Source organism: Triplophysa dalaica, chromosome 12, assembly GCF_015846415.1.
Source record: "Triplophysa dalaica isolate WHDGS20190420 chromosome 12, ASM1584641v1, whole genome shotgun sequence".
NCBI lineage: Eukaryota > Metazoa > Chordata > Actinopteri > Cypriniformes > Nemacheilidae > Triplophysa > Triplophysa dalaica.
In genome coordinates this window covers 14,460,960-14,533,048 of record NC_079553.1, presented here as the reverse complement: position 1 = coordinate 14,533,048, position 72,089 = coordinate 14,460,960, and the positions used below count along the sequence as shown (strand labels likewise).

General features: G+C 41.9%; 1 protein-coding gene across 1 annotated transcript; it reads left to right on the top strand.

The window, feature by feature from the left end:
* The first annotated feature begins 27,630 nt into the window (after window positions 1-27,630).
* si:ch211-201o1.1 (NACHT, LRR and PYD domains-containing protein 12) lies at window positions 27,631-49,433 on the top strand. The gene is made up of 13 exons (XM_056762578.1): window positions 27,631-27,676; window positions 27,972-28,052; window positions 33,837-33,947; window positions 34,962-35,072; window positions 35,185-35,263; window positions 43,639-43,858; window positions 43,959-45,720; window positions 46,172-46,345; window positions 46,711-46,884; window positions 46,954-47,121; window positions 47,260-47,424; window positions 47,718-47,764; window positions 47,873-49,433. Exons 2-13 carry the CDS (start codon window positions 27,991-27,993, stop codon window positions 48,391-48,393), a joined length of 3,594 nt encoding a protein of 1,197 aa, XP_056618556.1. The 5' UTR covers window positions 27,631-27,676; window positions 27,972-27,990; the 3' UTR covers window positions 48,394-49,433.
* Window positions 49,434-72,089: the final 22,656 nt, after the last annotated feature.

Genomic DNA, 72,089 nt, shown 5'->3' with positions numbered 1-72,089 from the left:
TACAGGAGAGCAATGATACAAATTACAATCTTAGCTCAAAGTGTCTTATAAGTTTCTTTCTTTCTTTCTAAAAGGAATCTTCTAGCTGGGTTCAAAATCAGCTCATAATGATGTTTATATTTATGATAAATAATACTAAAATAATATAAACAGTTAAAGCAGCCCTGCAATGGTGTTTCATGAATTGCAAGTTCTTTACAATGTTAACGTGCTGTCTTCACATGCGTCAAAAAACGAGTTGGGCATATTGCGTAGTATTTCTGTGCTTGATGCACTCCCCCAGCGATCATACAGGTTTCGGAAAGTTTTTTTCGAACATATAAAACTTATTGGACAATTCTCCATGCCCACGCGCCAGCATGGAGAGCAGCAGAAGGAGCATGCGCAGACGTCACTTTCGCTTGTGTGCAGAAGAGAGAGAGAGAGCATACGTTCGCGAAGTTCAGGTGTTTGTTTGTTCACTGCATTTGGGTGAGGATTGTTATATAAACGGTGGATATAACGCTGGATTTGGAGATCATTTAAAAATGATATATGGAGCCGTCCAAGCGCTTAAAGATGCCGGACATGAACCGCATGCGGTGAGTTAAACAGATGTCTGTTTTGTTGGCAATGTTTTCGCATGTGCTTTAGTTCAGCCTCCCCCCGCATGCGCCGTATGTTTTCAGAAACAATCATAAAGCTGTATCTATATTTTATAAATGTGATCAAACCAAATACTCTTCGTAGATACAAAGTATGCAATACTACTCTATAGGCACTCAAGATTAATATGAGACTGGCAAAAACCGTGTGTGTTACGCCAGTTTTAAAAAGATAGAAATTTGCAGATTGTAACCTTGTCAAAAATGTATTCATCCATCTTTTAAGACTACTGGTCTAGGGTAATTTTATGCATTACCACTGTAACATCTCAAGGTAGAGCTTTCTCTGTGGATAGTCTATTTCTGATATCTTTGCCAATTTCCCATCTTTGTATAGTCATGACAAAAGCCCCATGACCATTGAAAGTGTGTTACTGTGTCTTGTTTGTTATTGAGGAGATATTGAACAACTTAACATTAAGTTAACCTCCAACATTTCTTTAAGTGAAGATTCAAGTTTATAAAAAACCTCAAAAAAACTGCATTTTCAATACTGACAAAGGTGACTTTTTTCAGAATAGCCCTCTTAGAAATAATAAGGTGTGTTATGTGCAAAGTTGATTCAGACAATATTATTCTATAATTCATTACATAGTTTAATTCATTCAGGGTGTCCTAAAACAGCTGTGAGGCGACTACAACAGAATCCCAAGCTGTGACTGACAGTGCTAGTTTATCTTCTGGATGCATTCATGTCACACAGCCCCATTCATTCAGTGGAGGTCTGAATGAATGTAAATCTGGGTAACAAGCACTGAATGGACACGGCAGCACACAGCCCCTCACTTACGCCACCGACGTCTGAATCTGAAATTACTGACAGTTTATTTATTAGATCTTGAATGGAACAAATTAATTTAACAGGAATGAGATCATTCTTGTTAAGATTGATCGGTTCCTGTTGTTGAAGGCCAAAACAAATTGTGATATTTATATTCCACCTCAACCTGAAAGTCCCAGGGAGGACAACAAAGCTGGAGGGAATTGTTCCTGGCCAGATGAGGCAGCCGTGAGCATAACATCACTTCTGTATCAGAACCCATGAAATGGGCAGTATATAAATAACTGAAATTGATTTAATGTGAACAATATTCATATCCATGTTCCACCCCAAACGCATTTTCACACATGCATGTTCTGTCGAGCTTGATGGCTTCTTTTAAGACACCGGACATCATCTTAAATTAAATGTCTGTGGATAAATGAAGAATGAATGTTTCATTGGAACCCACACAATCAATAAAACATGACTTTCATGAGTTGGATTTCAGCAGGTCAGTCCAACACACCCCATATTTAACAAGAATCCCAACAGACAGAAGAAACCAGCAAACAGACACTCTAACATACATTCATCTCCATCCATTTCAGTAAACGCTTCAATAATACGTTAGGTTCCGCCCAGAGAAGCCCGATTTTCGATTTTCGATAATACCATTTTCCTTATGGATGTGCTTCTGTTATAGCTATTTTTAAAAATTTGGAACAGTAAAATATGATCGCGTATACATGAACTTTGTTCATTATATAGCAACTGCAGAGCTGAAAGCTCTTACTGGAGAGTATAAAGGTGTATTAATGTGTTTTTGACCGTCTATTCTGTTTGACAAAAGGCCATGTTATTTCTTAAAACTGCACCAAAACAATAGAAAATGGCTTCCCGGACACATGGTGTATCAAACAAATACACCAACTAACCAATAGAACCAGAAAAACTTTGTTTAAGGAATTCAGGAAGTCACCATTTCTTTGTTTTCGTCATTGATAAACTAAGACTGTAGAAAATAGTGTAACATTAAAAAGAACAGATTAAGCCTTTAATTGCTACAAACCTCAATAAAAGTCCAGATTTTATGATGGCCTCTGTGTAAAACCCTGGAAGGCTTGATTGTAAATGTTTGATTGGCAGTGATTACATATTTACTTAGCCAAGTGAGAATACGTTAAGCAAATTGAGACACGATTTGCCTTGAGCCTAGAAATATAGAGCAGCCAGGAGAGGACGCTTTATTAATTCTGTCCTTGCTGTGGTCAGGATGGAGAGGCTTGGGGAAATGGACTGCGATAGGGCTGCTAGATAATTGCAGCCACACAATAATAAAATCCATATGTGTGAAATGTAATTATTCCATTACCTTTCAGACATTGGTATGCAGTGTTTAGAACTTTGCTGCAGGGATTTGTTATTATTGTTAGAAAAACATTGTTTGATGTAATTGTAGAATATTGTAATTGTAGAATAGGAATTCTGATTAACAGCAAATGCATACCAGTTAAACAAGGAAACACTTTAATACTCTTTCCCAAACTAGTATTCTAAAGATGACAATAATTCAATGGTTTATCATATTTTTAAGGAAAATGTGGAAGTCATTTGGCCGTGTAAAAATGTGAGCGTGTTTTCTATTTTCTATCCCATGATGCCACAGCCAACACAGTCTCACGGAAATTCCTGACATTGTCACGAACCGTAATCTATTAATTAATTCATTCTTTTCGTTTCACCCAGCACAATTTTTAATCTAATGTATTTTAATATGCTGTATGTTTCATATGTAAAAATATATATCAACGCAATCTAATTCCTATGATCTCATTGGTATATTTTGTTAGGATTTGTCTTTTCCACTGTTACGTTATGTTTAGGGGCAGGGTTAGGGCAGCCATTTATCATTTTTTTGCCACCTCGTGTAACTTGTGTTTTTTAGCTAAATAAGCCTTTGCAGCTGTGATTTTAGGGCTTGGAGTGTTGGTTAGCCACACCCTAAAATATGTACGACTTCTTGCAACATTATTTTATAAATATATAAATGTAAATACACACAGAGTCTGTGTGTAGAAAGTCGTGCTGAGTGACACGAAAAGAAAGTGATGCTGAGTGACATTAAAAAAAGGTTGTGCTCACAGACACGGAATAAAGCACATATTCGTGCCCCTGAACACGAATTAATAGATTCCAAATTTCGTGGCTAAGCCACGAACTGACGTGAGACTGGGTTGCCACAGCAGCCGAGGAGCCGCCAAATTCAAAAAGTAAGTCAATTTAAATGAACAAAAACAACAGGCTACTGGCTTTTTTAGTTTATATCACGAGAAATGTATTCCTGGTGCTTCAACTGTGCTTGTTTACAACACCTCTAAGTGCATTATTTTGATGGCCATTGTTAACACGTCATAGGTCAAAGTGAATATGGGTTGGATAGAATGTATAAAGGGATACAATTTACATAAACATTTGTTAAAAACATTTACTTGCCCCCGAGTTGTTCCAAATCTGTAGTTGGACTAATTGCTTTATAAATGTATTTGTTCCGTTGAACAAAAAAAAAATATATTTTGAAGAATGTAGGACAGCAAACAGTTCTTGGGCACTTTTGACTTCTATTGTAATTATTTCTAAATGGTAGTCAATGGGGTTCACGAACTGTTTGATTACAAGCATTAGTCCAAATATTCTTCTCTGTGCTCAACGAAACGAAGAAATGTATACAGATTTGGAAAAACTAGGGAGTACGGATTTTCATTTTTGGGCGACATCCCCTTTAATACTGCACCCACACATACTACAGTACATAGAAAACTAACAAACAAGTAACTATTTTATATAATTAAGTGCAAACTGTCACCGGAGGTGATTTTATATGCAGGGCAACTGATTAAAAATATATTGATTGCTGAACCAAAGGGTGCCAAATTTATTTAGGTAACAAAACGATCAACGTTAAAGTATTGAAAACACATTACCATTATCAAAAATCTGTTAGGAGTGTGTGAAGAGGTAACATTAAATATATAAATAAATAATTACTTAGTGCAATGTTTTATTATGTACAGGCATTCAGAATGAAAATTGGAACAATAAAATAATATTTATAAAATATTTACAATGTCAAGTATTATGCACACACAAACAAGGTACAGAACATCCGCAATTGGTACATGAAGGAAATTTGGTATTTAAAGCATAACGCGACCCCACAGAAAAGTTGTGACAGAGACTGACCACACCATGCCATGAACCCTCTTCAGGGTTGCAGAATTGATGGTGTTTAAAGGCAGAGATTTATGACAAGGGGACAGGTTCTGTCTTGCCTCTGCTGTGAGTGATGTCCTCTGGGTAACATCCCATTAGTGAGCTCCTGCAAAGACCCTGCCATGTTTGTTCTTCACCGACTCTTTCCAAACACTTCTTTCTTGCTTCCTTCTCATCACCTAACCTGATAACAAAAGCCTCCAATGTTCAAACCATACGTTCTCTGTTTGTTTTGCTCAAATCCCATGAAACCTGACGATGAGCAGTTAATCTGCACGACAGGATCACTGTTCGCTTAAAACGCTTTTAACCAGCAGCGCTGGCTGCTTTTACAACAAAACGCATACTCTGGGGTCTCGTGTTTCTTGGAGTGTGTTATAAGCTGAAGCCACTGTCAGAGTCTGTCATGACAGCGAACAGTACCCAGGGATTCTGATTTCATAGCTTCTTGGAACCCTCTCTTTCTTGACCTGGCTAGGCCTCTGCCCATCACAGGAGATTTGGACCCTGAGCAGGAGCAATAAAATTGAGAAGAGCTCACGCTTTAACAAGATAAAGAAGAAGACCTTTTCCTGGCTTGGTTGCTAGCTGTCGAATTTGGCAAGATGCAGCTTAGTCTAAAGGTTAACCTATACTTACTGTCTGAACAGGCTTCTCTTAGTTCAACAAAAGAAAATGACTAAATTCACGTGCATTTGGGATGTATGAGATTTTTTTTCTGTTTGTGCGTATGTCTAATATTATTGATTGCAAGAAGAATGCAACTATTTCAAAGACATTGATGGTTATAATGTATAAATTATTGGTGTGGCCTTGGTTTTGTTTAGTTACAACCACATGAACATAACTTTAAAATATTTAGCAGAAACCTTTATCCAAAGGAAATTACAACCATTCCCTGTGATCTCATCAACTTTATCATAATAACAAACAAAAAATGTGCCTTTTATATGTGACCTGCGGGATCGCTAACCGGATCTAGGTTAAATGGTTCTTGACTACGCCACCTGGTGCCTATCACACCAGGATATACTCTGAGTCTCAACTGCTTGAGACATCATCTAAGGCAAGTAGGTTCATAGAAATGCACCAAGGATGAACTAAACAGAGACGTGCTTTCAATAGAAAAACAATAATACTTTATTGTACATTAAAAATGATTTAAAAGAGTGGTGGCATCACACTAGAGGCACAGTAGGTACAAACAACAATGATTGGACTAGAAAGAAAACTGACCTGGCATTGGCTGTTCAAGAAACAATACAATTAACAAATTAACAAAAGAAATACTGGCTCACTATCAAGGCAAGTTACCTGTCCGGAATACGCGCGACATTCACCACCCGTGCTTTGGACTCTAGGGCCCACAATCGCATGCATGCGCGCACACCCACACACACACACACACAGGCAAAACTACTACAAGCTAATAATTCAATCAATATGGTGAAGTGCAGTTTACCACTACAACGCGTGGAGCAATGTGTAAGAACCGAACCAGGAACCTCCCTTGTGGGCAGCTACAAGAAAGGACAAAAAAAGTTATTATCGATAAGAATATAATATTATACACTACTTGAACAGCCAATACCCGGTGAATTAACCATAATAAAGAAAATTTATATCTAGGAAGAAAACTTAATTTAGGCAAGGCAAAGCAGCAGGAGCAATCTGCCTCAATGTTGACATACACAGTGACACCGTGGAAAAGCAGCCCTTCGCGCCAATCTTCACACTCCTTCTTGACGTTACGTCTGAATTGCAGTACAGCTACCCGGCAGGTGCTTTGCCCAAGACCCTCGGCAATACACAGCACGACTACCCGGAGGCGTCTGGCAATCAGTTAAACACCTTCGTTGCACAGGAGATCCGCAATCCAAAGCCGTAACAAGACTGGAATAATCTGGACACCAGTGAATCGCTCCGAGTCCAAAAGTAAAGACGGTTTTATAGAAACCAGCCTAACCTCAAATGAGCTGTTTAGCCACTCACGGCGAGCTGGGTGACGTCAGAGGGCTACCATAACTGCCGAGGGACAAACTTCAATCAGACAGTGATTACTCTGCCGGTTACACTCTACCCCCCCGAATTGTTATTGGCGTCCCGCCGATAAACTCACTAGATCATAACCCTACCTTCCAAGAATGACAGAAACTTAACGTAAAAGCCCCCAAAAAAAAAATTAAAACCGCAACACAAAAAATAACCTAGTTCCAAGGACGGAAGACAGTTGTCACATTACTGCTAGACCCCAACACTTGAGTGTTAGTAGCCCCATCTGCCCTACTCACTACTGGTACTGGGAGGTGGTGTAGGTTGGTGTGTAGTCCTGCATTAGTCCGAGCTGACCTCCGAGGTGCCACCGAGTCAGCTGGGGTCTCGCCCACGATGGGGGCGACATGAGGGAAACCAGGCCAAGCCAGCATGGGGGCCTCCGATGGAAGGGTTGCGGCAAGCTGTATGGGTGGGACATCTTCCCAAGAGCGGACAAGGACCCATTGGCCAGGGGTATCACCATCTACTGACTGGCTTGTTTCCCCCTGCAGTTCCACAGGCCTGTCGGGTGTTTGTGGATCATGGTCCAAGTGAGCAGGCTTTAGCATGGTTTGATGTACTTGTCGTACTTTGCTTAGGTCTTGTGCTGGGGCCACAGAGTATACCACCCCACCAAGTGGGGGTGCACGAATAACGTGATGGATCGTGGCACCCCAGGCATCTTGGATCTTGGAACGGCCCCTCGTTGTATGGTCTCTTATGTAAACGTGCTGTCCTTCGACCAGTGGCTCACTCTGGATCTTCTGGTCATGCCGTTCCTTTCTCTTAGAGGCAGCAGCCTGCATTCGCTCCTTGGCATTCTGGAAGGCCACATTAAGGCGTCGCTGATGCTCTTGGACCCACTCACACACATGCCCGCGTCCAGGCTCCTGTACCCATCCAAGCAGGAAATCCACTGGTAACTGGGGGTCTTGCCCAAACATCAGGTAGTACGGTGAGTCGCCAGTTGTCTGATGCACAGCAGTGTTGTAACTAAACACTAATTGAGGTAGGTGCTCTGGCCAGCAGCGTTTCACATCCCCGGGCAGAGTACGGAGCAGATCGTGCATAGTGAGATTGAAACGCTCACACTGGCCGTTGCCCTGAGGGTGGTACGGGGTGGTCCGGGTCTTCTGGATCCCGTACAGGGAACATAGCTGGTAGATGATGGCATTCTCGAAGCTGCGTCCCTGATCGGAGTGCAGGCGAGCCGGGACCCCAAAACGAAAAAACCACTCCCGGATGAGCACATTGGCCACCGTCGTTGTCTTCTGATCCCTAGTGGGCACCGCCTGTGTGAATTTAGTAAAAACATCAGTCATTATCAACACTTGCTCCCGACCATCCAGGGCAGGCTCCAGGAAGGTGAAATCCACCGCCAATATCTGATTTGGACGAGATGCCAAGAGGTGCCCCATAGGCGCATGGGGTCTGCGTTGCGAAGACTTTGCAAGGGTACATCGCTCACAGTTCTGACACCACTGCTTTATATCTTCCCCCATTTCTGGCCAATAACACCGCAGTCTTATCAGCTCTGTGGTACGTTCAATCCCCTGGTGGCCATGGTCGTTGTGGAGCTGTTGTAAGACTTCCTCCTTTAAGCTTGCAGGCAACAAAAGCTGACGCACCTCTTCACCCCCATCGGGACGGAAAGCTCGGCGATAGAGCAGTCCAGCAGCTCCGAAAACACGATCCCACTGTTGCAACAGCACACGGGTAGGGCCAGACAATTTCCTCCGCACTATCGGGTTAGGTGGTCTCTGTGTCTGCCAGAACGGCAGGAAGGCCCCAATAGTGGGATCCACTGCTTGTAGCCTTCTTAACTCTTCGATGGTGCGAGAAGGGAAGACTGAGACAGCCATCTGAGTTGCCAATGGTGGGTCTTGACCTCTGGTTGTTTGTTGTACAAGAACTGGAATGGCTGTTCCTGGTGTGGTCTGTCCCTGTGGTCCTGCAGGTTGTCGGGAGAGGGCATCTGCATTCCTGTTAGTACGACCAGGCCTATAACGGATGGTATAATTGAAAGCAGCAAGCTCGGCCTCCCACCGCTGTTCAGTCGCTCCCAGTTTAGCAGTCCCTAGATGGCTCAGGGGATTATTGTCCGTCCAAACAGTGCATTGTTGGCCCCACAGATATTCCCGAAACTTGTCAGTCATGGCCCACTTCATTCCAAGGAACTCCAGTTTCATCGAACTGTAGTTTTTTTCTGCTGGGCTTAAACTCCGACTAGCATAGGCGATTGGCCTAATCTTTCCTTGCTGCTCCTGCGAGAGTACTGCTCCAAGACCAGTGTGGCTGGCATCCACCTCCAAAATGAATGGTAGGTCAAAATCAGCGAACGCCAAGATAGGGGCACTCACTAACCTCTGCTTCAAGGCCTGGAAGCTGTTCTCACAGACATCTGTCCATACTCCATCAAGGCGTGCCCCTTGGCCCTTACGGGTCTTGGTATTGGCAAGCTCTGCTCCCAGGCGGTTTAAAGGAGCAGCCAGCTTGGAAAAGCCCTCTACAAATCGCCTGTAATAACCAGCGAACCCAAGGAAAGACCTCAATTCAGACACGGAGGTGGGACGGGGCCACTTAGCCACTGCAGACACCTTGGCTGGGTCAGTGGCCACACCCTCGCGGGAGACAAGGTGTCCCAGGTACTGGACTTCCTTCTGGAAAAAACAGCATTTCTCCAGCTTTGCTTTCAGACCCTCCTTCCGTAGACGGCTCAACACTAGATCCAGGCGATGTATATGATCTTCGACACTAGAAGAAAAAACAATTATATCGTCCAAATAAAGTAAAAGGGACTGGCAATGCTGTGCTCCAAACATTCTCTCCATCAGTCGTTGAAAAGTGCTTGGGGCGTTACACAGTCCAAAGGCCATGCGGTTAAATTCAAATAACCCAAAAGGCGTGCAAAAGGCAGTCTTTGGACGGTCTTGTTCAGTCACAGGTACCTGGTTATACCCACTAGCCAGGTCCAGCGTGGAAAACCACTGAGCCCCGCATAGTGCATCCAAGGACTCCTCAATGCGGGGAAGAGGGAAGGCATCCTTTCTGGTCCTGCTGTTGAGCTGTCTGTAGTCAACACACATACGTAGGCCACCACATTTCTTCCGCACGATCACAATGGGAGAAGCATAGGGGCTACTACTTTCTCGTATGACCTGACTGTCTAGTAACTGTCGCAGATGGGCCTTAACAGCATCGTAATCAGAAGGGGGGAGACGCCTGTAATGTTGCCTAACTGGTTGGTCATCCAGCAGAGGTATATCATGAGAGATAAGATTAGTACAGCCAAGGTCACCCTCAAAAGCCGAGAACACTGACTCATGCTTTAACAAAAATGCCCTTATCTGTTCTTGCTCAGCCTCCTTTAGCACTGACAAATCAAGGGCCTGTATCTGCTCCCTCACTGACCTAGGCCTGACTTCCCCATGAGGAACCTGCATGCTAGCCACAGCAGCTTCTACTCCTGGTTGATCTTCAGAAATCCCCACAGGCAGGCCCTCAACAGTAGCGTGAACAAGCAACCCTAGCGACTGGCGGGGGTATAACGTAGCACGTGTAAACCCCACGTTGACTACGGGGATAAAAGCTGTACCTTGATCTACGCGCACTAGCGCAGGCGAAACTAGGAGACCACTCGGTAAAGAATCGCTAGTCGGTTCCAACAGGACAGCAGGGGCGTCACAAAAGTGAGGAGAGCAGGTGGCTGCCACCAATTTTACAGTGCCTCCTGGTATATGAATGGGCCTTCTACCTCTAACTTTAGCTATACCAGTTTTGGGTTGAAGAGAACTAAACTGGACCCGATGACAATGCTGCAAGGCGTGCCGCCATGGGAGTGAGGCATGAATTACCGGTGGGAGATCAAACAAAGAAGAACCATGCTGGCCAAACAGCTCAGCATACCATTCTCTAATTACATTCATCCCAAGCACACCTGGCACAAGTGGAGGGACAAGCTGACCTGGGGGGTCTTTAACCACTAGCCAACCTCTTTGTGGGATTACCTTCCCCAACACTTCAACCGTTAGTTCAGCATACCCGACATAGAGTATATCTAGACCATTTGCAGTCCGAAGCTGTAACCAATTACACTGTTGAAGTTTATCCTTGAAGTGTTGCACAAAGAAACTCTCCACCAAGGTAGATACCATAGACCCTGTGTCCAAAAGACAACTGACAACTACTCCCCCCACTCTCACAGCTACCTTCGGGCACTGAGCAACAAGGGAGGTTACAGGGTGGTTAAAAGTGTCCTGATTCTGAGAGCCGCTACCATCCCCTCTCAGCGTGTGACTCTGCACGCTGAAGGGCGCTAGTTTTCCGACAGAGAAACTGAGACAACATCAGCCTGAGCTTGGGCCTGGGGAATGTGATTAGGAGTTACCACTCTCTCATTATTACACTCTCGAGCGTAGTGGCCAGATTTTAAGCATCGCCTACAAATGACCGTTGACGGCCGACTGACTAGAGAAGGGCGACTGGAGTAGGCGGGGCGAGCTACCCCTTGTAGAGTAGTAAAGGCACTTGTTAAGTGGTTGATCTGTTCTTGTTGCTTAAGCAACATGCTCCGTAACTCTGCCATTTCTGAACTTGCCATGCTAACGGGCGATAAAGCCCTGCCTGGCTGAATTTTGGAATACTGCATAGCGCACAGAGAGGGAACTGAATGACTCCTACCCCGATTGAAGTCACTGGGCCTGCCCTCACACTCCCACCGGATAGCAGCAGCACGCAGTTCCAGCATGGACATCCCTGGGGTCTGACGGATAAGTCTCTTCAATTCCCTGCGAAGGTCAGAGTCAATAACGTGCTCCGCAAATTGGTCACGGAGCAGCATGTCAAACTGAGGTACTGAGTCAGGGGAGACCTGTTTAACTTTATCCATCAAAGAAAAAAGAGCATGTGAATATTCTTGTAAAGATTCACCATCTAATTGTTTTCTAGAAAAGAAACTTTCTTGTAGAGCAACATAAGTCTGTGAACACCCATAGAGTTCTTTAAGAATATTTGCAATCCTTTCCGGGTTTTCCCGATCAGCCCTTGGCCTATAGCGAATCTCATCCTTAGCCTCCCCATCCAGATGATCAAACATAAGGTAAGCTTTGTCCAGTGCACCCAAATGTCTAGTACGCGCACGAACCTCCACCTCTTCCACCCACTCAACAATGCCAATACCCATCCTACCCCGAAATACCGAACACTTCCGTTCCCTAGAGAGATAAATCAACCGTTCATGGGGGACAGGGTTGGCAGAATTGTCCGGCTGAGGTGGCGGTGGTTGCTGCCGCTGCAGGCAGCCATTATCTGCCTGCAGCTGACGAATCTGCTCTCTCAGCTGGTCAACTTCGTCCATTACTACCGAAAAGTGATGCCCACGTTACAGGAGAGGTGGTGAGGTAGGCAATGACCTTCCGCTGCTCCTTTAGGTCCCACACCGTGCCCGCTGCTGCTTTGCCCTTAACCTATTACTTTACCTTGCGAATCAAAAAAAAGAAAGACACGTCTCTGTGTGCAAATACCCTGCCGACTACGCCACTTTGTGACCTGCGGGATCGCTAACCGGATCTAGGTTAAATGGTTCTTGACTACGCCACCTGGTGCCTATCACACCAGGATATACTCTGAGTCTCAACTGCTTGAGACATCATCTAAGGCAAGTAGGTTCATAGAAATGCACCAAGGATGAACTAAACAGAGACGTGCTTTCAATAGAAAAACAATAATACTTTATTGTACATTAAAAATGATTTAAAAGAGTGGTGGCATCACACTAGAGGCACAGTAGGTACAAACAACAATGATTGGACTAGAAAGAAAACTGACCTGGCATTGCCTGTTCAAGAAACAATACAATTAACAAATTAACAAAAGAAATACTGGCTCACTATCAAGGCAAGTTACCTGTCCGGAATACGCGCGACGTTCACCACCCGTGCTTTGGACTCTAGGGCCCACAATCGCATGCATGCGCGCACACCCACACACACACACAGGCACAACCACTACAAGCTAATAATTCAATCAATATGGTGAAGTGCAGTTTACCACTACAACGCGTGGAGCAATGTGTAAGAACCGAACCAGGAAACTCCCTACTGGGCAGCTACAAGAAAGGACAAAAAAAGTTATTATCGATAAGAATATAAAATTATACACTACTTGAACAGCCAATACCCGGTGAATTAACCATAATAAAGAAAATTTATATCTAGGAAGAAAACTTAATCTAGGCAAGGCAAAGCAGCAGGAGCAATCTGCCTCAATGTTGACATACACAGTGACACCGTGGAAAAGCAGCCCTTCGCGCCAATCTTCACACTCCTTCTTGACGTTACGTCTGAATTGCAGTACAGCTACCCGGCAGGTGCTTTGCCCAAGACCCTCGGCAATACACAGCACGACTACCCGGAGGCGTCTGGCAATCAGTTAAACACCTTCGTTGCACAGGAGATCCGCAATCCAAAGCCGTAACAAGACTGGAATAATCTGGACACCAGTGAATCGCTCCGAGTCCAAAAGTAAAGACGGTTTTATAGAAACCAGCCTAGCCTCAAATGAGCTGTTTAGCCACTCACGGCGAGCTGGGTGACGTCAGAGGGCTACCATAACTGCCGAGGGACAAACTTCAATCAGACAGTGATTACTCTGCCGGTTACATATAGACAGTTTCAAAGCAACAAGATTCAAAGCTCGTTTGTGGACTACTTTTAACTAGCCGTACACATTATCAAATAATAGTGTGTCTGTAGATTATTTATGACGACAGGCCAAAGAAATGGAGAAAAACAGTTACTTGGCTAAACTTGCCTCTTTAATATTTTGATATATACCAAGCTCAACCAAACTACAGGATCCTTAGACAAAATATCAAAAATTAAAATAAAACAAAATTCAACAAATGTATTTAATACAATGTTTTTAAAATAGATTCAAATATCAATTAATATGAACATAAATTAAATCAAATATAAATCGTTTAATTATTAGACACTAGCCAGACCGATAAACAAACACAGACAGGAAGTTAACTGCAGTCCAGGTGCCCGTTTGTCAAACGTTGTTTACTTCATACAAGATCAAATAAAATATCCAAAATGACCTAATCTCGCAAATCATGATCTAGATAAAAAGGTTCCTCGAACGCACCTGTTGCGTACGATAAGAATATCTGGATTAAATTGTCTGGGATCATCAGCTGTGTCTCGTTTCGTAAGGCTGCATCCTTGTGTTCTCCAGAGGTACCATCCTCTAAAGGATGCGATATACAGAGGATTATGACAAGACGTTGCACTCGCACACCTGTCTAATTAATTCCAATGATTTCTACATGATTTTGTAGAAAATGAAAAACAGGAAACACGTCATAAAAGAAGTCAAATGGTCAAGTGCAAAGAACGCAAGTGGGGGAATTTGGACGCATCCACAGCCCTTGTACGCTCACGGACTGTTTGGAAAGGCAGCATATATCGATAGAAGAACTAGTGATCAGCAGCGCTGCTTTCTGCTGGTTGTTAATAATAATACATTTTATTTATAAAGCACTTTACATTTTAAGGAAAATCTCAAAGTGCTACAAAAGTGTCGTAATAAAATAAAACAGTTAATTAGACAATTTAAGAAGTCAATTAAAAACAAATACCAACTAAGATTACCACAACTTAATCACTAAAAGAAACATAAAATCAGTCATTTGTGAAGCCCTCAAATGTTCAAGAAGGGACATTGAAGGACTTTTTAAAAAGGTATGTTTTTAAACTCTTTTTAAGACCATCAGTCGTTTGTGGAGCCCTCTGGTGTTCAGGGAGGGCATTCCACAGGCGAGGGGCGGCAGCACAAAAGGCTCTGTCCCCAATTGTGCGAGTCTTGGTCCTTGGAGGAAGGAGCCTGTGAGTGTTTGTGGAACGGAGAGAACGTGCTGCGATCTGTGGAGTAAGAAGTTCTTTAAGGTAGGAGGGAGCATTTCCATGGATACACTAATGTGTGAGGAGAAGGACTTTATATTTGATCCGAGCAGAAATTGGAAGCCAATGTAGAGATTGAAGAATTGGAGTAATGTGCTCATATTTACACACCCTCATCAGAATCCTGGCATAACTGTTCTGTATATACTGGAGCTTCTGGATGCTCTTGTCGGGAATCCCAATGAGCAGAGCATTACAGTAGTCCAGTCTGGAGGAGACAAAGGCGTGGACAAGTTTTTCTGCATCATGTATGGCGAGTGAGGGGCGTAGTCTGGCTATATTCCTGAGGTGATGAAAAGATGTTTTGCAAAGATGTTTGATATGGGCCTCAAAGTTTAGAAGAGGGTCAAAGAAAGGGTTGTTCTGCAAAAGACGTAGTTACGTTCATACTTTTCAAGGCTGCTTGAAGATTATGAATTTTTAAAACCTTATTATAATGTCAGGAACGCTTCAAACGATGCACAGACAGCTTTCAGAAATATTTATAACATTTTAAATCAGTTGTAAACTGAAGTTGTATATTTTGATGAATTAACTTTAAGGGTTAATTGCATTCTTAGTGGTTAATTGCAATGACATGCTTTCCCCCCCCCACAAAATAAAGTGTTTTATATCCATAAGTGTTCATACTGAGAAAACTGTCTGTAGACTATGGTTGACCAAAGTGCTTCACAATGTCCAAAGGCAATCATACACAAGCAACACGAATACAATGAGTAATAGTAATAATATAAAAAACATATATATATATATATATATATATATATATATATACATACACACATACACATGCACATTTATGTAACGGAGGCAAGCTATTGAAGTGCTGTGTATTAAGTAAACCTCACTGCCCGGCCTCAAGGACGCTCTAGCGACAGACGCTAGAGCCTCCTCGCTAGCCTCCTCGCTAGAGCGCCAGACTCCCATGCCGGACCGTCCCGGATCGATGCCCGCTTAGAGCGGTGCGGAGCGTTCCGGTTACATAAACATTTATAAATACATACACATATACACATATATATACATGCACTTATAAAAATAATAACCTAGCAATGTCTCCACTCAGCCTGTCGTACAAGAATAAAGTAGTGCCTTAAAAATTCCAACAGTTCTTAATGTACAGCTAGACTATTCCACAAGTTAGGTGCCACTACTGAAAAAGCACGGTCACCTTTATTTCTTAACATGGTTCTCGGAACATCAAGAAGCATCTGATAACATGACCTAAGTGCTCTTACAGGTATGTGTATATTCAAAAGCTCAGATAAATAGACAGGCGCTTGCCCATCTTAAAATCAATCCTGAAATGAACAGGAAGCCGATGTAGCGAAGCTAATACTGGGGTAATGTGCTCATACTTTTTAGCCCCCGTCAAAAGTCGAGCTGCTGCATTTTGGACTAGCTGTAAACGTTAAAGAGATGACTGGTCCACACCAACATATAAAGAGTTACATTAGTCTAGCCTTGATGTAATAAAAGCATGAATTACACATTCAAACTTCTTACGCGGAAGGTAAGACTTGTCATTACCCAAGAGTCTCAATTGAATGAAACTGGCTTTTACGACAGAGCTAATTTGTTTTTCAAACTTGAGAGCACTATCAAAAACCACACCGAGATTCTTGGTAAAAGGACGAGCATTCAAGCCCAAATCACCCAGTGCATTTACACATGCACTCAAGTCCCCAGGACAACCAAACACAACAATCTCAGTCTTATTTTTATTTAGACACAAAAAGTTCTGATCCAGCCATATTGTTAAATCTCTCAGTCAGTTAAATAATGACTGAAAAGAAGCTTTGTTCTTAGTTTTGACAGGCAAATAAATTTGAACATCATCCGCGTAACAATTGAAGGAAATATTGTGCTTTCTAAAAATATACCCCAAGGGCAGCATATACAACGAAAACAGCATAGGGCCCAAAATTGACCATTGGGGAACACCACAAAAAAGAGGGGCAGTAGATGACCAGAAATCACCAAGGTGAACAGAGAAACTTCTGTCTGTCAAATATGTCTGGAACCATATTAGTGCTATGCCCTTAATGCCGACACACTGCTCAAGTCTAGAAAAGAGAATAGAGTGGTTGACCGTATCAAAGTACCCTGAGCTAAGAGATGTATTTATCAAAAATGTCAAAGACATCTTAAACCAAGGGTGCAGGAATACTGTTAAGGGGGCAGCTTGTAGGACATAGCTGTTTAACTATGTCGGAAAGATAAGAGAATGTAACGGGCTAAAACTGCTGAAAGACAGCTGAGCAACAGGAGAAACCAGAAGAATCACTAATAACCGCGATCGGTGGAAATCGAAGACCAGCAATTTTGTCCACAATATAATTCAGAAAGTTTTCACATAATAATGAAGATGGCACAACACAATATGAAGCACGAGGGTTAACGAGAGACTTACAAATATTAAAAAGAACCTGAGGCCGCAGGCTATTACTTTCTACAAAGTCAGCGAAAAACTTTGTGTTAGCTGATTTAACTGCTCTCTGGTATTTACACAATGCATACTGCATCATTTCGAATGAAATAGTTAATTTATCCTTTTTCCACTTTCTCTCAGCTATTCTACAGGCACGTCTGAGAGAGCGGTGGGTATCATTCAACCAGGTGTCTGACAAAACTCTAGAACATTTTTCGTAAGTGGAGCAACAGAGTCCAAAATCTCATTACAAATACAGTCAAACTGAAATACCACAAATTTGGAAATGGCAGGACAAACTGTATTTTTCATAAATTCTCTCCATGCACTGTCTGTGCTTTTATATACTGTATATTTAATAAAAAGGTCCAACATATTAATATGGCAAATATCTCCTTCACAAGGAAACACATGATATTTTTATTAACTTATTCATTCAGTTATTTTGGTCCTCATCGAATATTTTTCATAGTAAATAAGAACCACAAATTTTTCTAAATATATTATATTAAATTACAAAAAATATTGTTCTAAAAGCAAAACATAGTGTTAATTTCATGTTAAATTCACAAAGCTATATTAATCCTGTAACTTGCACAAGAAGTTGCTCATGTATGAATGAAGCCGACTTGACTGCATCATGGCCGCGATCTTATCCTGTTTACATGAAATAATTCTGCTCACGAGCAGGTTTAAGATAACGGACCTGTTTCTAAGACAACAAGTCCAGGATGAGCGTCCATGAACCAAACAATCCAAGATCATGCAAAATCGTTAACAATCAAATCCAGTTAGCGAGGTACGAAGTGGTGCCCTAGGCATGCACTTCCGATGAATCGATCTATTAATAGACTAGTCACATTAAGTGGCCAAAAAGTTTGGTTTTCCTGTTGTTGTAGTCACTCTGAAAGGTGCTGTGAGTAATATTAAGGGGAATCTGTTATCAGAAATGCAATATTTTAAATATATGTAATATGTCTTCAGAGATGTATAAAGGCCTTACGTAACGAAACATCATGATTTTTTACCTTAGAAAGAGCAATTTTTATCTACACACACCGAGGGTCCCTTTATGGAATTCACCATGTTGTTTCTGCAGTAGCCCTAAACGGACTGCTGTACAGTGTGTGTTGAGGAAATACGTCATCTTCATTTGACAAAGAAGAAGAAACGTGACAACATCTTTGTCCTGTCAGCTGCTATAGTGCTTCGAATGGGAGTTCACAACCAATTGACAACTTCAAAATGGCACTAAAAACTCCACATTGTTCCCTTAGCAAGAAAAAATACTAAATTATTTAATGCAATTAAGACTAAATAAAAAAAGCCTTTTAAAATAGTAAAACTCCCTTATAGGAAAAAAGAAAGAAAAAGCCATTTGTTAAATCCTTTGTTTTTGTTTGACATTAGAAAGCTACATTAGCATTAGCCCACATTGAAACATTGTCAGAAGGCATAACCAGTAGCATTCGCCACGAGCATTGTAATGATCATACCCAACGCTGCTGGATGTTTGATGGCTTGGGCCCATCCTTATAAATCATGAATGTAGCGGTGGCCATGCAATTCAGCAATTGGATGATCAGAAACCTGCCTTGCTTCATAAACCTCATCATAGACATAACTGAAAATGTATTACTGTATATGACCCCAAAATATATTTTTTCCAGCAGCGACCATGAGGACTAAAGCAATCTGGGGTCAAATTCTCTATGTCGTGCATCCATTTTTGTATCTTTTTTCTCAAACAGACACAGTTGCTATGATCTGCTATCATGGCTATCAATACATTTATTCTCTGCCTGTGACTTACAGATCAGCAGTAAGAACGAAGAGCATAACTCACGTTTGAAACAAGTCATCCTTAAAAGCAGCTAGTATGTATTGCATTGGAAAATGAGCAAAGATTATTTCATTTAAACCCTATAGACCATAAGCTCCCTTTAAGGGACCACTGAGTCTTCGAACTCGGCTTTTAACTGTCTGGAAGACTGAGGAATTGTAGGATGTGGTGAAGGCACATCAAGGCGACGATAATGACCTTAACAGAGTTTCCATTCAGTGTCTAGAACAGCTGGAAGTAGGTGGTGAATACTCGCTGTGAAGCACTGCTACACACTACGGGTCGCCCTAAAGGATGAGGTCAGCACTTGAGAGGCTGCAAGTTGCCACAGGTCACCCTGGTTACCTAGTTTAAAAGGAAAGCTGCATAGTTGGAGTGAATCGGATAATGAGATCTATGAGTCCTGGTTAATAGCAGACTGATTTCAAGAGGAATCAGATCTCTGTTTGATAATAAGATATTGCATTGGTAATCCTGTAAAGAAGGTCAATATGACCAAGGGAAATGCTATCCGTTAGCATTTCCATTCATCACAATGGTCACCCACTAGCACAGAAAACAAATCAAAATAATTGTATCTCTGCAATCATAAAAAATTGCTGTTCACAATGGAGCCAAAAGGGGAGGAGCTTATTTATCTTACTTGAGTTAATACATTAGCCTGCTATGTGCTGAAGATTCAGCCCTAATCCAATAATGCTTTGTCACCAGGAAAGGTTACAATTCTGGCTTTAAGTAAATCTTGAAATGGGGCATTCTGGTGATAAAATGAGTACTATTTGGATAGCTGGTGTCCTAGAATTTAATCAGCTCCTGCAGACATTACTTGGCCCAGGGGCTTTAGTATGGAGAAAATGTTAGATATCATTATCTCTCTCAGCAATACATGCAAATGGTTGGCTGCCCCACCCTTCAACAATGTTATTTGGAATCCAAGACACAGACAGACTCTGAGTCTCCATTTTAATGACACAGTTAAATTGTGTAATTTGAAAGTGGACAAAGCAAGTAAATGTTTTCTGTTCTTTTTATATTTATGAATTGCAGTCACATTAACTGCACTGTATAAACATCACACTAAATATCACAGCTCCATTTGCTTTGTATGTTAATAAAGAACATGTTAAAGTTTCCATGCAAATATCAATGCATTATATTTAAAATCTGACACATTTGTTCGGCCAAGGCACTGGTTTACTATAAAGTACCCTCACAATTAATAGAAAAAACATGATGTTTCTTCTCAACTGATATTACATCATAGTAAAAAATGGACAGATGAATCAAGAGAAAAATACATTGTTCTTCTGTTTTGCCCTGTTTTGACCTGATGGTAAATGTTCTCCCCCAGCATGGGAAACAAACTAAAAAAAGAAGCCCACAAAGCTTGAACCTAACGCTGTGTTCGGCCGTTGTGTCTCAGGGGCCGTGAAGACAATGTGGTTCTGTGGAAAAGTAATTCAACGCCACAGGGTCGTGTTGTGTTCTGCTAGACCTACTTCACAATAATGAGCTTGAGATTTAACCAGCCCAAGTTGACATGTGAAACAGGCATTACTGGCAAGCCACAGACATTTCTCGCAGAATGGCCTCATTATTAAAGCATATTGCCCAAAACTGGAATAATCGAGAATAGAACATAAGAATCATGTTCCTCTTATTTTCTTTCTTGGACGGGTTGAAACGTGAGATTGAAGGCTGTGTAAAATCGAGATATTGTTTTTATGGTGATGAATGACACTTCACTTGAACGTAACAATTTTTTTCTCGATTTACTTTTGTCACAGTGTTTACTGGCATCCGTGCCGAGGTGGACCTCGGACAGGGAGAACCAAGCGGGAAATAGGTGGTGTCACGGGAGGCGATCAGGTGTCCAGCATCCAACTGAGCTGGACTGCGCGGGGCTGGAGTCGCCACTCTCCACGAGGCGTGTACTGACGAGAAAGCGCGTAGACTGTCTGGTTCAGGTTGCTTGGGATGTGTGTGGCCCGCAGGGAGTTGACCACCTGTTGACTCCACCGGAGGAGGCGTCGGGCAAGTCGTGTTAGCTGCCAAGAGCGTAAGCTTTTAGGGTGAAAAGAAAGAGGATGCTCTGCACTGGGGAGAGCTTTCTCCTTTCTCGGTTGACCTGTAGTCCCAATCGATCTAGGTGCTGGAGCACCGGGTCCCTATGCGTACACAACAGATCTCGCGAGTGTGCCAGTTGTCAAGATAGTTTAGATCCCGTACTTCCACGATCGTTTTCAGGTCTTTCAGAAAAAAAATCTGAATGATGACTGCGAAATTGTGAGTGAAAACATGATTGAAAAAGGTTTCTGTCTTATCGTGGCACACTCGCGAAATTTGTTGTGGACACAATGGAACCTGGTGCTCCGGCACCTAGATTGTTTGGGACTACAGTTCAACCGGGAAAAGAGCAAGCTCTCCCCCGTGCAGAGCATATTTTTTCTCAGTATGGAACTCGACAGCACGACTGACTACCAAGCGCCCACAATCAGTGCTGAACTGCTTGAACCTTTTCAAGTGGCAGTCAGCTGTCCCCCTGAAACTATTTCAGAGAATCCTGGGGTGCATGGCGTCCTCGGCGGGAGTCATCACCCTCTGGTTGATGCACATGAAAATGCTCCAGCACTGGCTACAGAGTCGGGTTCCATTTAGAGCATGACACACCAGCAGCAGACATATGGTTATCACATACCCTAACCCCTTGGTGTTCAATGACCTTTCTGCGGGCGAGGGTCCCCTTTGGGCAGGTTTCCAGGAGCGTTCTAGTGACAATAGACGCCTACCTGCAGGGTTGGGGTGCTGTGTGCAACGGGCATGCAGTGTCGGGGCGATAGAAGGGTTCCCGCCTGCGATGGCATATCAACTCCCTAGAGTTGTTTACTGTGCTACTTGCACTGAAGAGGCTACAACCTTTCGTGCAAGACAAGCACACATCCCGTGTGACCTGAACCAGACAGCTGACGCGCTCTCTCATCAGTTGACACCTCGTGGAGAGTGGAGACTCCATCCCCGCGCAGTCCAGCTAATTTGGGTGCAGTCCGGGCAGGCAGAGGCAGGCCTGATCTCCTCCCTGGACACCACCCATTGCCGGCTATGGTACTCCCTGATCGAGGCCCCCCTCGGCACGGATGTCCTAGTGCACAGCTGGCCACAGGACAAGCATAAGTAAGCCTTCCCCCCAGTGAGCCTCATTGAACATGTTCTGTGCAAGGTCAGGGAAGAGGAGCATCAAGTGTTACTAGATGTGCAATACTGGCCCAATTGGACTTGTTTCTCGGAGCTAATAATCCTGACGACAAATCCCCCCTGGCAAATTCCCCTGACGAAGGACCTGCTTTCTCAGGGGAAGGACACTTTGTAGCATCCAAGACCAGACCTCTGGAAGCTCCATGTCTGACTCCTGGACAGGACGGGGAGATCCTGAGTGGCCTACCCCCAGTGGTGGTTGAGACCATCATTGAGGCTAGGGCCCCTGCCACTAGGAGACTGTACGCCTTTAAGTGGCGTCTCTTTTCATCTTGGTGCTCTTCTCGAGGAGAAGATCTCCAGAGTTTCTCGATTGGGAATGTTCTTTCCTTCCTACAAGAGAGAGTTTCCGCCTCCCTTCTTCCCCCACTGGGTGAAGAATAAGCATTCCTTTCATCATTAAGCACCTCCTGCGAACGGGCTGGGCAGAGCAACCCTGCCTCATTTGGCCGGGGTAACAGCTGATTTATCTAGCGCATAGCTCTAACCGGACCTAGTGCTCCAGACGTAGTTACCCCCCAGCAGGCTGGTTCCGTCTGATGTATCTTCATGATTGGTTCTCACCTGGTAACCCATGACCTACTCTAGGTGGCACCTCACCTTGCGGGCACTTCCTTCAGTCTGCACATTCCTCGCATGAGTTATCCCCTGACGGCCAGTACATGTTGGTGTCTAAACTAAACTCTCAGTGGAAAAATAGCGCTTCCCCAGGGGCCCTTACGGTGCCGGGTGGTTTCTCTCTGTTGGAGAAACAAGGCCTCGGCCTGTGAAGGCCGGTGCCAGGGGCTTCCCAGCATTCCAAAGCTCTGGGACCCCCTACCCATCCACTGGATGGTTACAATTTCACGTCTGGTAAGCCCAGGCCAGTCACTGTCACTTTGCTAGAGATTATGACACGGCAAGGCGCCGTGGAGTTTTCCATAGGAACCCCATCTGTCGGTTCGATACAACGTCTCATTCCCTCCATCATGGAACAGAGGTTACACCCGTAACCAAGACGTTTTCAGTTAACACAACTCGAGCGTGCATTTAAGTCTGGGAGTAGTCTTATGCCTTCTCTCTGAAACCAGGCCTTTGTTTTACATTATAATATATTTATATGCATTGACTAGATGTCACAAATATTCTCCATTCAATTTAAATTATCTTTAAATGATATTCAGTTGTCCTTTAAATTGCAATATGCTAAATAATAACATAAACATCACATTTTTCATTTTTGTTCATATTATTCATTATTTTAAGACTTTTATTTTGTACTTGTACTGCATGTGTGTGTACAGCTACTGTGCTCACTGTGACAGTCTGCTACGGCCAGGAAGCCTTCAAGCCTGCTCCTTCTACTGAGCCTGCAGAGATCACTTCATGACCTGAGCCTCCAAAGCCTGCTTTATGCACAGAGACTCTTTGGGCCCTAGCTGGATCAGCTCCAGTCAGGACTGAAACTACTTCAGCTCTGGCCTAATGTCAGGAGTCCACACTGCCTGCTTTACTTTAATTTACACTCAACTTCACCATGGTCCACAGCCACACCAGTGCTCCCTTGGTCACCTGTTTGTCCGGGACTATTGGAACCTGCCTCATCATGTCCCTTTGACCTGCAATATCATTTCTTTAGAAAGGTGGAACATAATATTCTTGATGCCCAGCTGATGCAAAACAAAACATGTTATGGAAACTCCAAAGCAGTTCTGATGTGGAGTTTATTTATGCATACATGTACTGTATGCATAAATAAACAATGAATTACCCTTGACTATTTATTAAGCGTTTTCTTGATTTTAAACTTTATACTGTATAGGCTTTAAATCAGACATACCATCAAATAATGCAAAACAAAGACTCTAAACTCTCTCCTGTCTTTCTTCAGTTTTATAGCATCGTCACTAAGATAAAATCCACATGAATGTCCTCTTCTGACAATCTGTAGTCTGTAAGGAAATAGAGCCTCTCAGTTTACGTTGTTGATATTGGCAATTCACACACACCAGGCTGTTGCCAAAGCTGAACCCTTACAAGATTGTTGCATGCTCACCTCCATATTGTTGGTCTGCAACTCACCCTGAGTTGACAGCGTGAAGGTATGTGTCGTAATACGAAACATACTTAATTCACAGGGAAACACTCTGTTTTTCCAGAGGCTGAATGAAGGATTGGGTTAATACATTTGTTATGTAGGCCTACCACTACCACCCCTGTATCTAAGGTGTAGAGAGAAGACATTTATTGACCTCTCAAAGATAAAAGGTAAAATCAGTTTATTTCAAACATAATACTATTGATGTGGATATCATGCTCTGGCTGTGTCTTGCTTCAGGTAAGCTATTGCTTGCTGCTTGCTGTCATTTTGCTGACAGATTTTGTAAATAACTAGATCAATACAAAAGACATCCAAACTGGGTTTATATAAATGCCTAAATAAATGCACGTGACCAAATTAATGCTGTTGTTTTATCTTCCTTTTTTCTTTTTCTTTAAAAACGTATTTAAGAACTATGTGTAGCTGGGCGAACCTCATGATTCCTGTGTGGTCAGCTGAATTCATTTGGTTTGATTGAGTTTGCGGGTATATATGAGTAAACTCCGACCACTTGGATGTGTGTCATGATTGCAACTGCCTTTTTCCGGTGATATCATCAGCCGTTGTCATCAGGTTGGAGCGCTGTTTATACTCTGCCTCTATATATTAAGAATAGGTGTTAATTACATGAACTGCTAGCAATAATTGTTGCGCGTTCCGTGGCTGGGTTTAGGGAAAGCGGGATAACTTGTCACATGGGTAACTTATCATACTGTTAATAACTCCAACACTAGAGGCTCTATCTCAAAAATCAAATAGCCACTTTGTGTGACTTCTTCTTCTATAGTCAACTTCCTGTTCACATGTGGTCAAGATTGCTCTAATCCGATATTAGCACAATTTTCTTATTTTTCTGCTTAAAAAGTAAAAAATTGGCACTTTAATTTTATGTAATACAACTTTGTTAGATATGAATGTTAAAAAGTATTCTTTTGCACAAAATAGAGGAGACAATAACGTACCTTTTGATACTTTAGCTGACGTGCTATGTTGAGCTAACCTTGAGATTTAGCCAACATTAGCTCACATGTCAGTTTGGGGCAAGTTGTCTCAATGACTTTGGAGCAAGTCATCTGACAACTTGCCCCAATACAAATATATATAGACATTATAGACATTTCCTGATCAATGGGCCACCTGGCAGCAAAGAAGGGGCAAAGTCCTCTGGATGAATGAAAGACACGCACTTTGTTGACTTCCTGAAACATTTCAGTGAACATACAAAGTGCTCAAAGGAGAAGCTCTGTTTACTCCTTTTGGACAACCCCGAGTCTCATAGCATAATCATGCTGTCATTCCCACCCCACTGCTCAGATTTGCTCCAACCATAAGACATGTCTGTCTACGGGCCACTAAAGAGGCACATCAACAGTGCGTGTGATGCCTGGATAAGGAACAACCCCGGGAAGACAATGTCAATTTATGACATTCCTGGGATTGTGGCAATTGCCTATCCTCTGGCTGCAACCCCCTGAACATTCAGGCTGCCTTTAAGGTGGCTGGGGTTCAACCTTACAACAGAGATGTATTTCTAGAAACCGAGTTTGCACCATCCTACGTCACAGATCGCCCCATTCAGAACCCTGCCCTGCCAGGCTCCAGCACCAACTCTGCCCTGCCAGGCCCCAGCATCAACTCTGCTCTGCCTAGCATGCCCAGTTATTGTTCTGCTTCCACCAGCTCGCCCTTACCCAGCAATGCTATTGCTGACAGCAGGCTACCAACTCCAGAGGACATCCGGCCATATCCAAATGGATCTATGTGCAAGTCAGAGAACATTTGAGTTTAAAGTTTAAAGTAGAGTGTTTTAATTGAAATGTGTATTGTTTGGCTTGAAATAATTATTTTTCCAAATTCTCTAGGCATGATTGTTTTTGTTTTCCAGTTCTGGTTTGAATATAAAAATTCAAATCAATATTCACAATTAAGTAGTTGTGTTCTTATTTATAGATAATCTAGTGTGACAATTACCTGCCAATGGGGCAAATTGTCACAAGTGCACATTCTCTATTCAACAGTCTACAATCCATACTGAGATAAGATATGAAAATGTAATGACAACAAATTATGTGCCCAAGACGTCCTTCTTTCATTTGGTATAACATTTATACCGTTATGATTTATTGTGCTCAGTAAATGTTAGACAGTGTGAAAAGTGTGACAAAATGCCCCACTCTCCCCCTACCTTACGTTTTGTTATTTCTTTAGTCGGGGCTTTTATATCATGTGACTGTTTGATACATGTTTCGGTTCGTGCTGCGCGAGTGAGCGTCTGTTCATTTTCTGCATGTTCACTGCTTTGGAGCACTGGTGGCGCAGGTATTTGCTCGGTGTAGCGTGTTTTGTTTAACATTTTATTTAACATTTTATTTGGTTGATTTTTTTTATTTTTTATAGGGATTCGTTTTAGTTTTACCTTTAGCCTCGATTACAATTCGGGAGGCAGTAAGTAACTTCAACCCTCGTTGCACGAGCTGGAAGTTTTGTTTGTCTTTATTAGTTATGTACATTTTGGTAATATAGTGACTGTTAAGTTTCTTTCTTATGCTTTGTTACAGGAGACAAGGGCCAGGGCAGGAAGCCAGTCAGTGTTAGCCGGTGTGGTGGGTTCCTAGTCACAGAGTGCTTTGCCTTGACAATTTCTTCCAGTGTGTGTGTGTGCGCGCAGTGAGACTTTTGCCCCTGGTGTTAGGTGTGTGCTACCTAAATTGGAGGCTTGTTGCTACCTACCCCTGATGACCTTGTTCTCCTTAGCGTGGGCATGTGTAAGCGTGGAGTTGGGAACTATTGGCTGTTAATGTTACCCAACCATCCTTTTAATTATTTATTTCCATATTGAATAACATGTGTAGACTTGTGTACATATGTGTACATAAACATAGTAATTAACATTGCCCTTGTCTACTGTAGGCATATGCAGTATGTAGGCAATTATTATTTGGGTTTATTTAGGGACACAGGAATGTTAAATGAAATATTGTAAATACAGGTGCAAAGGTTTGGTACAGTAAAGGTATAGTGGAATCAGGGGGACTTTGAATCTAAAAGCTACAACATTATGATTCTTTCTTGAATAGTCTTATTTTGCCTTCGTTAAAAAGAACATTTAACATAATGTTTACATATAATTTTCAGAGTGATAAACAAAACGTTAAACACATCACATGTGACCGGTTCAGTTAATAATATAGTAATAATAATAGTTTTTGCATGGTGAGGTATACGCACTTAGAATCAAACCTTTACATGACTCCCCCCACAAATCCTCAACACCAATAAGCTGTGTTGTATCATTCAAATGCCGTTTGTTTTGCCCCGCCTATGTATAATTTCTGCTGCGACATTTTCAGAAAAATGAAAGTGAAAGTGTGAATTGGACATATATTTGGCGTTGCGTAAGTATGAACAAAAGAAACGAATTATTTACAAAAAAATGTTGATCTTACAATACTTTTTTGTCGTTATGTATCTAATTGACCAACAAATGTACATTTTTAAATGAATTAAAATGTAATCGTAAATGAAAGACTTCTTCCAATGGGTTGACGTGGCTACTTCGAGAACGATTTTTCGGTAGCTGCGTTTAACCAACTTGGAATACAGTTTAAAAGGATCCATCGGTATAAATGCGGTAATATTTTTGTTTGACTGGTGCTGCGTGCATTAAAATAAGATATTGTGTGTTCACAGGAATCGTAGCTGAGTCTCAATGAGTACCTCTGGAGAGCGTGGAGGCGGATATAGTCCGGAAGAGGACATTCATTCTGACCTGTAAGGACAACAACAAAATCACTTTTTTATTTTTATTAAATTGACTGGTCAATTTAGTGTTATTACAATACATTTGTACAAAACTCTACTTTTTAAGAGAGTTTAAAGTATGTTTCTAGTAATATGTTGTCCGTTCAAAGGAAGTAAAACAACTTTGTTACACCCCAGCTAACATTTTCTGGTTCCCAGAACGTTCCCCCAACGTTCATTTTCTTTTGTCAGTGATTTTTTAGGGATTACCATAATGGTGAAGGGTAAAGGTTTTACTTAGGTTGGGGACGAGCACATGTCATTTTTGCATGTATCCAAATTTGTAATCTGCAAATGGTCACGCAGCAAACTATCTGGTCCTTCCTGCTATCACCGTAGATTAGGCCTAAATCTTGCTTTCATCACTGAAGCATTCACATTTTATTGGTTCAAAACAAATTATTTATATTCAACTGAAATTAATTAAAATGAGTTGATAAACTTAAATTGGATGAATTGTCCGGACAACTAAATCTTAGTTAAAAATAAATAAATCATGAATTAAAATAACCATTGACTTCAACACAATATACAGGATTCAAATCTGATATTTATGGAAAGAAGAATAAACATTTAATTATATGCAGGCTAACAATATTCTTTATAGTAAAGCGCGGCTCCTGTTAAGATATAACAATTAAAAAACCCTGAGCTTCAGTCCTTACAGCATGGTCTGTTGATTTAGATGTGTCAAATCAATCGAAAATCATGAAAATATAAGTTTACTCTCAAATCTATACGTTTTTTAAATGAAATTTTAAATAAAAAACCTAAACTAATGTGTTAATGGGTAATGTTAAACAAAATTAAATTAAATTTTTTAAATGACTGTAGTGCGCGGGTGGGGGGCAGAACGGAGATTGTGCGTGGTCGAGTGCACATACATACAATAACAGACATTAGCTTAACTAGTTTGTTATTTTCAGCCATAAAATAACACATTTATTAATTTATTAAGTCATTGACGTTTACCAGTTTTGACAAGTTTTACCATAAAAAAATAGCCATCGTGGAACGTTATTTTCTGGTTGCAAAAAAATTTAACCTTAAAATAACAATTATAATAAAATAAAAGTTATTTTTGGCTTCCCAAAAAGTTCCAAAAACTAAAGTTAGGGGAACGTTGTGTACTTTACAAGGTAGTAGATTCCAGTAGCAGCTCCTCGCGAAAAATGTAGGTGGGGTACATTCTGGGTTGTATTATAGGATATAATTTTAAAGGACCCATTCTTTGGCTGTTTTCGAAGCTTTGATTATGTTGAGTATGTTTGTTTAACAATGGATGTTCATGTTTATAGTTACGAAAAACGCTTTATATTTCACATATTTAAAGTCTACTGTTCACTGCTGTCCCTCTTCTCACAAAAAGATCAGATTTTTCAGGTTTCTAGAAAATTCCACCTTATGAAACCCTCGTGGGTGCCCTTCTCAAAAGCATCGTTAGCCAACTATGTTTGCAAGTTCCGTCATTCCAGCATAGTTTATCGATTTAAGTGTTTCCCGCAAACATCTTTTCAACAATCCATTGCAAACAGCATAGCAAAGTTGTGTGGTTGGAACTACAGGTCTACAGCTGTGATTAGAAGCATAGTTGCTTTTTATTATGACATGTAGACTTACATGCATCAAGCCTTTGAACAACCTAAGCAAGCAACTTGCAGTACATTCTATATCCATAATTCGAAATACAAACAATGTGTATATATATATTATATCTTTTAGTTAAAGAAAATACAAAAGCTGTTTTTGGGAAACTACGTATGCGTACGGAAATACGTGCACTAGGACCCTGGGGAATCCCTGATAACAAAATCAGCCCTTAAATGCAATGTATGTTATTTACAGCAATAATTTAACATTAAATTGATCTGAATGTATTTATAAGTAGACGTCATTACTCCACCTGTATGGCGTCATCAATTAGATTGCTGAACCAACTTGATTCAAACGATTGATCTCCGACAGAGTTAATAAGATATCGGGAAACAGTCATAACTACATTGTTAATTTCCCGGAAGATGCCCCACCCACACCATATCCGCAAGCTTCTGCTTTTCAGGCTGTTGTGATTGGTCGGTGACCCTCTCAGTGCACGTGTATTCATAAGGGGTGGCTCTTGGCAATAAACAGTAACAATGGGGTCAACTTCACTTCATCCGTTAAAAACATGTGGATCGATCGAAGTGTAATGAAGGTCAGCTAGTGCATGTGCAAACGTCAATCTTTATTAGAGATCGCAATTTTTTCCTGCTATGGCAAAGAAAATGCTTTCTCTCAACAGGTTTTGGTCTGGCTTTTGTTGAAACTAGTAACTTTTTATTAGAACATATTATTGCTCCTATTTTATATATCGCTTATTGCTCCCTGAGCTCTCTGTAAGTTGCTTTGGATAAAGACGCCTGGTAAATGACTAAATGTAAATGACACCGGACCGTTTGGAGTGTGTCTGGTTATATTGACACTAATATCAAAGCGTTACATTTACCTTTTTATATGGGGCATGTGAATTGAATATAAATAATGCTAACATAGTAACATACAGAGGTGGAAAGTAACAAATTACGTGAGATGTTTGTTGTGTACTTATACTTAATTGAGAATTGTGTGAGGTATTGTACTTCATTATATTTTAGATCACTTCCGTTAATGAGTAAAAAAATTATGAAAACATTGCAAGGAAAAAACGTGACCGGAAATTACTGGGCGCGAGTTTGAGTTTGAGTTTGCGTCAATATACCAGAAGACCGATCGTGATGGATAGGTTAAACTTCGGTATAGTTTACCTGTACTAAGTTGAAACCCTGACAGGGTTATGGACGCAGTGCAAACTAGCATCTTATAAAAATCCTAAGGTGAAATAATGTAGAGGTAAAATAAACAATATTTTTTTCATAAAGCTTGTACCCTTGTTGCATTGGAAACTAATAAGAAGTTTGAACTCTATAGTAAAAGTCAAAACGACATTTTTAAAATTGCCTCACTTAACCAGTCTTTGACCAAAAACTGCAGATACTTATCACACGGAGTCAACGCTTGGGATTCATGTTTCTTGTTAAAGAGTACCTAGCCTGAGATCATGAAAATGACATTTCATCCAGTCTGTTATGTTGCCGTGCTTGAAAGTTAGCTGCCTGCCAAGTTGTAAGTCCGAAGGTGAATAAATAACAAAGTTATTTGCTTGTAAAAATGGGAGTCGACTCTTAATCACACAAACGAGACGTGGAATAGTTCACCCGCATATCTACGTCACTACACATAGTCCCAGCATACGTTTTGCTGAGACTGCCGCGAAAACTTATCTCTCCTCCCACAAACCTGTGAACCTGTAAGTGTGACTTCATTTTTGTCTTAACTTCAAGCAATATTTTCGTACCTTATATCTGCGTTTAGCTAATGAATATAACGCTAACATCAGCATGTACCGTTATTTCTGGGGTGTTACAGTTTGATTATCTTACTATTAATTTTGCATTTTGACACATGTACACCTATATAGATATATTTGGATGAAACTACAATAATTTTTCTTAACGTCGACTTTCTGAAATGCTCTGTTTACCATGACAACACACAGTTAAGACGAAATAATAGTATTACTAACGTATTAACAGTATTTTAAGAAAAACATTTTTTTTTCATTGATGAGCAAAAGCACAACATGCATATTGTTACACTGGGAGTTTTTATGACAAGAGTTGTCACTTGCCTCTGACAAACATCCTTCTCCAGTCGTGGTGGAGTTTGTTGTGGATTAGCGTCTTCTGATGCTTCCTAGTCAGACTCAGGCTCAAACTGGTACTGTAAAATTGTCGCCATCTCTAGCTACAGATATAATATAAATGACATCCAACCACATGTAAACCGTAATCCTGTAATGATGGTAGGCGTTCCATTTGCGACAAATGATGAACGCGTTTGACCAATCACAACAGACTACGCCATCTGACCAATCACATGAAACGAGGTTAGCGGGTAGGAGGGGCCTAGATGGATGAATCGGGGAACGAATCATTTGAGAGTCAGTCAAGAAGTAAGGTACGAATAACTGCCTATTATTTCGACATTATAGTGTTTCTACACATTTTATTTACATAAAGTTGTTGTTGGCCACTCCATAAACCAAAGTAGGTCCTTAAAACCATATGCTACCTACTCCTTAACTGCGATCAACGGCAAACATGTTACCATGGTAACGATCAGGTTACATTGATTATTTATTAAGAAAATAAGGCTTACAATCTTTTCTAAGGCTTAATTTTGCTTCTGAAGAAAATATTTATTGATTTAAGAATTGTTTGTTAATATTTCTGGAAAACAAGGCAAAAAATCTCTATTTGTTGCAGTGCACTTGTATCCCGTTTTAATACAGGTAGCTACATCTAAATATTAAAAAGCTCAATATTTTTTTCACTCATTTCAGCAAGTGAAACCCACATATATAGAGTCATAACAAAAAGAGTGAAATATTTAAAGTCTATATTTATTACAAGCCAAGTCCTGCTGGAAAATGAAATCAGTATCTCCATAAAGCTTATCAGAATGAAGTGCTCTAAAATGTCCTGGTACATGGCTGCGTTGACTGTGGACTTCAGAAAACACAGTGGACCACAGTGGAAGTAAATTTTGCATTTCATTTTGAAATCAAGGTCCCAGAGTCTGGAGGAAGGGTGGTGAGGCACATAATCCATGTTGCTAGCCAGTGTGAAGTTTCCACAGTCAGTGATGATTTTGGCTGCCATGTCATCTGAGTGCAAAGAAATGAACATACTTTTCAGAAGCCTGAAATTTCTGATTAAAATATCCTTTTTTTATTGATCTTATGTAATATTCTGAGACACTGAATTTTGGGTATCCATTATTTGTAAATCATAATCATCAAAATTTCAAGAAATAATGGCTTAAAATATTTCACTCTGTGTAATGAATCTATATAATATATGGGTTTCACTTTCTGAAATGAATTACACAAAATATTGACATATTTCAGGATATTCTAATATTTTGAGATGTACCTGTATTTAAAATTAGGCACTATGACTAATGTTGGTGTTGCACAAAACAGAAGATTTCTCCCTCTCGCTTTTAAAGAGTAACTAAGTAACTTTTACTTTGAGTAAATTTTAAACAAGCTACTATTTACTTTTACTTGAGTAGATTTTGTGACTGGAAACATTACTTGTACTCAAATAGAATTTCATCAAAGTAGTAGTACTTGTACTTGAGTATAATATTCTTTCACTTTTTCCACCTCTGGTAACATATATGAGATTATAAATGATTACATCAAATTGTATCGTTTTGGTATGTGTTATGTGTTATGTTTTGTGTTATGTTTTGGTAAAAAGAACTATAATGCTATCTAAATTGTCAAATCATAATTTCCAATAATTTGCTCAGAAGGTAATTACCGTGTGATCATCCAGTCAGGCTTTTTTTCTGAGAACAACAAATGTATTACACTCTCACAATCCCACTTTTAAATAGTTCACTGCTCCTTAACTCCAGTAAGGTTATTTAAGTTTCTCCTATACTGTAAACGCTTTGAAAAAGAGAAAATACTTTTTATTATATTTTATTATAAAATATATATGCAAAATCACATACAATCTTTCTTTTTAAGAATATTAACCAATAAATTCCTAATCCAAGTGAAATATAGACAGGTTTAGAAATATAGAATATATAAGTTAGCCTGAAAAAGACAAACAGAAGAAAATAAATCTGCTTGCAAATACTTTGATTTTTTATCCTCAGAACTGAACAAGCGCGATCAGACTCGCCTACATCACAGTTGTCTCTGAAGAGTGGCCAATCACTTCCTCAACCAATCCATTTCAGCAATGAAACACAGAGAACAACAGAAAGGTATACTTTTTAATTGCTAACAATAGAAGAAGTGCTGTAATGAGTTACACAAAGGAAGACAATACCTGTGAAGAGAGAAAAATGAGTTAGATTTTTTTACAGCAAAAGTTAGCATGTTTCTGTCAAGTGTTGCTGAAATTGATAAGTTTTAAGATGTTTCTTGAAGGACATAACTGATCATAATTTCCAATAATTTGCTCAGGAGGTAATTACCGTGTGATCACCCTGTCAGGGTTTATTTTGAGAACAACAAATGTATTACACTCTCACACTTTTGCATAGTTCACTGCTCCTTAACTGCAATACGGTTATTTAAGTATCTCCTATAATGTAAATGCTTTGAAAAAGAGAAAATGCTTTTTATTATATTTTATTATAAAATATATATGCAAGATCACATACAATCTTTCTTTTTAAGAATATTAACCAATAAATTCCTAATCCAAGTGAAATATAGACAGGTTTTGAAATATAGAATATATAAGTTAGCCTGAAAAGATCACAGTTGTCTCTGAAGAGTGGCCGATCACTTCCTCAACCAATCCATTGGTTGAATTGGTTGATCAGATAGAATTGGTTGAACTGGAAATGGTTGAATTGGTTGATCAGATAGAATTGTAAAAATAGTTCCAGGCAGGGATAGCAAAGGAGAATGATCGGGAGATTGATCTTGTGCCCTTCTGCACCATGGGACTTTAAGTTTGGGATGTGAACCAATGGAGCAGAGTGCCTGTGATTCCCAGTGATGAAAGGTTGTTTATTAGGATCTGGTGATTTACTGTATCAAAGGCTGCACATAGATTGAGCAGGAGAAGAACAGAGTAAACCACCTTAGACTGTCATAGCACCTCAGTCACAGAAAGCAGAGCAGTCTCAGTAGAGTGGTTGCTTTTGAAGCCTGAAGAAGCAAAGATAAGTATTGAGATATTTGATATGAAATGAAATGTAGACCAAAAAGTAAAATAAACATTCTTGTTTGCGAGAAGAAAACATTCTTTGTGTTTTTCTCCTTAGAACTAAAGAGAAGAGATCAGACTCTCCTACATCACAATTGTCTCTAGCGAGTGACCAGTCACTTCCTCAACCAATTCACTTCGGCAATAAAACTCAGAGAACTATTGAAAGGTATAATTAAACATTCACTAGGTAAAATGAAAATGTATTTATATATATGTAATGTATATATAAATATAATTTACAAAACAAGAAACGTTTTGATGTTATATTTTTATCACAGTCACGATCATAAAGAAGATGAAAAGTCAAACAAGAGATCGGGCTCACATGCAGCACGTCGCATCACAAGAACCTTACAGGTAAATTCTGTATTACTGTTTAACTCTTAGAAAGATGCAGAAGACAACAAACTTTACTGCACAATCAGAATTGTCTCTGAAGAGTGACCAGTCACTTCTTCAACCAATTCACTTCGGCAATGAAGCACAAAGAGAAAGGTTTGACGTAAACAACCTTTTGCGAATGTTACCTGACCAAGTATCATGGAAGCAGACAGTGCCCAGACCTGATCCAGGAGTTTGTCAGTTGCACAACAGGGCTTTGGAGCTGTTCTGTAAGACTGACAAGATGCACATATAGAATGTCTGTGCTGGACAAGATCAATGCGATCACAGCAAATTGTGAGAAACAACAGAAATTGTGGTTACACACAATTTACTTAAAAACAATGTGATTATAACTTTATTATCATTTCACAAAGCAGCTTCTTAATAATATGATGAATTGCAGATGTATTATTTCCAAAATATTTGACCAAATACAGACAATGAAAAATCATTTTATTTTAAGTCAGCATCTTGTCCATAGTTTGGGTCAGGCCAAAAAATAACATTAGCATCACATAACTCTGCATTTCAGATAATTTAAATTCTTTAAAACGTATTTAAAACTGCGGTTAACGCAGATGAAACGGTGGTAGTTGACTTTTCGTTGGTCTCTCGACATTGTGTCAATCCAACAGATGGGGTTTGACTTGAGAACCTATCATCTTCTGACTAGATTTGAAAATACCAATGAAAGTGGCAAATAAAATTTGCATGTGGGACTCTGCCCCGGAAAATCCCGGATATCCGGGTATAAAAGGGAGACGGCGTGCTGCATTCATTCACCTTTTGTTCTTTGGAGCCTTCGATCTGATGATCTTAAAAGTGATCCACACTGATCTTCTAAAATCTGCTAGATTCTTACGAAGTGGTGCAGTGGAGTGTTCCTTTGTGCACTGACTTCCCCTGGGCATCTCGGAGGTCTCCGCTGTTCTCGTGGGTGCAACACATTTAATCCAGGAGGGTGACAGAGACGATGTCTGCCTCAAGTGCTTGGGTGTCCAGCACGTTGATGTAGCCTTCGTGGATACGTCCTGCCCGCACTGCGGGTGGATGGTAATCCAGACAGGTGGCTGTGTTTTTATGGACCCAGCCATCACCTCGTCTTCTTCCCGTTCCTTGACAACAGCAGCTACAGCCCTGCCGTCCGCTACGGCGAACGGCGAGGGTAATATGGGGATTATCGTGACTGTTAATTCATCATCTACAGGCTTGCAGACCGTTCGCGCCCCGTCTTGCTAGTCTGGCCATTCCCCAGATGCAGTCCCACTGCGTCTTTTTCCTCAGCCTCATATTAGAAACAGTTGTTGATGATGATATGTCCATTGCAGCATTGGAGGGTGACTTACTGGCATCCGACCCCGACAAATCCTTGGAGCTCCCTCCCTCTGAAGGTCGAGCCGTGCGTCCAAGCCGTGCCCAGCCCCGGTGCCATTCTTCCCGGAAGTGCATGAGGAACTATGTAAGACCTGGAATGCCCCCTTCTTGGCGCGCTCTTACTTCTCTTGATGGTGGGGCAGCTAAGGGCTACATATATGTGCCCTAGGTGGAGCGTGCCGCCACAGTGCAACTCTGCTCACAGACGGTGGCCTCCTGGAGAGGGTGAACTAGACTCCCGTCTAAAGCGTGTAAGTTTTTGGCATCTCTGGTGTCGAAGGCTTACACTGCTGCGGGCCAAGCTGCCTCCTCTCTCCAAGCAATGGCCATCCTGCAGGTCCACCAGGCCCCCATCAGTTCCCCAATACAAGTTGAGGAGGAGACCTGTGATAAACAGCCGCTGCGAAAGTAGAAGCGGCCCTGATGGGAGGACCCCAGGGAGATCAAAACAGGATTGGCCACGACCCCACCCATTCCATCGCTGGTCGGTCGGTCTGGGATGGTCCCTGCCCCGTGCCAACACCTGCTGGGCCCCTCTCAATTCGCTGCGTTGAGCTGCATCATCAGCGGGAAGGTAAGTCAGCAGAGCCGATCACCTCCCCGGGGCCCTCCCCACTACGAGGGATCCACACTCCCGAAATCAAACCATCCCCGGGGGGTCGATGAAGCCGATAGAATCCCTAGTCCCTGGTCCCTGTCTAGAGCTTCCCAAACCGTTATGGTGGCTTGGGAACCTCCTAGGCTATGGCTAGTGATCCTCCTAGGCTATGCGATCCAATTCGCCAGACTTCCGCCCAAGTTTTAAGGCATCCTCTCCACCTCAGTCAGAGACACGGATGCTCTGATAGACATATGCAGCGCTGTGGGTTGGGCTATGGCCAACGACTTTGCGAGGACTTTGCGTTGTCGGCTGAGTCTCACATGGTACCAGCAGGACGTCTTCTCGCTGTAAGAGAAACAAGGCCTTTGTCTGTGACAGCCTGTGGCATGGGCCTCCCACCTTTCCAAAGCTCTGGGACCCCTACCTCTCCACTGGACAGTTACAATTTCTCGCTAGTGCACACGTCTGACATGCCCAAACAGTCAGTGTCACTTTGCTAGAGATTGTGACACGGCAGAGGGCCGTGGAATTTTTCATAGGAACCCCATTTGTCGGTTCGACCAAATTTCAAGACACCGACAGAAAGGGAACGTCTTTGTTATGGATATTACCTATGTTCCCTGATGGAGGGAACAAGACATTGTGTCCTTCATACCACAATACCTGCCGCCCACTGCAGCAGTCGAGAAATGCTCTCAGGCTCCTCAGGACAAAATGTGAATGAATGCAGCACGGCGTCTCCCTTTTATACCAGGATATCCCGGGCGGAGACCGGCATGAAAATGTCATTCGCCAATTTATCAATCTGCCTTTTCAAATTGTAAACGGGTTTGTTGCTTTGGGAAGAAGGAAACCGGATCAGCGTGGCTGGTAAGAATCTCTTTATTCTTAGCATATAAAAACACAAAGCAAAAAGAAACTATATTTGATTATGGCCTCCTGGCACATAAGGTTTCTTTCTAGATCGTCGGTATGCGTCCTCTCGTAGCCTTCGTATCCTCAGCCAAGCTCTCTCTCTCTCGATCCTACCCTCGTGCTGACTTTTATGATCTTCTCGCCAATCACTGTAATCACAGACAGGTGATTACAATCGGCCTTTGACCTACTTATTTCCCGCCGATTTCCTGTCTCTCTCTCCAGACTTTGCTAGACCACGCCCCCTTGCCACACAAATCTAGTCAGAAAATGATATGTTCTCAAGTCAAACCCCATCTCTCGGTTCGACACAACGTCACATTCCCTCCATCATAGAACAGAAGTAACATCTGTAACCAAGACGTTTTTCATACAGATTAAAAAAAATGATTATAGAAAGTGTTGACATTCTTGCATAAAATACATAAGGAAACTGCCCATAGACTAGATATTGCTTCATATATTTTCACATGCAGGAATTTGTTTAACTGTTCATTTGCATCCAGCAATAATTGTGGTTTTACTGTAGTTCAGAGAAATATAAACTTTTAATCAAAGCTCTTAGATCTCTGGACTCCAGATATGGTAAATTTCCTTCTGTTGTTTAATAGTAACTTTATCATATGTGACCCTGGACAACAAAACGTCTCGGTTACGTATTTTACCTCAGTTCCCTGATGGAGGGAACGAGACGTTGTGTCGAGAACAACAGATGGGGTTCGCCCTTGAGAACCAATCAACTCTGACTACTATAGAAAAGCCCAATGAAATTTTGCGTATAAAATTTGCATGCCGGTCTCCGCCGCATTGCCGAGTGCAGCATTCATTTACCTCTTGTTCTGAAGAGCCAGAGAGCCTCTCACAACTGCAACAGATATGTGTTTGTGGCATAAGGGACACAACGCCTCGTTCCCTCCATCAGGGAACTGAGGTTACATACGTAACCAAGACATTCCCTTTCTGTCGGTCTCTCGATGTTGTGTCGAGAACGACAGATGGGGTTACCTATGGAAACAGCACAACGCTGTATCGCGTCACAATCTCTAGCGAATCGATGGTAACAGGCCTGGGAAGCTTTCGCGAAACTGTAACCTTCCAGTGTGGTGGTCGGGGGGTTCCAGAGCTTTCTTGGAGAAATATGGGTACAGCCCTGACCTGTAACCTTTCACGGACGGGGCCTAAGCTCTCTACTGGCGAGAGGCCGTCCGGCTCGGGTTTACACCAGCTAAGCGCAACTCTTAATCAGAGTAGCGCTGCAGAGGCCACCTCCTACACGCGGGGAGGAACATGGTGGATATAGGTATGGTCTCGTCTTTGGAGGAGAACGCATGGAACTTGCGGACTGGGTAGTTAACCGCGAGGTGGAGGTCCACCTGGGGAAGCTCATGAGTTACCGAGAGGGGGAACCGTTCTCATGAGGATATATCAGACGGAACAGCCCACGGGGGGTGCTACAGCGTCCGGTAGCACTAGGTCCGGTTAGAGCTATCTGTGATAGTTCGTATGGTGTCCCGGCCTAAGAGGGAAGGCTGCTCTGCCCAGCCAACCCCCAGGGGGTGCTTGCTTAGTGATGGAAGGAATGCCTGTTCTTAACCAGTGTTTGGGTAAGAAGGAAGGTTCGTGAGGTACCAGTTTCTTAGCCATGTGTTTGGGTAAGAAAAAAGGTAGATAGCACTCTGACCCAACCTCTTGGAGGGTGGGAAGGTGCTTCGCAGGCATACGCCCTCCCGGATGCCATTCCTAGATGACGCCACGCAGGACGTAGGCTGACACCGGGTTTACGCGGAGGTTGTAAAACCTTGCGAAGGTGTTGGGCGTAGCCCAACCCGCAGCTCTACAAATCTCTGCTAGAGACGCGCCCATGAAGTGGCTATAACCCGTGTGGAGTGAGCCGTAACCACCAATGGACATGGGAGATTCCGCGACCGGTATGCCGTCATGACGGCATCCACGATCCAGTGCGCTAATCTCTGCTAGGAGAAAGCCTTCCCCTTCTGCTGTCCTCCAAAACAGACACAGAGCTGATCAGAGCTCCTAAAGCTCTGCGCGCAGTCCAAGTAGAGGCACAGTGCGCGTAATGGACACAACATGGATCGGGTTGGGTCTTCCTCCCGGATGGGGAGCGCCTGCAAGTTCACCACTTGGTCCCGGAAGGGAGTAGTGGGAACTTTGGGCACGTATCCGGGCCTGGGTCTCAGGATAACATGAGAGTTACCCGGGCCGAGTTCAAGGCAATCTGGGGACACAGAGAATGCTTGGAGGTCCCCTACCCTCTTGAAGGAGGCGAGCGCCACCAGAAGGGCCGTCTTACTCGTTAGGTGAGGAAGATCGGAACTTTCGAGGGGCTCGAAGGGGGGCCCAGCTAGGCCCCCCAGGACCACATTAAGGTCCCAAGAGGGTATGGAGCGGAGACGAGGCGGATTCCGCCTTCTCGCGCCCCTTAGGAAGCTGATGACCAGGTTGTGCTACCCTAGATATTTTCCATCCACTGAGTCGTGATGAGAGGCAATTGCGGATACATACACTTTCAGTGTGGAAAAGGAGATGTTAGTCTCCAATCTCTGTTGTAGGAAGGACAACACGATCCCGATCGAACATCTCATTGTGACAGACACCAGGATGAGAAGAGGCACCATTTGTAGGCGTATAACCGCCTAGTGGATGGGGCCCTTGCCTGTGCAATGGTTTCAGCCACAGAGGGGTGTCACCTGCTCAGGATCTCCTCGTCCCGTCCAGGGACCAGACATGGAGGTTCCAGAGGTCTGGCCTGGGATGCCAGAACTTGCCCATCCCATGAGAGAGCAAGTCCTCTGTCAGGGGAATGGGCCAGAGGGGAGTTTTTGTCAAGAGCATTAGCTCCGAGAACCAAGTGCGGTTGGGCCAGTATGGATGAACCAGTAACACTTGTTGCTCCTCTTCCCTGACATTGCACAGAGTCTGTGGCTCACTGGGGGGAAGGCGTACCTCGCTTTTCCAGCGGCCAGCTGTGCACCAGGGCATTCGTGGTGAGGGGGGCCTCGGTCAGGGAGTAACAAAGCGGACAATGGGTGGTGTCGTGAGAGGCATAGAGGTCTATCTGTGACTGTCCGAACAGCACCCAAATGAGCTGGACTGCGCGGGGGTGATGTCGGCACTCTCCCCAAGGCGTATACTGACAAGAGAGCGCGTCGGCTGTCTTGTGCATTTCGCCTGGGATGTGTGTGGCTCGCAGGGAACGGATCACCTGCTGACTCCACAGGAGGAGGCGTCGGGCAAGTTCTGTTAGCTGTCGTGAGCGTACGCAACCCTGGCAATTGATGTACGCTACGGCTGTCGTGCTGTCCAGGAGCCCAGCACGTGCTGGCCCTGCACTAGAGGCCGTAGCCTTCTCAGCGCAAGCAGCACAGCCCACAACTCTAGACAATTGATATGCCAGCGCAGACAGAGCCCTGTCCCGTGCCCCACCCCTGCAGCGGGGCGTCCGTCGTCACCACGACGCGCCTTGTAACCTGCCCGAGGGGAACCCCAGCTTGGAGGAAGGTCATGGAAGACCAAGGGGTTAGGGTGTGTCTGCAGCAAGGCGTTACCACCATGCGCCTGCTGCCAATGTGCAACGCTGTCCTCGGAACTTGACTCTGTAGCCAGTGTTGAAGCTGTCTCATGTGCATCAATCCGAGAGATATTACTCCGGCAGAGGACACCATGTGTCCCAGGAGCCTCTGAAATTGTTTCAGGGGGACAGCCGACTGCCTGAAGTGTTCCAGGCAGTTCAACACTGACTGGGCGCGTGCTGCGCACCTGAAATCCCAATCGATCTAGATGCCGGAGCACAAGGTCCCTCTGTGTACACAACAGATCTTGCGAGTGTGCCAAGATAAGCCAGTCGTCAATGTAGTTTAGTACCCGCACACCTTTTTCCTGAAGGGAAGAAAGGGCGGCTTCCACGATCTTCGTGAAGACCCGTGGAGACAGGGATAGATCGAAAGGGAGGACTCTGTACTGATATGCCCGGCCCTCGAACACGAACCGTAGGAACGGCTGGTGTCGAGGGAGGATCGAGATAGGAAAGTAAGCGTCCTTCAGGTCGATTGCTACAAACCAATCCTGAAAACTGATAGATGTCAGGATGCGCCTTGGCGTGAGCATCCTGAACGGCAGCTTGTGAATGTGCTTGTTCATGGTACGCAGATCTAGAATTGGGCGCAACCCTCCGTCTTTTTTGGGAACAATGAAGTACGGGCTGTAAAACCCGCTGAACATCATGGCTTGAGGGACAGACTCAATTGCCTGTTTCGCCTGAAGGGTGGAGGCCTCTGCCAGAAGTACGGAGGCGTCCCTGCCTCTGAGAGAGGGGGAGATGATGCCCCAAAACTTGGGACAGACCGTCCGCATCAGCCACCGAGACAGTATTGGCAACTTTTCCCAGGCTCCCAGGGACTGTGCCAGAGGGACCCATATCACTAACGCTGCTAACGTGGTCGGGCATCAGGGCCGTAGCCACAGATGTCACAGCCCGGGTAGCAGACGAAATGGTGGCTGGTTCCCGGAGGAAGACAGCCAACCGTGACTACAACTTCTTTATGACAATCTGCCCGCAGTGCGGGCAAGATGTGTCAAAGAATGCTGCTTCAGCCTGTTGGACGCCCAGACACCTAACGCAGCGATCGTGTCCGTCCCCCTCCTCGATGAGGGTGCCGCAACCAAGAGAAAAGCAGGAAATGCCGCGCTGTAGAGTGATCAGTCCTGAAAAGGACTTTTTGGAAAAATACACCACTGGAACCGCTGAGACGCCCAGGGTAAGGTCGCTGCAGGTAGGTCCGAGATCCGGCAGTGTCGTTGTAGAGGAATTCTTCGAATTCGGAGTTGTACTCATGAGCGATGGCTCTGAAGAACAAAAGGTAAATGATTGCTGCAAGCCGGCTTCCTTTTATACCGGACATCCGGGGACGGAGACGGGCATGCAAATTTCATTCGCCAAATTTCATTTGCCTTTTCTATAGTAGTCAGAGTTGATTAGTTCTCAAGGGCGAACCCCATCTGTCGTTTTTGACACAACGTCGAAACACCGACTGAAAGGGAACCAGTCTTGTGGGTTAATTTTTTGAAATTAAGATTTTTATATAATCTGAAAACTGAATAAATAAGATTTATATTTCAATTGATATATGAGTGGTTAGAATATGACAATATTTGGCTGTTTTTGTTTTTTTTGAAAATTGTCCTTGATGTTGTTAATCAGGGGCACTGTTGTAGTCCATCCACTCACAAAAAATGAAAGTTTTCATATATTTCAGGTAGGAAATATACAAAATATCTTCATGGAACCTGATGTTTATTTTGTATCCTTATGATTTTTTGCTTAAAAGAAAAATGAATAATTCTGACCCATACAATGTATTTTTGACTTTTACTTAAAATGTTTCTGTGCTATTTAAGACTGGTTTTGTGATCCAGGGTCACATATGACCTTTTTTTCCAGGTATCTAATGTACCAGACAGTCAATGTCTGCTCCATCGTTTTGTGGACAACATGAGGACAGATGTCTTCAAAGCCTTTAGAAGAGACCTATGTGAGCAATATCCAGGATGCTTCGGGAGTCATCCAGATGAGTTAACCATCTCTGATGTTACTGAGAAAATGGTGCAGAGCTTTGGAGGAGAAGGAGCATGGAGGATCACTCATTACTTTTTAGAAAATTGTAATAAAACACACTGTTTATTTAGCTATATATTTAGCGTTGCTTGTTTGTTTTTTGACTGCAAAACCAATCACTCCATGCAATCTTTACTTCCATCTAGGTAATCCTATTGAAAAAATCACAGAAGCCAATAAAGCAAACCTGAAGCAAAGATGTCATCAGATAAATGAAGGGAATACATCTCGTGCTAAACAAAGTTTGTTAAGTGAGATCCATACAAATCTTTACATCACTGAAGGTGGAAGTGGACAGATAAATACTGAGCATGAGGTGTTAAGGAATGAGGTGATTTCACAAAGCAGAACTGCTCAAGAAACTCAGTTAACATGTAATGACATCTTCAAGACACTGCCAGGAGAAAATAAACTAGTCAGAACAGTTTTGACAATGGGGATTGTTGGAATTGGAAAGAATGTTTCAGTGAAGAAGTTTATTTTGGACTGGACAGATGGAAAAGCAAACCAAGACATTGAAATCATCATTCATCTACCATTTCAGGAACTTAACCGAAGAAAGTGCAACTGTAGTCTTCAACAACTCATTCATCAATATGATCCTGAATTAAGAGAAGGAGATGTTCAAAAAATGAAAGTGTTGTTTATTCTTGATGGATTAGAGGTCTGTCAGTATCCTCTTGATTTCCAAAACAATGATCACTGCTCTGATATAAATGATGAAACGTCTGTTGATGTGCTGCTTACAAACCTGATCAAGGGGAATCTGCTTCCTTCTGCTCTTCTCTGGATAACCACAAGACCATCATCAGCCTATCGGATTCCTCCTGAGTGTGTCCATCGAGTCACAGAGATTCATGGGTTCAATGACTGTCAGAAAGAAGAATATTTAAGAAAGAAAATCAAAGACCAGAAACAGGCGAGTGACATCATCACTCACATCAAATCATGTAGAAGTCTTTACATCATGTGCCACATGCCAATATTCTGCTGGATTACAGCCACTGTGCTAGAAAACATGTTGAGTAACGGAAACTCTGATAAAAAACCCAAAACTCTGACAGAGATGTTCACTCACTTCCTCCTCATTCAAATCAGTCTGAAGCATAAGAAGTTCAATGGAACGAACATAGAAAATCCAAAGAAACTCTCTGAGTCAGACACAACGTTGATTCTGAAACTGGGAGAACTGGCTTTCCAACAGCTGCAGAAGGAGAGTAGTACATTCACTGAAGATGACCTGAAAAACTGTGGCGTCGATGTCAGTAAAGTCTCTCAGTACTCAATGTGCACAGAGATTTTCAGAGAGGAGTTGGGCTTGTACACAGACAAGATCTACAGCTTTGTGCATCTGATCCTTCAGGAATATCTTGCAGCACTCTATGCTCACTTTGCATGTGTTAATGATGGTAAAAATGTTCTTGTCCAAAGTGAACTTAAGTCAAGTCTTTCAGCTGTTCATCAGAGCGCAGTGAACAATGCTTTAGGAAGTAAAAATGGACACCTGGATCTCTTTCTGCGCTTTCTTCTGGGTCTTTCAGTTGAACCCAACCAAAGTCTTCTGAAAGACTTCAGGAAAAGCAGTTTAACTGAATCCTGCACAAATAAAAACATGATAGACGTTATAAAAGAGAAGATCAAACAGGAAGCAGCACCAGAGAGAATCATCAATCTGTTTCATTGTTTAAGTGAACTGAATGACAACTCTTTTGTGAGATCCGTTCAGTCCGCAATGAAATCAGGAACACTCTTAGGGAGTGAGCTGGACCCAGAGCAGTGGTCCGCACTGGCTTATGTCTTACTCACATCTGGAGAGGAGTTAGAGGAGTTTGACATGAAGAAGTTTCACACGTCAACAGCAAACCAGCTCAGACTGCTTCCAGTACTCAAGATCTGCAAAATTGCCAGGTCAGTTTATTTTTATTGTTTCCACATACATTAAATAACTCATAAAATGTGCAGTCTGGTATAGTGATTTATGTAAAACATTTTTGTCCACTTTGTTCTTTGAAGTTATAATTCATTATTGAACTGCATGGTTTGCATAAATTCTCACAAAAAGAGAAATGAGACAGGTCAAGATACTTAAACAATAATGGATCATTTGTTTGTAAAATAAAAGTAAACCATTGCTTTTTGTTCCCTGCCAACATTTAGAAAAGTTTTCAAAGTTTGGCAGCATTTTTTTATTTTTTTGTACAAAACTTAACATATTTTCCTCTATATGAACATACATTTATTAAAAAAAAACATTAAAACCTGGTAAAAAAATGATGTTGGGGAGGCATAATGGACATAGTAAAGGGATAGATAAGGTTAGAATAACAGAATGTGTCAAAAATGTGTCTCTTCCATACAGGTTGGATTGCTGTAATCTCTCTGTTGAGTCCTGTAAGAGAGTGGCCTCAGCTTTCCAGACAGTGAACTCACCTCTGAGAGAACTGATTCTAAACAACAATAAACTCAGCAAGTCCGGAGTGAACTTACTCTTGTCTGGACTCTGCAGTCCACACTGTCAACTACAGAAGTTAGGGTAAGTAGTCACTATGTGCTTTAATTTAGAAAGATTATTATTTATATGCCGTAGCCTACATAATAATAGGACTGCATCTTTTAACAAAATCTCCATTCTGGATTCCATCTGGTTTTCTGTCATGAATAGAACTCTCAAGAACAAATCCAATAAGGTCTGATTTATTTATTTAGAAATCGCAAAGACCGGCCTCAACAATTGACAATTTATAGAAGAAGAAAATAAGACTGCAAGGATTTATTTTCAGAAATTTAAAGTTTACAAAAAGGATAAAAGGAAATCATATAACTATTTCAATAGATAGTTAATTTTAATACATTTAGTATTTAGTATTATAGTAAATTGTAATATTTTTTTTATTTCAGGCTGGCTGGCTGTGATTTCCCTTCAGAGTCTTGCAAAAATGTTGCCACAGTTCTCAAATCCACAAACTCATCTCTAACAGAACTGAATCTAAGCTACAACAGAATAAGCGATGATGGAGTGAACGATCTTTGTACTGGATTGATGAGTCCAAATTGTAGACTTAAGATACTAAAGTAAGAACTGTCAACTTGTGACCATTTAGTTTTTTTGGCTAAATTGGTCTAACAGAGTTCTTTTAACAGATTAAAGCGGTGTGAACTCACAGAGTCTTGCTGTGAGAAGCTGGCATCAGTTTTGACACTGTCACACCTGATTGATTTACAACTGAAATGCAATGACCTGAAGGATTCAGGTGTGGAAAAGCTCTCAGTTGGACTGGCGGCTCCACAATGTAAAATCGAGAGACTTGGGTAAGTGAATTTACAATGATTTGATTATTTATACTTCAAATGAATTAATATTAATTTAATTTAAATAGTATTTAAATTATTTGATATTACCATTTACCATTTAAAGCAATTTTTATAACCTTTTAAAATTGTCTTCAGATTGTCAGGTTGTATGATCACAGAAAAGGGCTGCAGTTCTCTGGCTTTGGCTCTGAACTCAAACCCTGATCATCTGGGAGATCTTGATCTGAGCTACAACCACCCTGGAGACTCAGAGATGAAACTGCGCACCGCTAAACAACAGGATCCAGACTTTAAACTGGAGTATGTGCTCTTGGCTTGTTATAGTTGTGTTAAAAGGAAAATGTCCTATTACTTGCAGCATGTAGATGCCAAAATAAGCAAACCAAATGCATTGTGAATGAAGCTTGTTAAATCGTGTGACTTTGCTACATGTTCCTGCAGACTGCCATTAATAGAGTCACATTACCTTTTCAAGAGATTCCAGAGTACTAAAACTTTCCAATAATAGAAAAAGATTTCCTGTTTATTCTGTATGCACGTCCTTTTGCAAATATTGGTACTTGTATGGTAATGAGTGTTTATATTTGTCACAGTCTTGAAAATGGAGGAGAGTGCCGGATGAAACCAGGTCTTAAAAAATGTAGGTGTCTTTATGTGCAAGATATTGTGCAGATCATACTAAAGAAAAGAGTCCTTCAGTTTAAAACCATTAATCTAATGACACCAAATTCCTTGTTTTTTTTTCCAGATGCCTGTTGGCCTACAGTGGATCCAGACTTAATAAACAGACGCCTCTTACTGTCTGACGATAACCGGAGTGTGTCAGAAAGTAGAGTGGAACAACCATATCCTGACCATCCTAACAGATACCGACTCTATCCTCAGGCTTTGTGCAAAGAGCCTATAAGAGAGCGCTGTTACTTTGAGTTGAAGTGTAAGGGTGGAGTTATTGTGGGTGTGGCCTATAAGAGCCAAGATCGAACACAAACAATAATGGGAGTTAATAACAAGTTCCCCAGTCTTCACTGTCTGAATGGTAATCTGAAACTATGGCAAAATAATGAGAGTACATGCGCGTTCCCAAAAACTGCCATGTCTAGCAGAATAGCAGTTTATGTAGACTGGGCAGCCGGCAGTTTGACATATTACAGCATTTGTAATGATACACTCATTCACCTGCACACACACCACACCACATTCACAGATGAATTATTTGCAGGGTTCTTTCTTATGCCTGATTCCTCTGTCACTCTTTGGAAGGGACCGTGAGTGAACAGTGTAACAGACTTTAGATGCTAGAAGCACAGGTTGATAGTTCCCCCATACATATTATTGTAAGTCAAAAGTAGCTTTAATTAGTTTTGAGTGGTTGTAATAAGATTGTATAAATGTGCCTTAGAAATAACATTACTGGGCTGCATCCTGAAACAACACAATGATATGCAAACCTTTTTTAATATGTCACGTGCACATGGTTTTCAATTGAGACAGGTCGAGTGTGCATTTAAGTCTGGGAGTAGTCTAACGCCTTGTCTGTGAAACCAGGCCTATATTTTACATTATAATATGTTTATATGCATTGACTGTGTCATAAATATGACAAATATTCTCCATTTAAATGATCTGTACCAACCTTCAATTCATGTAGTCATAGACGTACACAGCATTAAGAGATTTGTAGAATGAAGTATAACGTATAATGGCAATATATATAATAATGAGCTGAATTTTTATGTATGAAAACTGTTCAAAAAATTCTAAACTGATTTGTATTGATCAGAATATAATCAGTGGTTCTAAAAATTGCAAAAAATAACAAACATTCAATTTTCTATGTTTTGTTAATTTTGTTTCATTGTACAATATTTTTACACTTCTATTTAGTACTCTATACTGCATGTGTGTTTACACTCTGCTCCCTGTCGGAGCTTGTCATGGCCAGTAAGCCGTCAAGCCTGCTCCTTCCCCTTAGCCTCCAAAGCACACTTTATGCACTGAGCCTCTTTGTGCCATAGCTGGATCAGCTCCAGTTCTGACCATGACTACTTCAGCTCTGCCCTGATGTCAGGAGTCTACACTGCCTGCTTTCTTTAACTTACACTACAGTCAACTTCACCATGGTCCACAGCCACACCAGTGCACCCTTGGTCACCTGTTTGTCCAGGACTATGGGCACCTGCCTCTATCATGTCCCTTTGACCTGGCTCACTCACCATCTCCGCCCCTGGACTAGAGTTATCGTGTTCTTTTTGTGTTTTTAAACCAGTATGTAGAAATACAGAGTAAATAAACAGATATCATACATTAAATGATTGTCATACTTATTCCGTTCCAAGTAAATTATAAATATTTAAAATGCTAATGGGAACAAATTGATGCAGTGGCTTGTGAAATAGTGTATTTACTGTATCACTTTTTGCATGTCCAGTCCAAGTGTCACAGTAAAAGGGAATCACAAGATGTTCAAACCAGCATCAAGACTCCAGTCTTTCGCCAGTCCTTTTTACCACATTTTTAGAACCCCGACATTACATATGCCATGGCATAAACCCTTAAAGAAATTACACATCGGCACAATTAAAATATCTAACCTTAATAATTGCCCTGTATTTGGTGAAAGCACAATCATACAGTAGTGGGGGGAAACTGCTAAAACCAGCACAAGCTTGGCTGGTCATAGTTGGTTTAGGATGGAAGTAGCCTACAGTAGTACAGAACTTAAAACTGGTAAGATAATTTGTTTGACTTTTATCAGCACTGCAACCTTCATGATGGCATCATACTGCAAGCAAAAGTTTTGCTTGCGGCAAGGCTTAGGGCAATAAAAACCTTGGCCCAGGCACTTAGTTGGCTTTACATTTACATATATATTTGTGAATTTGGCAAATACTTTTATCCAAAGCAACTTAGAGTGCATTTAGTCAATACATGTCTTTAGTATGTGTGTTCCCTGCAACCGAACCAACAACCTTTGCGTGATTAGCGCACTGCTCTAACTGAGCTACAGAGGAACAGCTTTAACCAGGGTCCTATTCTGAGCAATAGTAAACCTGCCAGCGGAGCGGAGATCTTAAATACTTCGACTGCAGCAATCTAGTTTCTATTTGCTTGTGTATTTGTTTGCTTTATTGTGCTTGACAAGGGTATATAAATTAAATAGGCCTACATGAATACAGATAACTGATTGATAATATTTTAATAACAACCTTTAGCCCATTGTTGATTAAATATGATACTCGATTTGATTACTAAATGTATACGAGGGCTGTGTTAAAAAAACTTGGCAATGTTTATGTGTGAATGACCAGTGGACCTGGAAAAGCTACATTTGACATTTTACTATCTTTTCAAATTTCCTTATGTAGATTAATCAGCCTATTGAATGAACTATTGAATAGGACAAAGCTTTTTAACTAGTTTGCATCTTTGCTAAGGAGCTGTAAAGAAAACACACCATGAAAGTCATATCCCATTCTATTATTGGACTATGATATATGTATTCTCTTTTTTGAAAGTTAACTTGTGTACCAGACAGTCAATCTCAGCTCCTTCCTATTGTGGCCAACATGCGTATAGGACTTCAAATCCTTTAAAACAGACCTAAGTGAGCAATACCCAAAATCTTTGCGTAGTCATCCGGAGGAATTTACTATCACTGGTGTTGCAGAGAAATTAGTGGAGAGCTTTGGAGGAGGATCACATTTTAACTTCTGCAAAACGGTTTGGCTGCTACTTCATTTATCTATTAATTCAAACCCATGGGGTTCAAAATTACTCACTCCATTTACACATCTACTTTTATTTAGTTAATCCTCTTAAAAAAAAAAAAAAAATCACAGAAGCCAATAAAGTAAACCTGAAGCAGAAATGTCAGCAGATAAATGAAGGTAATTCATCTCATGCTAAGCAAAGTTTTTTAAATGAGATCACACAGATCTTTACATTACTCAGAGTGCAAGTGGACTGAAAAATACTGAGCATGAGGTGTTAAGGAATGAACTGATTTCACAAAGAAAAACTAGACCAGATCAGACAGAGGCGCCGTCTAGAGGCGTGTAGCCGCCAAGTAGATGGGGCCCTAGCCTGGGTGATGGTCTCTGCGGTAGAGGGGGAGTAGCCATCTCAGGATCTTCTCGTCCCATCTAGAAACCAGACATGGGTGTTCCAGAGGTCTGATCTAGGATGCCAGAACGTGTCCTTCCCCTGAGAGAGCAGGTCCTCTCTCAGGGGAAATGGTTCAGAGGGAGTCGCTGTCCAGAGCATCAACTCTGAAGCCAAGTGTGGTTAGACCAGTGCGGTGTAACCAATAACACTTGGTGCTCCTCTTCCCTGACCTTGCACAGTGTCTGAGGCTCCTGGGGGGGGAGGTGTGCTTCCGCCCATCCCGCGGTCAGCTGTGCGCCAGGGCATCCGTGCCGAGGTGGGCCTCGGTCAGGGAGTACCAAAGCGGACAATCGGTGGTGTCGTGGGAGGCAAAAAGGTCTATCTGTGCCTGTCCGAACAGCACCCAAATGAGCTGGACTGGGGGCGAAGTCCCCACTCTCCGCAAGGCGTATACTGACGAGAGGCTGTCTGGTTCAGTTCGCCTGGGATGTGTGTGGCTCGCAGGGAGCAGATCTCCTGCTAACTCCACGTCATGTTAGCTGCCGTGAGCGTACGCCACCCTGGCTATTGATGTACGCTACGGCTGTCGTGCTGTCCAGGCAGATCAGCATGTGCTGGCCCTGCACTAGAGGCAGTAGCCTTGTCAGCTCAAGCAGCACAACCCACAACTCTTGCCAATTGATATGCCAGCGCAGACGTGGGCCCGTCCAGCGCCCCGCTACTGTGTGCCTGTAATCTGCCTGAGGGGAACTCCCGCTCGCAGGAAGGTCATGGAAGACCAAGGGGTTCTGGTGCGTCGGCAGCACGTTGTCATCACCATGCGCCTTCTGCTGGTGTGCCACGCTGTCCTCGGAACTCGACTCTGTAGCCAATGTTGAAAGTCTCATGTGCATCAATCCGAGGGGTATTACCCATGCGGAGGACACCATGCCCAGGAGCCTCTGAAATTGTTTCAGGGGGACCGCCGACTGCCTGAAGTGTTCCAGGCGGTTCAGCACTGACTGGGTACGTGCTGCGGACAGCTGCGCGGTCATGGTGACAGACTTTAGTTCCATACCGAGAAAGAGGATGCTCTGCACTTGGGAGAGTTTGACCTGAAATCCCAATCGATCTGGATGCCTGAGCACCAGGTCCTTCTGAGATCTCGCAAGTGTGCCAAGATAAGCCTTTCGTTGAGATAGTTTAGTACCCGCACACCTTTTTCCCGAAGGTTGAGAAAGGGCGGCTTCCACGATCTTCGTGAAGACGTGTGGAGACAGGGACAGACCGAAAGGGAGGACTCTGTACTGATATGCCCACCCCTTGAACGCAAACCGTAGAAACTGCCGTTGTCGAGGGGGGTCGAGACATGAAAGTAAGCGTCCTTCAGGTCGATTGCCACAAACCAATCCTGACACCTGATAGATGTCAGGACGCGCCTCTGTGTGAGCATCCAAAACACCAGCTTGTGAAGGTGCTTGTTCAGGGTACGCAGATCCAGAATGGGGCGCAACCCTCCGTCTGTTTTGGGAACGATGAAGTACAGGCTGTAAAACCCGCTGTACATCTTGGCTTGAGGGACGGACTTGATTACCTGTTTCGCCCGCAGGGTGGAGACCTCTGCCGGAAGTGCGGAGGTGTCCCTGTAGGTGTACACGCGGGGAGAATGAAAAACTCTGCGAGTAAGTGGGCGCCAGGCTCTGAAAAGGGGCCGGCTTTGGTGACGAGGCAGGAGCCGTCCCGTACCAACCGGTCAGAGCCGTGGCTGTGAAGGTCGGGCCCGATGTTGTTCTCCCTGGGGTCTTCCCGTCAGTCTCCCTTCTCGCGAGAAAGTTGCTAATGGGGTGGAGGTTTCCCCCTCGACCTCCGCTGTGGGGGCACAGGAACCGGAGCCGATGTCGAAGGGGTCCTGGGTTGCCGGGAAGCAGATGTCACGCAGGATCTCGGAGGCCTCTAGGAGACCGAGTCGCGGCATGAAAAAAATGTGGCTTAATGCCACTATCTGCTTCACTGTCAAAAACTGCTGAGCGCAGTCCTCGACGGTGTTACCAACAACCCACTCTGCGAGATGGGTGCATCAAGAAAGCGGACTTCCTTGTTGTCACTCTTCTGCGCAAGGTACAGCCGAGGGTGTCTCTCCTGGACCACTACCGTGGACATCGTCCAACGAATGCCCGTGCCGCCGCCTTGGTCGCCCGTAGAGCGCTGTTAGCCGCACAGAGATCCTGCATTATATCCTTGTCGGCCTTACCCTCATGTAGCTCTCTCAACGCCTTGGCCTGGTAGACCTGCAGGATGGCCATGGCATAGAGAGAGGAGGCAGCCTGGCCCTCCTGAACTCGACCGCTGGGGGTGGAGCTCGGATTCGTTAGAGTCAGATGCCAGTCTCCCTCCGATGCAGCAGTGCGGGCAAGATGTGTCACCGAATGCTGCAATGGTGTCCATCCCCCTCCTCGATGAGGGTGCCGCACCCAAGAGAACAGCGGGACATGCTGCGCTGGAGAATGCTCAGTCCTGAAAAATCCTCCGGTCCTTAGCTGGTTTAAACTGGTCAAACCAGCATCAAAACATACCTAACTCACCATATCCTGTTTTTTTTCAACAGGGGCGTCCTATTCAAGTTGCCTTTCTCTGCTCCTTATCAGCTGCTTAATTGTGCCGCAGTAAAAACCCACCTCTATCCCCATCTCCTCCATATCTGCCTGTATTAATCCGCATCAAGAACTGTTCAGGTTCCCCAGGTGGGGGGACATGTTTTGCTTCACTCCCAGCGGAGAGTTTGCCCAGAACAGTTTCATTTCGCCAAACTAAATATTGCTATTGTTTAAAATGTTGACGACAGTCGTCCTGACAGGAACCCGGGGGATCTCGACGCAGTCCTTGGCTGCCTCACTATCGAGGGAAGTAAGGGAGCCAGAGCTGGTTTCACTGGAACGGTCCGTGAGTGGAGCGTTCCAAGTTTTACACAGCTCCTCATGCACCTCCGGGAAAAAACATGGCACCCGGGGTGGGCGCGGTTTGCACCGCGCACCGACCTCGGGAACCACGTATCCCCGGGTTAGCACGGATGACATCACTTCTGCTTCCTCCTGAACTCGACCGCTGGGGGTGGAGTTTGGATTCGGCAGAGTCGGATGCCAGTCTCCCTCCGATGCTGCGAGCGACATCTCATCTACGTCACACATCGTTTCCGAATGTGTGCGTGAGGATCCGGACGGTATGCCACCGCCGGTTGGGGAACGTTCAGAAGAGCGAATCGGGGTGCGATCGGCCCGTGAGCACTTGGCTGGCGGGTTTACGTTCGCAGAGTTCCCCATATCACTAACGCTGCTAACGTGGGTGGTCATCGGGGCCGTAGCCACAGATGTCACAGCCCGGGTAGCAGACGAAATGGTGGCTGGTTCCCGTAGGAAGACAGCCACCCGTGACCGCAACTTCTGAATGACAATCTGCCCGCAGTGCAGGCAGATGTGTCAACGAACGCTGCTTCAGTGTGCTGGACGCCCAGACACCTAATGCAGCGATCGTGTCCATCCCCCTCCTCGATGAGGGTGCCGCACCCAAGAGAACAGCGGGACATGCCGCGCTGGAGAATGCTCAGTCAGTCCTGAAAAGGACTTTTAGAAAAAATCTCTAACACCTCCGGAACCGCCGAGACGCCCAGGGGAAGGTCGCTGCAGGAAGGGACGATCCGCTGTAACACGTCGTAGCACCAGCGTGTAGTTGTAGAGGATTGAATCCTGAGTTGTACTCATGAGCGATGGCTCTGAAGAACAAAAGGTAAGTGAATGCTGCACGCCGGCCTCCTTTTATACCGGATTTCCGGGGGCGGAGCCCGGCATGCAAATTGCATTCGCCAAATTTCATTGGCCTTTTCTATAGTAGTCAGAGTTGATTGGTTCTCAAGGGCGAACCCCATCTGTCGTTCTCGACACAACGTCGAGAGACCGACAGAAAGGGAACTGTAACATTCAGGCATTTAGCAGATGCTTTTATCCAGAGATAAAGGAAACAATACAGTGAAGCGACTTGTCAATTGGAGTTGATGTAAAAAAAATACGGCATCCTCTGCACATTTTGCCCAATTTCGTAAAAGTATTCTGTTTTTTTCTGCAAAAATACAGAAACGGGTAAAAGGGTCCCACTACCATGTCATGTTTTATTCCTGTCTCAAGTGGAGCCATGGCATTGCCTGATTGTTTTATGTGAGATTGAATGTTTCTTTCTCGTGTCTCGTCATTGTTCCCTGCATCACGTTCCTCGTCAGCCTCTCCTTCCCACATAACAATTTTGTGTTGGCCCAGCTCCGGCCCACACAAATACTTTTCCCTCGGCCCACATACATCAACATTGTATTTTCACATAATGTTATGTACATTATGTTATGATTTTAGGTCCAAAACAACTTCAGCTGGGTTTTCAAAGGCAGGGTCACATGTTGTTTTACAAAAACAATTTAAAGGATTAATGCATACACAATGAGTACAGAGCACAGTGCTCTTGATTAGTGATGATATTAAGCAGAAGAGCTGCAAATAATTTTTTCATTGAAAACTTATTAAAATCCATATAAAACCAAGCACACAATCTCATATTTATTAAAGATATTTTGTAGAGATATAAAAAATAAAATTACAAGTATCAAGAAAAAGTTGAGGATTTAGTGGTCCTTTTGGGTCATGGCCAATGTTCCTCCTCTGAAACTGGTCAGCAGCTTATCTGTAGCTGGACTGGAGGAGTTCGGTCTTGCTGATGGTGGATTGGAGGACTTCTGCCAAATTAATTCAAAAATTTGGTCAAATATTAAGTGAATAATCCCATGTCAAAGATGTATATCATAAAGATGGAAACAAATTTTAAAGCTCATATTATCTAAGAAGTAGATTTTCATTAACAGTTTAGCCATTCCAGAAGATAATGTTGTGTTTAAGGATCCCTAATTAGTGGTGTCTAAAACAATAAAGGACATTAAAGGTTCTGTGTGTAAGTTTCAGAGGCCACTATTGGCGAAGTTGGAAATTGCAACCTAAAGCTCCGCCACCCCCCTCTCCCTCTCATTACAGAAAATACGGTTGCCGTCAAAGGACAAAAGGGTTCCGTAAATGATAGCGGCCATTATCGGTGGTGTTGATAATTGCAATCTACGTCTCACAGGCGAACAACAGACTGAAGTTACGGACACAGGACAGAGATGTCTTGGTTTGCGACAGCAGAGAGTAACCTTTGCAAGTCAAGTGACGAGGTTTATTTTCAAAGAAAAATAAATAAATAAAGGTTACTTAATTCATCATTTACTGTTTAACATTGTGTCAGTGATTTTTCGCTTATTATACAAGGCATTTTTTGGCACGTTAAATTGGTTCGTAACTTACAGCCTATTGAAACCGCTTGCTAATGCTAAAGGCATGTAATCTAACTGCGAAAGTCTTAGCAGACGTTTTTCTCATCATCACAGAGTCAATTAGATGACTTATCACGGGTAGTAAGAGGGAGAGGAAGAGGGCGGAGAGATAGGGGTGTTGGAGATGCAGGCAGGGCGAGGAGAAGCAGAGGACCTAACGTTACCCGGGAGGACCGCACAAGAGAGGATGTGAAAGCTAAGCAGTATTATAATATAACTTAAACCCGATTTGTGCAAATTATGATTGTTAACATGATTTCTAACTTGATTTGCACACGGCCATGAAACAAGGACTTCTAGTACAATTACAAAGTGCTAAATATTTACAAGGAAAAACGCTACTTCTCTTGATGATCAGCTCATCTATTTGCTAAAGCTATCAAACAAACAGTTCAGTTATATAGCGGAAATTAGACAAACTTACCGGTCCAGCAGAAAGCTGGCAACTGCGGCGTCGCTTAGCAAACCCTTTTCCTGCTTCAGTGCCCTCCATTTGGGAAAAGCCACACTGATCTTTATTCGGGTTTTATTTCGTTTTTTGTCTCGACTTCGCCTTGCTGCATCGTATTTTCTCTTTTTTGACGAAACAGATTGACGCTCTCTCGTGTGGTCCGCCATTAGCGCAAATTCCACTTCTAACCCCAACAAAAGAACCGTTTCTATTTCTAATAAAAAAACATGACGAGTGAATTTTGTTATTGTTCTTCCTCTTCTGTTGCTAATCCTTCTATGTAGTGGCGTGGCAAGATGCCTCAAAACACAGCCAAAGAAGAACGTAGTCCCGTGCATCCTTCCTTTTACGAAACGCGCTCAGTTTGTCCGTGTAGTGATACTATAGAAACATGGCTGTGCAATTTGATATATTACATGTAAGGGTGTGCCCGCGGTGTATATACATAAAATGGCTCATTGTAAGATAATATAAACATTTCGCTTCATTTTGTAAGGTATTTATTCACCACTCACAACATAGTTTTCGTATTATATATTACATTTTGGTGAATAAATCCTTCAAATTCCTACACATTGTACCTTTAATGAGTGCCATTCACTTGTATATAACATGCAGACACTTGAGCAGTTACAAATTAAGAGATTTATACATTTATAATCAGATACATTTTGAAATTATTGTATGTGTTATTTCATGTGAATACATTTTTAAAGGAATATGTATCATGATTATATTGTATAAATCCTGACAAACAAGTAATACATTTTTAAACTATATAGTAAAACAAAGGTTAAACGTTTTAAATCAATAAATTTAGTTGTTACAAATGCCCCTATGCAGGCTGATTATCTTAATATTTGTAAGCATAAATAATAGAAAAACACTGATCCTGTTGCATATTAAAAAATCAGATGCAAAACCCTCTAAGAAATCCTCAGTCAACCTACGTTACTCAAATAATTTTGCTTCAAAACCCACTAAATAACACACTCTGGGTCTGAAAATACATGGAGGATTCAGATAAAATTAATCGTTTAAGAAAATTGTTCCTATTAACAACAACAGCACCGACCACACTCACTTACACCCGTAATAACACCCGTTGAAGAAGAGACGAGAAGAATCCTGGGCGGGAATATAGTTTTCGAATCCAAAGTATCCCGTGAACCTGACTCAAATCAACCAATCAGATGACGCCAGAAGTTGTCGTGATCATGTAAATCGCGCCAAAACAATTAATCAGCCAATGGATGAACTGATCCAGATGCAAACTGGTTGAAAACTTGGCGGGAGGAGTCGGAGTTCTGCCCACGCGCAGATACTGCACATTTGATTTAATTACCAACCGCCACCGATTCGTCTGAGTTAAGCAATGTGTTTTGAGTTTACACAGTTCCTTATACTAAAATATAAAATAAGAACCAACTTGTTGGTCTTATACTGTTTTGGGTTTTTAAACGTTCTTGCATTATAATCTTGTAATTTATTGTCGAGATAGCACACGGCCTGTCTGATGTGGAAAATGTTGAAGCCGTTTTAATTGTTTAAAACGGCCACATGCAGCATCGATAAAGTGTAAAGCATAATTTAAGATAGGCGTTTGGCTATTTCAATGCTCGAGGTAGATGCGATGGTTTATTACAGCAAATAGTAAACAATTACTAAATCTTACTAAAACTTACAACAACACATGAGCTCATATATGTAAATAAAACGTTTATTTGTTAAAAAGCAGCAAAAAGTAAGTAATGAAATAAGAACAAAAAATAATTAGAACAGAGACAAATGATGTAAACAGTATGTTATATCTAGATCTGAAAGTTATTTAAGCGTTCATTAGTTGAACTTTATATTCACCGTAATTAAATGTACAGGCTGCTATAAACACAGGCAGTCACTGTTGTGCTTAACACATGCCTTCGCAGAGTGTTGTTGAATTCTTATAATTTCAGACTATGATTGAATGTAAAAAACAGTATTAATCTAATCTTTAATGGTTCAGGTTCTGTCTGAACATCCCCTTTATCAGAGTGTTCTGGTGCACTTGCTTTGCATACCGTGCTGTTCCTGTACCACTGTAGGTGAGGAAGATATTAAAAATCCTTCAAATGCTAATGTTGTTTGGCCAACAACCTTCTGACACGGTTGTGTGTTTCAAAAGTTTTTTTAGCACATGTGCTGTGTATAAATGTTCTAATCTGTTAACATGGCTGCTCAAAAACAATATGTGACTACAGGAACTATTGGAATTCAAACTATTAGAAGCTTATGTTAACAGATGTCCTATGTGTGTACCGTGATGTCATCAACAACTAGTTGTTCAGTTTTGTTCCATACACACTGATTGGATATTTTATTCAGGTGGAATATTTTACAAAGAGAATTGTTGTGTTGTTGTACAATAATGTGAATATTATTGCAACATGAGTTTGTGAGTGAATGTATTTGTAATGGGTATGAATTGTTTGAATTTTCTTGCAGGTCTTTTTTTTCTGTGAGACCCAGCTGAAGATATCAAGAGCTCAGATGTTGGCCTATTCATTACACTGACTTCTTTGATGTTCCCTGAAAGACTGACTACTACCATTTCATTAAGCTAAACCGAGAACCTGTGACAGTTTGTGGAGTTTGAATTTAAAGTCACACATGTCTATCAATAAATTGAAGGTTTTGTCATGAGCTGCTGTTTTCTATTTGTCTTTCACAACATCACTTTTACCTTTTCAAAGTCTTGCAGTTTGTGTTTACATTGTCTTAGCATATTTTTTTATTGGCTCAATGTTTGTTATACAAAGTAAAAAAATATTTTGCTATTATTAGTATTATTCATTGTTATGTGTATTTCACAAATATACTTATATATTTGCTATTTATATATTTGCTCCAAAATTAGATTTATTTTCAAGTGTTGGTTTATTTTGATTTAGGCCATAAAACTAAAAAGTACAATAAAATGTGAAAACATAATAAAAACTTTTCTCTTTATTTAAATTGTTAACTCATTTTGAAATTATTTTGATTATGATATTTCACTTCACTGATACCTTATTAACCTATTCTGTAACTGATACCTTAAATATAGCTCAGCACACTGCTATACTGCAAGCTTGTTCCCTGCTGAAAAACAATAGAACCTAAAAAAATTCTTAAGGTTTCCATTAAAATACCATCATGAACCAATAGCCTTTTCTATTAAAACCACAATCTATGTAACCTACGAAAATAATTAGTTGTATGACAAAGCATTAAATAGACAAAAATATGTGCAAGTGTTTTTTAAGGCCAGGTTACTTTAAAAAAGAATCAGCCTGAAGTACTTTGAATAGACAGAGTGCTGCTTTAGATTAGATTAGATTAGATTCAACTTTATTGTCATTACACATATATAAGTACAGTGTAACGAAATGTAGTTTAGGTCTTACCAGAAGTGCAATTAGCAAGTGCAGGATATACAGTGTGAATAAATACAGAATACAATATTAGGAAAATACTATACAATGGCCATGTACTATGAAAATATGACAGTCGGTATGTACTATGAACAATATAAACAGAAGGCTATATACTGTGAACATTAATGTACAGGTGGTTATGAACAGATAACAATATAGACTATACAATAGTACAAGTGATTTGAGTGTGCATTAGTTACAGACATTAGCTATTAAAGTTACAGTGCAATAGATGAGTTGATGCGGTTATTAAAGGTGTGGTGCAGTACATGAGTTAATGCAGTTATAGTGCAATACGTGAGTAGATGCAATTATACATTTACAGTGCAGTAGATGAGTTAGTGCAGTTATTGAGGTTACACTGCAGTAGATGAGTTAATGCAGTAATTTAAGTTACAGTGCAGTAGATGCTTAATGCGGTTATTAAGGTCACAGTGCAGTAGATGAGCTAATGCAGTTATTGAAGTTATAGTGCAATAGATGAGTAGATGCAGTTAGTTATGCAATAGATGCAGTAATGCAATAGATAAGTTACAGTGCAGTAGAGAAGTTGGTGCAGTTATTGAAGTTACAGTGCAGTAGATGAGGTAATGCAGTTATGAAAGTTACAGTGCACTAGATGAGGTAATCTAGTTATGAGAGTAGTCCATTAGTGCAAATGAGCATTCAGTGTAATATTCCTGGTGTGCAAGTGAGCAGTATAGAGTGCAAATGATGCTGTGTGTGTAAACAGTCCGATAGAGCAGATACATGAAGTACTGGTGTGTACAGTTCAGTCATGCATGGCAGAACTTTACTTGATATTTCAACATTTCAGTAGAACAGGCTGAGCGGAGTTAACCAAATCTGCCTGTAACCTGTTGCCAAAATGTACAAGGTAAGACATGTTTAAATGTAACCGTGCAATAATTGTGAATTACACAATGTCAAATGTGGCCTACAATCGCTAGACTGATCTGGGCCACAGACCTAATATCAACAATTGGTCCAACACCTCCATCCACAATCGGCCCAATTATTGTTTGCCGTCATGGATCCAGTACCATCACTGCCGCACATGGCCCACACTCGGCTGACTTGTTGCATGCCAGTGCCAGCAGTGCGCCAGCAGTGCCATTCTGAGGCCACATTCGGGCCGAGTCTGTCTGCTATGTGGGTTAGTGCTAATCCCCAGCACCTGTTTCTCGTTATGATCCTGTGTCTGTCTCCCCTATAAAGAGTCCTCATGTTTCATTGTCCTGTGCTCGTTTATTGTACTTGTATGCTGCATGCTGCATGCTGCATGCTGCATGCTGCATGCTGCATGCTGCATGCTGCATGCTGCATGCTGCATGCTGCATGCTGCATGCTGCATGCTGTATGCTTCACGCCCTCGTCTTGACTTGTTCCTGTCTCCTTGTCCAGTAAGTGTTAGTTTAGTGTTTGTTACCAGTGTTTGTTTTATAGTTTAGTTAGTCAGTGTTCTTGTCCTTGTTAAAGTTATATATATTCCTGTCTTGTTTTACCCCACCGTGGGTCTTTGTTTTGCATGTTTTTAGTGTTTATTTGTTGAATAAACGTCCTTGTTACCATCTACCGTCTGTGTCTACCTGCACTTGGGTTCCCACGCCATGTCTCCCATGAGAGTTCATGACAAAGGGTGTACACATGCTACCGTTTACTGGATACAGAATAGTGAAATTTCTCTCATATGAAGTGAACTGGAATTATACTGTCAAGTATGTTTACAGTAAGTATTATAAAGCCCAGTAGATGATTACCTGTTGTCCCACTGATATGATCCTGAGATTCTGATTGGTTTGTCATAAGTTTTGCAACTGAATGTTTACTGATGGCTAAATGTGTGCTATTTGAGTTTACATCTAGACACTTCAGTTCATTATTTTGTTTGTGTTTTCTGAATGAGAACATGGTTAAACCTTTCCAAAATGAGGCTGTTTTGTGTGGGGTTTGGACAAGTCGGTGTATTGTTCTGAGAATGTATTTATAGTCATTTATAAAATGGTGACTTGTTTCATGAATTGTGTGTTAGCAATCGAGTAAAACTGTAAGTTCAATGCTATATGACCAAGCTGACGGTATATGTCAGTAAACTATGTAACTTCTTCATGATATGTGCAGGGACAAGAGAAATAGAATTGCTGTACATTGAACACATCTAGAGTTGTATTTTCTGAGTATTATTTAACTCCACTTTATTTATATAGTGCTTTTTAGAATTGTCATTGTTACAAAACACCTGTAAATGAGACATTTAGACTATAAGCAAAACAATTAAAGTTTTACCTGTAAGAACAAGAAAAAGGTGTTTAAAGCAGTACAGTATTAGTGTTGTCACAGTACCAAATATTTTTGTAGACAGTACCAATACCAATAAAATTTTACAATTCTCTGTACAAATTTTGTTACCGAAGAAAACATAGAAACATACTAAATGAGTCTTATTGAACAACACACAAGCTTATTACTAAAGCTCAGTATAAAAAGCAATGCCATTTTGTACATATGAAGTATACAAGTAGTTACTAAAAACCTTTGTCATCATTGCGTGCATGTGTGTGTGCGTTTGTGCGCGTACGTGTGTGTGTATAACAACATTGCTAGATTGCATCTATAGGTTAAGGACAATTGACTGGATCAACTCTGACAAATAAACACGTATTTAAATTTTACATTTAACTACATAATATAAAGCAGCTTTCATAATGTGACCTCTGACAGAATTTGAAACTTTTTCAAATGAGATTCCTCTTTTAGAAATCTGTCTTAACTATTGTAAATATAAGTCACTAAGTATAAGTATACACTAAGTATACAGACAGACAGTTTTAAAACGATTTGGTTATTTTCTGTGCAGGTTGGTTGCTGTAATCTCTCATATGAGTCATGTGAGAGAGTGGCCTCATCTCTCCAAATAGTGAACTCACCTCTGAGAGAACTGATTCTAAACAACAATAAACTCAACAAGTCTGCAGTGAACTTACTCTTGTCTGGACTAATAAATCCACACTATCAACTACAGAAGCTGGTGTAAGTAGTCAATATCATCTTTATTTTTACTAACCCTATTTCCAAAATGCAGAGTATTAATAATGTATTTACAAACCAATAGGGGTAATCAAAAGCATAGTGGAAAAATATGACATGCATAAAAAATCCCATATTCTAGTCATTTCAATGAACAATATCAAATGTCCCATTCAGCCCTGTCTGCACTTTCATTTTATAGTTACAATTTGGCAACGTTTAGTTACACATGTCAGCATCCAGCTGTTGAATTGTCAGAAGGGGTCATCTGACCTTGCTTTAATGAATATTATTATGTGTATTTTTGTGTAATACATTGTGTTGATGCGGTTTCTGGCTAAAACAAACACATCATTTTTCACGTACATAACTGTCAGTGTTGGGTAAATTACTCGGAAAAAGTAATTAATTACTAGTGACTAATTACATATTTGATAATGTTATTAGATTACTGTACAAATTAATCTCTTCAAAAAGTATTTAATTACGAATTTCTTTATATACCCTTTATCAACCTTGATTATTTAAGTGATTCAAGGATAGACATCAAACGGCTCTTTTAATTCATTCAAATAAATAATCTAAAACTACATAATAGTGTTATTACCTGACCAAAGTATTAAAAATGTGAGAAATATACATTAAAGCACATTGAAAGTTGGACTTTGAATTTTGATGTCAAGACTCTACTCCTGGCCTACAAGACCACTACTGGTTCGGCACCACCTTATCTTAAATCGCTAATGCGGACATATGTACCCGCCAGATCCCTACACTCTGCAAACGAACAACGTCTTGTGGTGCCATCCCATAAAGATAAAAAATCTCTCTCGCGCACCTTCTCCGGATCTGTTCCACCTATGTGGAATGATCTGCCCACTGCTACAAGATCTGCAGATTCTGTAGCCATCTTTAAGAAACACCTGAAAACACATCTCTTCCGCCAACATCTGACTGATCTGTTCTGACTCTTTTCTTCTCTACTCTCTACTAAAAAAAAAAAAAAAAAATGAATGATGATGGATGGTTCCGTATACTGTGTTAGGCTATATGAGACTAGTCTTGTTTTGATTGCACTTATGCTTTTGTTGTACTTATAGTGTCCTAATTGCTTCCATTATCTACCCCACTTGTAAGTCGCTTTGGATAAAACCGTCTGCTAAATGACTAAATGTAAATGTAAATGTAATGATGTCAATTCCACTTCTGCACAGACATATATTACACACAGTATTTAGTTTAACTACATCAGATGTAACTGTAATTAAATTACAGAAAAAATAAGAGTAATCCCTCGCTTTACTTTTTCAAGGGAAAAGTAATTAAATTACAGTAACTAACTACTTCGTGACTAATTACACCCAACACTGATAACTATTGCTACTCACTGCCCCGCCTTTCTAAAACGCAACGATTTTTACAAACTTCGTTTTTTTCAAAAGCGATGTGTGCTCTGATTTGCCATCTACCCAGTGCGATGTGATCGAATAGATCAAGCATGTGGTGGAAATGTTACACCCCTTACCATATTCAGAAATGATCATGTCAATGCCAAATATGATCCAGAGAATGCAGATGACTAAGATAATCGATCCAGGGGAGTATTATGTTTTATACATGAGTTGGCAAAGGGGGACAAGAGCACAATGAGGGGTGGCAATACCTAAACATATAAATCTTTATTTTCACAGTTGTATTTCAGGAATAGGAATTTTCTCGATTTCTAATTATTGATCCCTATTGTAGTCTGGTTCAGATATTTGTTTCTGATCAGCAAAAAGGGGAACACCTTTTTTGCCTACTTGCAGATGGTTCAGGGGATGATGTTTAAGATGATGACATCTTTCTTTGAACAATACTAAAGGAATAAATAGTAATTACATACATTGTTTTAGGAAAACAGGTATTCTCCGCAGTTTTACAAAGGTCACAAAATAGTAACATACAAAATCCTCAGTAAACAAGTCATAGACTATGATATTATACATTATAATCCTTCTCTCAGATCTGTTTCCCAACATAGTTTAATCAAAACTTTATTTAATTAATTATATTTAATTCATTTACATATTTTATATTGTTGTTTGTAAAAAAAAAAACTGCAGAAACTTGACATGACTTGTTCATTGCTGATGTTTCAACAGTTTTCTCAAGTGAATGTGACCTGAAATCCTAATAGAAAATTACTATTCATCATTTGTATGAAAACAGACACAATATGTATAAATAATACGTCTGAATATACACAAACGTGCAGTCAAGTAAAAAGCTGTTTAAAGACGGTGTGGTCTTCACTTTCTAGCACAAAAAACTGCTGTGGCTTTTTCTTGTCCAGCAAAACTCTATTTATTTTAAACGCATGTGATTTTATTTTGTTTTAATCTTTTATTTTGTACAGCTAGTACGAACACTTTGTGGCGTCATTTGTGTGTCAAATTAGGGGCTAACCGTTTTAAAACTAAACAACACTAGTACTTTAACTTTACACTTTGCCTTACACAGTGATTTAAATAAAGAAAAAGGTTTTATGCGATAATGTGCTTTCACACTGAACTCACCGAGATAGAAAGAAGAAAAGAGATCACATTTAGAACTGTCTTTCACTCTATGACAGATAAACTTTACAGTTAATCCGCTGGTCACTAGCATCTGAACTGTGGGGCGGGTTCAACCCTGATCATCCGGTCTCGAAATGACAAAGACAATAAAACATATTATAAACAAGGCATTTGTTGCATTCAGCGAGGACATAACTCATAGTACAAGTCATTGTATTCACTCTTTTTTGTACTGTCTCTTCTCCGTAGCAAATTAGTTAATAAATAATGAAAACATACTTACAGAGTGTGAGTCAGAAGCTGTAGACGGTCCTTGCAAAGTTGCAATTGCTCCACTTTTTAAAAAACAGTCTTTGTGGACAACCAGGTCCAGGTGTTAATGCGCTGCTCACACTTGAAGTTTGGGGTTGTACTGTTTTGGAAAAGTGTTGTAACTTAAACTTGACCACTTATTTCTACTTATTTCTAATTGTGTCCTCTTTTGGAAGACCAAACTAAGTAGTTTTGCTTTCGCAAAATGACATTGTGGTGGTAACAACAACTCTACAAAGACACCACGAGAATAATCTTTACAACACATTGAGTCATTGAGAGAAAGAGTTGCGGCCCGCTTGAAAAAGTATTCTGTAATCAACAGTTAACAGCAACAGAATATTTGGTTTACGTTGTTGAGTATGGTTGCTAAGGATGCGCAGTGACACACAGAGGCCGTTTCTCAATTCCAAGAACGCAAAGAACAGACTTCTATCCTTCCTAGTTCGGACTTGGCAAGTTCTGACTCAGGAGTTCGACCTCATGAGGACGGGAGGACGCAGTCCTGTTATTACATATGTAACAGCAAAATACTTGCTGTCACTCAACTATGGTATCAAATAAGTACAATCGTAGTTCATCTTAACATTAAGTTCAATGTAGCTTTTAGTGAAATAAAATAATATGACATAAAACAAAACAGTACTTCCTGTCGTTTTCATTTTAAAAACGTGTCTGCTCTGATTATTCTAACTGTTAAAAGCGGTCATTTGACATGGCTAAAACGTCTTGGTTACGTATGTAACCTCAGTTACAGGCTCTCAGGCTCTTCAGAACAAAAGGTAAAAGAATGCTGCACGCCGGCTTCCTTTTATACCGGATATCAGGGGGCGGAGCCCGGCATGCAAATTTCATTCGCCAAATTTCATTCGCCAAATTTCATTGGCCTTATCTATAGTAGTCGGAGTTGATTGATTCTCAAGGGCGAACCCCATCTGTCGTTCTCGACACGACGTCGAGAGACTGACAGAAAGGGAACGAATATCATTGTTTGCTTTAGATCTAATACAATATTTTTACACGATTTAAGGTTAAAAAACACTGTATTTTCCACATACCGTGCATGTTTGTATACGCCTCTCCGAAATGTGCTGATATATTACAAAGCTCATCGCTCTGAAAAGCGAGTTGTGCTATGATTGGCCAATTCACTAGTGCATAGTGATTGGTCGAATACTGAACAGAAATGTAATGCCTCTTACCATATTCGTAACATTAGGCTGCGACGGTAAAATGAGATTTACAAGACCTCACCTTACGTATACATTTGAGCGGTCTTCGTCAAATCGTGTTACGAACTGAGGTAGATCGACGGGGTCTGGTTACCCGAGGCGTTTCAGGCAGGTCTGGGAGAGCATTCGTTTCTAGATAAAGTAAATATTTTGACAATTAAATTTTTGCAATTTTACGTATCTCATACATGCATGGGCAACTTATAACACACCAAAGACAAAGAAAAACATGTATTTCCGGCAAATCACCCCTTAATGTTTATAATCAAAAGAAATACAATATAAAACACAATCTTTATTATGAATTATAGGAAGTTTGTACAATATGAAGTATACAAGTACATCATTTAGTCAAAAGTGCAAGGCAGAGCTCCCGTGCAAAGTAAATAATTTTGTGAAAATGTAACTTTGTCCTCAATCAAAACGATTTGCCCACAAAACAAATAATAGACACGACCACTGATTAGATTCAAACTTTTAAACACACACTTAAAACTATGAACATGTGAACTTTGAATTGGAACAGTACTTGGTCTGCTACTGATGATCTTTCACAAGAAGACAAATATAGACAAGAACGCATATAGAGAAACGGCCGGAATCAATTAGGTTAAGCGGTCATAACTGTGCTTTCTTGTAAATCAAGGACTGGAACTAGCTGTTTTATAAATGTAAATATTAGCTCATATTCAGTATCCGTTAACATAAACAATTGTAGTCAATATACAGTATCCATTAACATAAACTATTTGAGTTAATATACAGTATCCGTTAACATAAACTATAAAAAAATGGAAAGTCCTTTAACACTTAATGTACAAAAAGAAAAACAATAAAAGCTCTAATTCAGGGTGAGAGATTGGATGATTAAATACTTAAACTACAAGATTAATAAATGTCGAAGAAGTGTTGTTCGTAGAATAATACTAACTAATATAATTAACCAATGTTAGTAAATTAAACCTTATTGCAAAGTGTTCAATCCATTTATTGAATTAATTGAATGTAGTGACCTATACTAAAATTAGTTAAAGGAGTAAAAAGAGCCAATCGTTAAAAGATGATTCTGGTGTGAGGCTCTGTAGTGTTGAGAGGTACAGAACTTACTAGTCGTTGTGCATGCTGTCAACCAAAGCAACCTAAAAAGTGTTACTGGGGCTTTTTGTGTATATTACCATTATAAACATGACCACCAAAAGAAGACTGATTGTTCAGCTGTAATTGTCTGTTGTTTATTACTTTTAGGCTAGCGGGTTGTAATATCCTGCAGAAACCTGCAAAATGTTGGTGTAAACAAGGTTCTTTTCAAGGAAAGAAGGAGATGAGGTCGGATTGGCTGAATCAGGCTTTTATTCAGCTCTTCAACAAAACATAAAGCAAAAGTAAATGATATGTAATTTATGGCCTCCTGGCACATAAGTAATTCACGTCTCGACTCTTGTCTCTCTCTCGAACGTGTCTGCTGCTCGTCCATTCGTGTCTCCCCCTCGAACGTCTTTTGTTGGCTTTTATACTCTTCTCGCCAATCACTGGAATTACAGACAGGTGTTTACAATTTGTCTCTGACCTACTTACCTCCCGTCGATTTCCTCTCTCTCTCTCTCTCTCTAGATTCCGCTAGGCCACGCCCCCCTTGCCACATACCCCCACCGCCCGACTCAGGCCGGGGCCCCATCCGGCCTGCAGCTTCCCCCCCCCCTCCTGGAGAGGAAGTCAGCCACCACCATCTGGGTCCCCGGTCTGTGGACCACCCGGAATTTGAAGGGTTGTAATGCCAGGTACCAACGGGTGATCCGCGCGTTGGTATCTTTCATGCGGTGGAGCCATTGGAGGGGTGCGTGGTCTGAACAGAGGGTGAACTCTCGTCCCAGGAGGTAATAGCGGAGGGTAAGGACGGCCCACCGGATCGCCAAGCATTCCTTCTCAATGGTGCTGTACATCGTCTCTCTTCTCGAGAGTTTACGACTGATGTACAGCACCGGCCGCTCCGCCCCCTCCACCTCCTGAGACAGGACCGCTCCTAGCCCCCTGTCCGATGCGTCTGTCTGTACAAGAAAAGGGAGAGAGAAATCAGGAGAGTGTAATAACGAGCCACCACACAGAGCCGCCTTAACCTGGGTGAAAGCCCGCTGGCACAGCTCCGACCATTGGACGGGATCTGGTGCTTCCTTTTTAGTGAGGTCCGTCAGGGGGGCTGGTGAGGGTTGAATAGTCCGGAACAAACCTTCTGTAATAACCTGCCAGCCCCAGGAATTGCCTCACCTCCTTTTTGGTCTTGGGACTCGGAGAGGTTGCAATTGCTGCTGTTTTATCAATTTGGGGACGCACCTGTCCGTGACCCAAGTGGAAGCCCAGATACCTAACCTCCACTCGCCCAATTGCACACTTCTTCGGGTTAGCCGTGAGCCCCGCTCCTCTCAGCGAACCCAACACCGCACCTAGGTGCTGCATATGTCGCTGCCAGTCATTACTATAAATGACAATGTCATCCAGATAAGCAGCGGCATGTGGACGTAGGATACGGTCCATGAGACGCTGAAAGGTATCAGGGGCCCCGAATAAGCCGAACGGAAGTGTGACAAATTGGTGTAATCCGAACGGCGTCGTGAAAGCTGTTTTTTCCTTGGATAAAGGTGATAAGGGGATCTGCCAGTATCCCTTTGTCAAATCCAATGTCGAATAAAAGCGAGCCGTACCTAGCCGATCAAGCAGTTCGTCAATCCGCGGCATTGGATATGCATCGAACTTCGACACAGCATTCACCTTGCGATAGTCCACACAGAACCGGACCGAGACGTCGGTTTTGGGAACCAAAACTATCGGGCTGGCCCAGTCACTGTTGGACTCCTCTATTACCCCCATATCTAGCATGGCCTCTAATTCTTCCTGAACTACTTTTTTCTTGTGTTCAGGTAAACGATACGGTCGGCCACGTACAACCACCCCCGGTGTGGTCTCAATATGGTGTTCTATGAGTGTAGTGAGGCCAGGCAGAGACGAGAACACATCGGCAAAACGAGCCTGCAACCTGGCAACGTCAGAGGTCTGGGACGGCGAAAGATGATCCCCCGGGGGCTTAGTGTTCGATTGGGTTTTCCTTCCCACCTCTGGTCCAAGATCATCCTCCCTTCCCACTACTGTCGCCAGCATCACCGTGTCCGCCTCACTCCATTTTTTTAAGGAGGTTGAGGTGATATAATTGATGTGTGTCGCCTCTGTCTGATCTCACCACCTCATAATTGAGATCCCCCACTCGTCGTGTAACCACAAAGGGTCCTTGCCACTTGGCGAGTAATTTTGAGCTGGACGTTGGGAGTAATAAAAGAACTTTCTCTCCCGGTGTAAATTGACGTAATCTGGTACCCTTATTATATTGCCGGCTTTGTCTGTCCTGGGCCTGTAACAAATTCTCCATAGAGAGACGCCCCAAGGTGTGGAGTTTTGTTCTCAGGTCCATTACATACTGGATTTCGTTTTTACTAGCGGTAGGTCCGTCCTCCCAAGTTTCTCTTAGTACATCCAGCATCCCACGGGGCTGACGTCCATAGAGCAACTCGAAAGGGGAAAACCCTCTGGAGGCTTGGGGGACCTCGCGCACAGCAAACAACAAGGGTTCCAGCCATTTATCCCAATTTTTTGCGTCCTCGTAAACAAACTTTCGGATCATGGTTTTTAAAGTGCGGTTAAAACGTTCGACCAGTCCGTCCGTTTGTGGGTGATAGACGCTGGTCCGAATCATTTTCATCCCCAACAACCCGTATAGTTTGCGGATTGTCCGTGACATGAACGTCGTGCCTTGATCCGTGAGAATCTCTTTCGGGATTCCCACGCGGGAGATCAATGAGAACAGTGCGTCCGCCACGCTTTTAGCGGAAATATTACGGAGCGCCACTGCCTCGGGGTATCGGGTTGCATAGTCCACAATGACCAATGCAAATCGATGCCCTCGTGCAGAACGCTCTAATGGCCCGACCAGGTCCATACCAATTCGTTCGAAGGGGACCTGGATTAAGGGAAGCGGGCACAATGGTGCTTTTTGAGTGGCCGTTGGGTTTACCAACTGACATTCACGACATGCGGCACACCATCTGCTCACATTCTCGTGGATGCCCGGCCAAAAGAAACGGGCCATTAAGCGATTCAGTGTCGCGGTATGTCCTAAGTGCCCTGCCATCGGATTAGCATGAGCCGCCTGAAAAAGCATTTCCCGGCGGCTCTTTGGAATGACCAATTGTGTTGTATTCTTCTTTGACTTAGTGTCTTGGGCCACTCGATACAACCTGTCTTTTATTATGGCAAAATATGGATAGGTAAGCGGCTGTGTTGGTTGGAGAGACTGTCCGTCAATCATGCGGACCTGCTCAAACGCATTTTTTAGTGATTCATCTCGCGACTGATCCAGGGGAAAATCATCGCAGGATGAGAGAATTCGTCTCTCGATCGTGC

Bases quoted from the DNA above. Each gene is read 5' to 3' on its own strand.
- si:ch211-201o1.1 (XM_056762578.1), top strand. From the start codon at position 27,991: ATGAGTACCTCTGGAGAGCGTGGAGGCGGATATAGTCCGGAAGAGGAC. The intron at 35,073-35,184 runs GTATAATTAAAC...TTTTTATCACAG, and splicing joins ACTCAGAGAACTATTGAAAG to TCACGATCATAAAGAAGATG. The intron at 35,264-43,638 runs GTAAATTCTGTA...CTTTTTTTCCAG, and splicing joins GCATCACAAGAACCTTACAG to GTATCTAATGTACCAGACAG.